Source organism: Anarhichas minor, unplaced genomic scaffold (assembly GCF_050575085.1).
Source record: "Anarhichas minor isolate MPS153535 unplaced genomic scaffold, ASM5057508v1 ptg000087l, whole genome shotgun sequence".
Taxonomy (NCBI): Eukaryota; Metazoa; Chordata; class Actinopteri; order Perciformes; family Anarhichadidae; genus Anarhichas; species Anarhichas minor.
In genome coordinates this window covers 3,303,158-3,368,622 of record NW_027466533.1, presented here as the reverse complement: position 1 = coordinate 3,368,622, position 65,465 = coordinate 3,303,158, and the positions used below count along the sequence as shown (strand labels likewise).

The 65,465-nt window shown below is 43.3% G+C and overlaps 4 protein-coding genes across 4 annotated transcripts; 1 reads left to right on the top strand and 3 right to left on the bottom strand.

Moving 5' to 3' along the window:
• Positions 1-4,554: 4,554 nt before the first annotated feature.
• Positions 4,555-7,481, bottom strand: LOC142938646 (ras-related protein Rab-17-like). Its single transcript, XM_076081959.1, has 5 exons — positions 7,182-7,481; positions 6,172-6,323; positions 5,944-6,069; positions 5,720-5,813; positions 4,555-5,246 (listed from the first exon to the last, which is right to left on the bottom strand). Exons 1-5 carry the CDS (start codon positions 7,360-7,362, stop codon positions 5,116-5,118), a joined length of 684 nt encoding a protein of 227 aa, XP_075938074.1. The 5' UTR covers positions 7,363-7,481; the 3' UTR covers positions 4,555-5,115.
• Positions 7,482-10,488: 3,007 nt separating this feature from the next.
• Positions 10,489-18,058, top strand: cunh2orf69 (chromosome unknown C2orf69 homolog). The gene is made up of 3 exons (XM_076081776.1): positions 10,489-11,198; positions 13,732-13,970; positions 15,263-18,058. The coding sequence occupies exons 1-3, from the start codon at positions 10,899-10,901 to the stop codon at positions 15,738-15,740; spliced, it is 1,017 nt and encodes a 338-aa protein (XP_075937891.1). The 5' UTR covers positions 10,489-10,898; the 3' UTR covers positions 15,741-18,058.
• On the bottom strand, positions 17,871-28,379 carry stk17b (serine/threonine kinase 17b (apoptosis-inducing)). The gene is made up of 7 exons (XM_076081775.1): positions 27,774-28,379; positions 24,664-24,876; positions 23,758-23,896; positions 22,925-23,051; positions 22,458-22,506; positions 21,919-22,098; positions 17,871-21,009 (listed from the first exon to the last, which is right to left on the bottom strand). Exons 1-7 carry the CDS (start codon positions 27,893-27,895, stop codon positions 20,775-20,777), a joined length of 1,065 nt encoding a protein of 354 aa, XP_075937890.1. The 5' UTR covers positions 27,896-28,379; the 3' UTR covers positions 17,871-20,774.
• A 2,226-nt stretch (positions 28,380-30,605) lies between these two features.
• Positions 30,606-59,288, bottom strand: hecw2a (HECT, C2 and WW domain containing E3 ubiquitin protein ligase 2a). The gene is made up of 29 exons (XM_076081777.1): positions 58,558-59,288; positions 54,894-55,001; positions 54,518-54,612; positions 53,753-53,819; positions 51,955-52,124; positions 51,641-51,780; positions 51,396-51,496; positions 50,462-51,309; positions 49,585-49,885; positions 49,323-49,415; positions 48,498-48,648; positions 47,937-48,043; positions 47,497-47,621; positions 46,428-46,613; positions 46,082-46,216; positions 44,385-44,487; positions 44,200-44,296; positions 43,868-43,951; positions 43,597-43,679; positions 41,784-41,904; positions 40,869-40,982; positions 39,709-39,861; positions 38,774-38,872; positions 37,560-37,689; positions 37,300-37,446; positions 35,997-36,111; positions 34,167-34,252; positions 33,690-33,802; positions 30,606-32,628 (listed from the first exon to the last, which is right to left on the bottom strand). Exons 1-29 carry the CDS (start codon positions 58,934-58,936, stop codon positions 32,517-32,519), a joined length of 4,563 nt encoding a protein of 1,520 aa, XP_075937892.1. The 5' UTR covers positions 58,937-59,288; the 3' UTR covers positions 30,606-32,516.
• Positions 59,289-65,465: the final 6,177 nt, after the last annotated feature.

Genomic DNA, 65,465 nt, shown 5'->3' with positions numbered 1-65,465 from the left:
ATACTTAAGTAGAAATAAACAGCATTTTCATACCCACAACATGACTATAATTATTTTGGTTTATGAAAACATTTGCTCCAATGAAAATCCTGTTTCACTGTTTGAAATCCTCGAGTAGACAGGAAATATGCAGCATCAACAGAAAAAACTGAGTAGTTAGCAAAAGCAGCGCTGGCCGCCATTACTGAAGGAAGAACAGACCACCAGCTACTGTGCAGAAATGTGAACTGCATTGACAGAAGATTCACCGTCTGAACAAGATCATATCGTTACCACGGACAGTGTTTGACTGACAGATGAGATTATCGCTTTGACATTTGTTATAGCATCCAACAGCACCCCAAAACCCAAAATACTCTTCCAGTTCAATGGGAACTTTGTGGATTCGGTGGTGCCATCGGTGCAATATGTATCTTATATTGTTCTTGAGAGGCGGGTTACATCAGCATATCAGTCTCATAACAGGGATTGTTTGTGCAATGGGCTGTCCTCTCACAATAGAGGGAGGAAGCATTTGCTCTGGTTCAGTCATCATTGCACCTGTTCAGCTCCTGAGGTTGTAACTTGGAGATAGTGAAGCAGCAGTTTGGTTTGGCAAACCGTCCGACAAGAAATCCTCCGAACGGTAATTCTTCAATATTCCTGTGAATTACGAAATCAGGCCAAATATTGCTTGGGTCACAAGTGCTGCCAGTAATAGCAAAGTGGAGCCAGAGAGTCAATTCAAACAGTCTGCTGAGATGAAGGAGATAAAACATCAAATGTGGTTTTTAAAAGAGCAGAATACATGCATGTGGCAGGCAACTCTGCATGTTCCAGTGACTTGCTATTGTTGACACAGTGATGTCAGCGATCAGTATGTATGCCATCCTTCTCTGTGAATTCAAAAGGAAATTTCCTTACGATGTACTAGGTCAGTGGAGAGCTCAGATCAATCGGATCTCTGACGGTGACACTATGTTTCGGGTTCAGATGTGACTGTTTTTAGGACTGTTTTTTTGCTCCAGGTAGAGCAGCAACAAGGGAATGTGTGCAGCACTCTGTGCATTCAACATTTTCCAAAGTCAGTTTTTATTTCTGTTTTAATTCATACTGCTACTAGTCATCAGAGTCTCTGATTGGCCAATTACATAATTTTGCCTTGTTTACAATTACAGATTAATTTATGAAGTAAAACAACCACCAAATGTCATTGTAGATGATATCAATGCTGCAATTAAATAAAACGACATGCAATAAAGAAACTATTATTAAATTAAATAAAATAGATATCATTCCATAATAATGAGCCGGCTTTCTTTGACAATTTAATAATGTGTACTATATTTAATTATTTCGGGCAGCAAGGTGACATTTTCAATGTGTAACTTTCGTCCACTACACTATACTTTTATTGGAAAGCGTAGTCAGAGGAAAAGTGCAAAACATTTGTCATTAAAGGTTTCATGGTGGATACTCATGTATACATAACTATTAAATTAAAAAGAAACACATTTAAAAAGCCCTCAATACATAAATGACTTCTTACCTTAAAACAGCATTTTACAAAAAAACATTAAATTGAATCAAAAATGAGGCATTAGTTAACTTTTGCATCCTTCAAACAATTCTTCACTTCTTGCTGAGCGGTATCACTCACTGAGAGGTTTGCACAACATCTGCATAATCTGAAACAGCAGTGCTGAAGGTCTTCATTCATAAGATTTATACACTCATAATGACAACCAAATCTCATTTCACTGCATTTCATACTCAGCATGAGGTGTTTCTTTGTTTCTGTGAAGCATCCAACCCAAACGAGGACCAGCAGCCCCTCAGGTCTTAAGGGAGCTTGGGCTCAATCAGCACAACAAAGCCTTGTTCCAGTGACGATTATCCCTTAAGATCTCGCCATGTTTTAGATCACTAAGCAGTAAGACGTCCTGCAGAGAAAACCTGTTGTGTGTACGGAGGAAACGTGAGAGAACGTTGTTCAAAGAGCAAATGACTGCAGAGGAGAGAAGTCTATTTGTATGGAAGCTTCAAGGGGCCAAATGCAAACAGGAATACAGTTTTACTTGTTGTAAAAGGGTGTTGTTGAAGCATAGGGACAATATTTATAATATGTATTACTCTGGCATGCACAGTCAATTTAATCCCAAACAGATTATTTTTCATCACACATTTCCAAACTATTATGCCAGAAAAAAACCACGCAGCAGCATCACTGGAATGAACACATAATCATTAATGCAGACTTCATGCATCAAGACTTCTTAAAGACAAATGGTTCAATATTTTGGGAAATGCCTTTATTTCCTAAAGGTGAAAAGCTCATATCAATATGTATATATATATATTGCAATACAAAAATTATATCTTTTTTGTTTGATCCATAGAAAAGTGGAACATAAAAACGTCAATTTCAGGTTTCAACGGGAGTTATGCCATTTGGTTTTACTTCATTTTATCAGTGCCCTCATTACAAAATGAGTCCTTAATGGTGGCGATAAGCTGTTATCGCCACCATTCAATTGCTACAGACTAAATTGCAACAAGTAGGTTGTGAAGGTAAAAGTGAAAACCACATGGTTAATGTCGTGAATTGAAAAAAACAAAACTTGTTTAGGTTTAGGCAACAAAACTTGATAGGTTTAGAAAAAGATCATGGTTTGGGTTAAGACAGATGAAATGTGTGTTGCGTAACCTAAGTTATGTACAGGTATGCGTACGTAAGTTAAGAAAAGTCAATGTGTTGAGTTTTGGACTCTTTTGTGAAAACTTTTTGTTGAGTTTTGGTTTCACACAGGACATGAAAAGTCACGTGTTCTTTTGGCCATCCAACCACCCCAACCTCCTCTCTATGAACTGATTCACTTAAAGTTAATGTGAGGAACTTTTAACTGGTTATAAAATAGTCTCAATTTAATAGAGATGGCTCCATATGACCTACATAAGCAAACAAGCCCACCAGAGAGATGATTTGCTGTTTCTTTAAAGTTATTCTTAATGCTTGTCATTAGTGCCACTGGGTCAGATTCTGTGCAAAATCAAATGAAATCGTGCTGGTTCAGTAAAAACTGCTTCAGCTCCAACTCCAGGAGGGCCGCCAGCAGCGACCAGCCCATCGCTGCTCCTTCGATCATCGCTGGAAGCCAACAGTGACAGCACGCTGCTGGAGATCCAGGCCGTATTGCTGGGCCAGCTGGAGGGAAGGGAGGCACAGGAGAACCAGAACCAGGACTAACTGACAGACTCTGCTGCAGTAAAATGAGAGGTTTTCTCAGGGGACTCTGGTGCTCAGAAACACTACCACATTAATCCACAGGGGCCGCCAAAATTGACATAAATTGAAAGTTCCTTGGAGTAGCTTTAATCACGAGTTGAACTTATGAGCCGGCGCTACGATAAAGGGTGACATCTATTACAAAATATTGAATTTTTTAGGGACTTTGGAGTTTTTTATTTGCTATTAAAGTTGTGCTATTCAGGCAAATGTATGTATCACTCACAGTACTTCTGTGACTCCCCCACTAAGGGACAAATTAAATCATTTCCAAATCCAGACCAGTAGAAAGCAGCGCATTGTCCCACAGTGGAAATACTTTCAAAATTTGGACCGTTCAAATAGTTTTTATTATAAACTTTATTAAACTTGACTGGGTCTCTATTGTGTAAAAAAAGGAAATTTGCTAACCACACTCAACAGAACTCTCCGCTCAGCTAAATCACAGACAGCAGACCCTGAATGAGGATAATCGGCATCAGTCCAACATCTGGCATAGACAGAGACTGAGGGGGTTGGTCATAAACCTACTGAGGAAAAGCATTCCAACAAATGGAACACAAGGACTTATCCTGCATGAATAGTAGTGAGCAGCGTTTAGCCTCAAGTAAAACAAGCTGAAAATGTGTCACTCTCCACCACGAGTCATACTGCAGGATAAATGCAGTTTTGTGCATCCAATCAAACAGGCAGAGAACCAAAGATTCAGAATCTACACGCATTTGTTTTATTTGAGATGTTTTTATGTATACCATAAATACAGTAAAAACAGCCAAGCCCAGGGGTCGGCAACCTGCGGCTCGCGAGCCGCATGCGGCTCTTTAGCTTCTATGTTGCGGCTCCCTGAAGTCCCCAACTGGCGCACCGGATCCGGACCCAGGAACGAAAAACCGATAGAAAATTCGGAATTATACATATTGGGCACCGAGTTTAAATTTTAACCGGCGCCTCTTATTCAGCCGTTACGGCACTTGTTCGGCGGTGCAGGAAACACACCAACCAATGCGTTGCAAATTACATCACGTGATGCAGCTCAGCCAATCAAATATGAGTATTCTGACTCGAGCGAGGTTTACACACACGTGACACACGGGGCTGAGACGAGGAAATAGAAAGAAGAGCAGGAGAATTGCGCTAATCGAAGAAGTTATCTCACATGACTCTCTCCAAAAAGAGAAACGTGTTCAGAGAGAATACAATTTATAAGCAAGAATGAACAGAATCTTATATGTTAATTATTCCCACAGGCAGTTAAATCCTCTACCTCTGTCAAGAGCCTTTCCCTGCAGGTGGCGAATCATGATTTTCAGACCCCCGGCCTCTGTAAACTAAATCCAAAAAAAGAAAAGTCACGGAGGAAAATGGAGAGTTTAACTCTGCGTGGGCGTCTTGATTTGCTTTCACTGCCAACGATGCTGGCTTACCTCTATGCTTCCAGAACAAGCACACAGCATGTGCTGAAAAGTGTCACGCTGGAGATGAGCGAAAAAGAGCGATTTCTCAGCTGCTGCAGCAAACTCTCCTCTTCATAAGAGTTTGATATTGTTATATCAGGTAAAATTGCAAAGAAATGTCAAGAATTGTCTTTATTCTTGTTCTATATTTTCATAAATACAACAAACTATAGTTTTTGTATATATAATATAACTATATATAACACTTTATAGGCTGTGATATCAAATAGCTTTTGCGGCTCCAGACGAATTTTATTTGGTGGAAAATAGGGCAAACTGGCTCTTTGGATAGTAAAGGTTGCCGACCCCTGGACTAGCCTTAGACTTAGAGCAACTTTTAAAGGGTAAAGACAGAGAAACAAAGACAAGCAGCAACACAACTGATAGTCACAGATGTTAGGGTCCAACTTTGCAGCAGGATACAAAAGGATTGAATGTGTCTCTACGATGCAGATCCACATGTGCCGTTTCCTGCCACTCTGACAGACCTCCCTGCTGCGCTCCAATACACTCGTGCACTCTGTGGGCTGAAATCAGAGCTCTGTTAGCAAAGACGGCACAGATGGAGTTATAATACACAGGAGCATGCTGACATTTTAGAGGCGTTTAAGCTGTAAAAGAAAACTGGCACCTCAGACCTGGACTTATGTTACAATATTTTACAGTTTTCATATTCGCCAATAATTGTGTGTAGATTAGAGATGAAGCAGCCTACCTTTGCTCCTCATGTTTGTATCTACTGCTCTCTAGTGGTAGATAAGCTGTCTTTCTCTGGACCTTGGACCTTTGTCCCCATGGATAAGTCAGGAATACTGTGACTAAATCCAGCTTCCTCTAGTAATATTAGGAGACCCTAACAACAACCTTAACCCGCATAGTCTTTTATTATATTTTAAAGCATCTGATTGGTGGGGCAAAACACGGCCTGGGAGGCTGAGTTCAGGTAACAAAAGTCTCAAAACAACCTCTTTATTGCAGTTCCTTTAATACTTTTACTTACCTACAGCTAGCAGCAGCTCGCAGACCTGATCCCCCGACAGGGCTGACGTCTCTGTAAACAATAAGCCCCTGTCATTGGCCAGACTCTGTCCTTCCTGTATGACGACATATAAAAAAAAAATGAAATTGCACGTCATAGATTAAATTGTACAGTAGATGTGACTCTGCGTGTTAAATAGGGATTGTTTGAGATTAAGGAGGGGGATTTTCCGTGTGAGTGCGTACCTGCACTGAGACTTGTCGATTCTGCGCCCGATCCACCTTGTTGCCTACCAGCCATATGACGGTAGATCCTGGGATGTACTGGTTCTCAAGCTCTTTGAGCCACACTTGAGCTCTGACAAACGTTTCCTATAGTGACACAAACATGCACAAGGATACGATATGGCACAAGCACCAGCCAAGATGAGACAAGACAAGTCACTTCCATGTTCAGGCGTCGGCTCCTTTTACCCTCTGGCTGACATCATAGACCAAGAGTGCAGCGTGGGCCCCTCTGTAGTACAGTGGGGTGATGCTGTGGTACTTTTCCTGCCCTGCCGTGTCCCATATCTCAAAGCGAAGAGTGACATCGCTCAGATGCACCACCCGGGTCAGGTAGGCACCTGAGGGGGAGGCAAACAGCACAAGGACACCAGAGGGGATTCATTTGTTCACTGCTGAGTCTTTGGAGATGTCCCTGGCTGGATCATATTTGCAATAAAGCTAGTGAAGAAATGTTTTTGTAATTAGTAGATATGAACATGTGTATGACATCCCCACCATAAGTGTCACACAAATAGTATACAGCTATAGAACTATGATAAAGATTAAAGTTTTAGATTGTGGTTTATTAGCTAGGGTTAGATATGTCTGTGGGGTACGTTATTTAGACCTATAGCTACGGCCAGGAGACGTTAGCCTAGCTTAGCATTAAGACTGGAAATATGGGAAACAGCTGGCTTGGTTCTTGCCAAATGTAAAAAAAAAGATATGCCATCAAGCACCAATTAAGTTCACTGTGCAACACATTCTGTCTTTACTCTGTACAAAATCTGAGGTGTAAAAAGTTGTGGTTTCTCCAGGAGGTCACTGCTCCCCGCCGAGAAATAGTCCATCACATAACTCCCTGTTAGACCACAACTCGTTGTTTGTACACATTACACATCTATTCTGTTATTTTGTTCAAATGTATTATATTGTTTTTCAGCATTTTTTTTCTTCTTTCGGATAGAGCCACACTAGCTCTTTCCACCGCTTCTGGTCTTTATGCTAAGCTAGGCTGAGCTAGCTATCCTGACTGTAGCTTCATATTTACCTTACAGACATGTGAACGGTATAGATCTTCTAATCTATCTCTCAGCAGCGAATAAGCGATTTTCAAAACATTTCAAACTATTTTGGTTACTACTTTTCAGTATCAATATTTCACTCTGATACGTATCAACAATTTCTATCCAAAGCTCTTAGTGTCATATACTCACAGCCTACAGTAGGTGTTGTACTCCTAAATTCATCCTTGTCAAATCGCAGTGCCAGACTGGACTTTCCCACACCAGAGCTTCCCAGAAGTACCATCTTAACCCTGAGGGTCTGCACTGGTCTGCTCAAACTGTCACTGTGGATCCGGGCTCCACCTGGCACCCTTGGGAGCTTTTCTCCCATCAAAAGTTCTCTTAACTCCAAAAGAGTGAGAGAATACAGACGGACAAGAATGTCCACAAGTCCTGATTCAGTCTTTTTCCTGTTAAGAAGCAGCAGCTGCTCTAAACTGTGTCTTCTTGGTTGTGAGAGTCTGAGGCTGTGCTGCAACTTGGGTTACAACAAAATAAAAGTAAAACCAAAGTCCAGTCTTGACTTGTAAAAGGCCAGCAACATATTTTCACTTCCTCATGTACACCCACGACTAGGCCATAAAACCTTCCAGGCCATTCTGAGCTATAAATCACATGCACGAGAAGTGTTTACGGTATGCAAACAGGATGTCCTTTCTACTCAGCTATTTTAATGCAGCTGCGACACATCAGATACAAACAGAAGCTGTGTATTCAGTTCACATAGCTCAAACACATCAGTGTTACTTTAAATAGCATGCTTTTGATACAAATTTCCTGTAACAACATTGATAAGTGTTGCATGGTGAAATAACTAATGTATGCCTTTAGAAGTTAGACTCAGAAATGTCCACTTTACTTGTGTTCTTAGATCACACAGGCTGCAAAGAGTTTCTGCACAGACTGCAGTGTCGCTATCTCCTTGCAATACACTGTATCAACACAAGAGGGCATCATTGCAGCATCACAGCAAAGTGGTAATAATAAAGGTTCAGTCTTACCGTCTGTGAATGTGTGCCTGTGTTAAATCTATCCTTGAAAATTCTTTTGTGAATTATTGCCTACGTTTTATTTAAATTTTGAAATGAAAAATATTGTCATTCAGAAAAGTTATTTGCAGAAAACATCTGGCCCAATTAGCACCACGAATACAAACTGAAAATATCATTGAATAATACAAACTATTTGATTTTATAGCCATAATCATGATATAACTGTGCCTCTGTCAATCAAAGGATGCAAAACAAAGTACTTCACATAGAAGTTATAATTAGATACGAAATAACACTTTGATAAGAATGTGAAAATATCACAAGTTCCAAATGATACCGTGACACCACAAATATATACAAAGTATCTAGTAAAGGTCCGTGATCTTTGTGGTGCATCTCCTGCTGCTTCCTCTTCAGCTGCAGACAGAGGGGACGTTTGGTTAAACTAACCTCTTGAATCTGATGCTGGTCTGTTTATTAATGAAAAATCATAAAGACTCTGACTTAAAGGTAAAAATCACTGCTGTGGATTTAAATATGTGGAGGGAAAACATATATTATATGGAGCTGACTAATAATTCAGGAATACTGGAACTAAATACATGAATTCATTCAGGATGTTATTGATGAAAAGTTGGAAATGGGGAAAGTATTGTGTGTAAAAACTGTATAAAAATGTGTACATATACATGCAGGTTGTAGTAAGAAACTGACATGATGATAATATGTATTTCTTTGTTTCTTCTTCAATCATAAATCATTGATTTGATCATATTTATAATATTAATTTACATATATTTGTTTTTTGTAGTTTTAGCCACACTACCGATGTTTATACATCTATGTGTGTATTTCAGTGCAAAGAAGTATACATTGCATTAAAGTTTTTTAGATGTGACTAGATCTATTTTTCTCTCCTCTGAGTGTTTTGTACTTGTGTCAATTTCATGTTCTATTTCATCCTTACTGATCATCAGAGGCAATGTTTGATACTGAATATCTTTCATCTCGCGCACACGCAGGTCGAGTCTTTATATCAACAAAGTCAGTTGAATCCAGCCCAACCTACCCATTTCAAAAGTTGGGCCACAGAGGCACAGAGGCTCCTCCAAGAGGGTTAACTCCAGCATGCTGTCTTCTAGAGTGGATCTGCTGACCGCTGAGCTCGCCCAGGTGAAGTCGCTTCTCCTGACCCTCCACCCTAGTGCGGGGAAGGCTGATGCATCAAATCAAGCCAATCTCTTTACTGAGTACAGTACGGTTCAAGGTGACACATTAGTTGGACAAGGTGAATTGGTTTAATTTCATGTGTTTGAAAATATGTACAGCTAGGCCTATATATTACTATAAATTATAGATTTCTTTCTTTTTTAAGGTCTATGACATTAAACATGAGTGGCATTTCATTTGTCTCAGTGCAGTGATTTTTGAATTAAGATTTCCAACATACATATCTAAAGAGTTTGCTTTAAGGGAGATGTTTGGGTGCAAAAAAGAAATGTGTGTTGGATTGTCATTCTTGAGTATCAAAAAAACTTTTGTTCAATAGGCATTCACACACTGAAATGAACCGAAGACTGTCAAACATGTAGTAATAGATTGCATCTGGTACAATAAAAAAAAAAGAATAACAGGGCTAACTGATGGAAAACATTGGGGAATGTGATAGAACATTTCAGTGTGCTAGTACATTTCTACTGTGATTTAGTTTATGTGCCTTACTCACTAACAAAACTATATGTGACATATGATTGTGTACCTAAGAGAGTGGTAACAGGACCATATGGGGTGTCTCTGTCTTTGCTTTGATAAGGGGAAGTAACCAAATGGGTTACAGTTGCAGGGGTTGCAGTTTAACCAGAGAATGTCTAGGTGTGAAGATTCCCAGGGATAATCAAAAGGTAACAAAGACACATGTCTTTGTGTGACAAGGCTCAGAAGAGGAAGGGGATGACTGGAAGGTGTCAATGGGGAGCTTGAAACTGCTGATCAATTGTTATAATGTAAATACATGATGTTCCCCTACTGTGTGCTGAGATGCTTCAGAGCAGGAGGCAAACTGAACTCTTGGCTCATCCTCTACGGACTGTGTTGCAGTCAGTATGACGGTGAAGCCTTCTCTGCGCAGAGAATAAATACTTTAAAGACAAACTTCTTTCCTCAATGTTTCTTGTTTCAGTATTCAGTATTATAGGACTCACTCGGTACTATTGAATAGTTTTTTTTCCACCACAGGAATCTGCTTGGAAAGACATTCTGGAAAGTAGGTAATCTTCTGATTAATTTATTAAGAGAAGTAGAAAGAATAATATAAAGATTGTTTAAGCTAATCTATTGCTTCCTTCTCCAGACCAGTAGGTGGCGGTAATGCACCTACATGGTGCTGGTAAAGACGCCGATACAACGCAAATAAGAAACATTCTGGGATTAGCGCACGCTAGCTAGCTAACTAGCAAGCCGCTAAATGAGTAGGACTTAAATACTTAATGTTTCATCCACACCCTTGTTACAGCGTAGGAAAGCCCAATGCCATCGCTGGACGAGTGGCAACTTTGTCCGGCTCATTTTCTGTAATCAGTGTACTAAGTATTGGAAGCAGCTAGCTAGCTAACTAGCCAGCCGCAGCTCCAACTTCAAGTTACGCCCCTCTCTTCCGCAGACAGACCCCATTTCTTAACTGTCACAATTAAACATCAATTCAAACAACGAGAGACAGAGGACGAATAAAGCACAGTGTGCAAAGATAAGTATTTGGGCTACAGCCACATAGATAATGTGCTGCGAATAGAGACAGGTAGCTAGCTGACAGCAGCAACCGCGTGGAGTGACTGCGTTAAGAAAGACAACTCCAAATCATTGTCTTATTTCAGAGTCCATGCTAGCCATTCGAGCAGCTGCAGCGGGCGTCTCTCTAATAGCTGTGGCCAAAACGATGACCTCTGTGGCAGCGACGACATCTTCTGAACCTCCGGGACTGAGCGCGTCAGCCAGCCGGGGTGCACGCACCGGGAGCCCGCGGCAGAGGCTCCAGAAGCTGCTCGCTGTACCCGGATACGACCCGAGCCGAGTTAACGACCTACTGCTCCTCCGGCCCGACACAGACGGCCATACTACCGCAGACCTTAAGGAGGAGAGCGGCAACAGGCATGTTGTGTTTTTCCACGGGGACATTCAGGTGAGTGTGATGAGGGTATGAGCACATGTTTGAGGCGTCTATTGATCTCAGGTTACCCACGGGGGCGACAGACAGATGACGCCTGACTCTCAATCACCTAAAATAGTTCCGTTCACAATGAACACAGACGGGTAAATAAAACCCTGAACAAGGAGATAATGGCCGATTGGAATCCAGAGATTTATGGTCTGTTCATCCCCGTGCTATCTCTGAACGCCAATGTATTAATGGGGATGTTATTTAAAGGCTTAAACCACACCAACTAAACGATTTAATCCTTGACCAAATTTAACAAATACACACACTATAACAAATCCCACCGACTCACTGAGAAATCTATAAAATTATGGATTATGGTATTATTATGACATTGTATTTAAGATTTTGAGTTGGAGTAGTTTTAAAGTAATTGAAGTGCCTTTACAACAACAACAACAACAACAACAACAACAACCACATGGCTCACTCACGTGAGATCTAAACGCCATGTGACATTTACAGGGTAAGGGTCATGTATCTTTCCAGCTTGTACACCCATGTGACTCCTCCCATGTGTCAGGACAGGTTATCAGCAGACTGAGTCATTTTGTTGTACTGAAGCAAAGGAATCTCCTGCAGGTTATTGCATAATGCGGGGAACCACTTTCAGGCTAGCTTGCATTAGAATTGTTTCCCACTTTAGGAGCAGGGTAGTTCATTCTGCACACATTATTATTTACTGTCGCAGTATAACACAATCGTGAAACAACAAAGGGCAGATATTTGACCCCGTCACTCTTGGCGTCTCTTAGCTACGTTGATATCGAGTTCACTTTATTCATACTGTGTTGGAGAGGCTGTCTAGGGCTCAGTGATAAGCCACAAAGAAGTGCTTCCTTCAACTGAAGGAAGCACTTCACAGCTCAGTCTATCGCGCACAAGTACAGTGATGATACTTGTCTGTCCATGGCGAGTATTGGAGCATGATAGCAGACCGCCGCAGAGATGAGGTGCACTTCCTCTATTTAATCCACCTTTAGCTGTGAGTTGGATCGTCTTTGTGGAAGAAACACGCAGGGGATTTGACTAAATTGAACATGGTTTTTCTGAGTCAGAGCTGAAAATGACCAGACTGCAATTCCCAGAAATCCACTGTGCGAAGAGTTTATGTGTAGGGATTTCAAAACATTTGACAATACCACACTGTAATAATATTCCATACATAGGACCTGAGAAAACATCTGAGGCATTCAGTATTTTGAAGCTTTTTTGCTACCGTCCACAGAGTAGTGTTGAAATATAAGTCATCACTAGTCATCTTTCTCTTATGTTAGAAACCATAAAACAGTCCGGTTAAATACATATTTTTGAACAACCATCTTGGATGTGCCCTATGAGAGCAGAGGACGTTCATGCTTTTCAAGGTGTTTTTGAAGAGCAGAGCACTTAAAGGAAAAAATAAACTGTTTTTGTGGATGGGAGCACTAGTAATTTCACCCTGAGACATCAGTGTGTGTGTTTGATGAATTGACAGCTGACCAGCAGATAAGAGAGTTTCTGAACATGTGCGCAGTTGTGATTAAACTGCTGTGAGGAATAAGTAGGACTCAGTATCCCTCCTGCCTGGGCCAAACGTCTAATTGCTGCAGCTGCCAGATTATGCAAAACGGTCTCATCAGAGGCCTTTTGGTCCCTTTTTTTTAGTAAGTGGAAGGGACACTTATTAATCAAGTGTAAAAAAAAAAGAAAAGAATAGGAGTAAAAGAAGATTAAACGTCAGCTATTTGTTTCCCTTTCTAATTGCTTTCAAGAATCCAAGCGCTGTCCTCATTCACTGAAGCTTTAGTCGCGACCGATCCATCCGTACGTTGTCCTCATTTGCAATTCATCCGGCGGCTTCCCAGGCAAGTGTTAATGTTCCTACAGTGTGCTGGTATCTACCAGGAGACGTTCGTATGCGTGGGATGCTGTCCCCGTCATGTTTGCATGTAGATAAAATGAGGTCGCTTGTTGTTCAGGACCTCTCAGTCTGACTGAGGAGACGCTGCCGATGGAACGAACCAAGAGTGTCAAAGAGAGGCGCACGCGTGAGAGGTTTCTAGTCAGACTCTCGTTGGGCTGGAGGGGATGTGGGGAACTTCTTTTCTTGTCTGTCTCACAGTTTGAAGTCATCGGTTGTCAGAGAGACTCATCAATACTTTTTGCAAACATCTTTGACTTTTAGAGTCTTTTTTTGGGAGATTTCGTTTTATTCTTACATCTGAATTTAAGTGTTTGAAGGCCGAATATCACTGCCATGCCTCCTCCGCCTCCGCCTCCTCCTCCTTAGCTGGACAAGTTTATGTTCCAACACTTCATGTTGCAAAGATACATGCTCTAATCATCACAAACACATTGACTGAAAGAGCTCATTTTAGGGATGCACGTATCTGTAAACTCAAACAAATGCAAAGCGATAAGTGATTTATATGTCGTATACTTCACCTTCTTCCAGTTTGTATACGTTGTTCACTGCAGCTTCACATCCCGTCTCTCTTCGTGTTGTTCGTTGCAGAACTTCGAGGAGGAGATGGCTCTGCAGCCTGAAGGAGCCCAGTGGCTCTCCTGGAGCCTGGAGCAGGTCGCCCTCACCCTGGGCCGACGTTTCCCGGGCCGGCACGTTTGGGTGGTCAGAGCCGGCCGCATGTATCTCCACAAGTTCAGCAGCTACCACAACTTTGTGGAGAGCAACATGTTCGGGGCCCCGGAGCACTCGCCGTACTCGCCTGACTCCGGAGCGTTTCTCCAGCTCAGGTCTGTATTTCAACTCCTTTTCTTCTCTGATCGGCTTAGTCAACATATAGCATCTGAATTATCGTGACATTTTTAATTTGCTTTAATATTTGCACGTTGTTCTGATTTTTCAGCTGTGTTAAACACTTGTTTGGCCACTTGGGGGCAGCAAACAAGCTTTAAACACAACATGCTGTAACATGATTATTTACACCAGTAGACACAGGGTGTTTGTGTCCACAGTCACTCTTCTTTGAGCTGTTTTGATCTCCACCAACTCCTGAGGGAAATATCTGGCTATTTAGCTGATCCATTCCTCTAAATTAGTTTAGTTTATTTTTTCCAGTCATTCATTCACAATACAACAAATTGACCATACAGTTATCAAAGTGGTTGATTAGTACTAAATCATCATATCACAAATAGAATCAAATCAAACACAATATTCTGACAGAAAAAGGCTGAAGCCTGAGCTTATTGTGCATACACTTAATTCTGAACAAAGCATTTCTAGAATTCGACCCAAAATAGCAGAGAATCAAAAACAAACCAAAATATAATAAAGAACCATGACATCATAGATTGTCAGTCCATGGAGGTCAAAATAAAGAAACGTTTCTGTCGTGTCATTCCTCAGTGTTGGCCACACACTTTGTGTCTTTTAGTTGTAATGTTTTTGTACATTTTCCTAAACACACATCGCTATTTCCTCTTGATGAATTGTTGCATGAAGATTGAATTAGTGCTAGTTGTGTAAGTGTTTCCCCACATTTCAACACGTTATGTAATGTATGGAACTATGAGTGAGCAGTATAGTTTTCTTTCATGATGTCCTTAGTTTTATGCAGTATTGCAATGGTTGTAGACAACAGAGTCTATGGTCTATTATCACTCCGAACAATGTTTTCATACACTCTTTGAGTTTTTATTTAATCAATCATAAGCCAGCTAGTCTGTATCTTTGTTATAATATTGCGTATAGTGACCTTCAGACACCGTACAATACAACAACCCTGCCTCAGCTTTCTTTTAAAACTCATAAAAATGGTTATTGCCTCAGCTTTTACTAAAGCTGACGCTGGCATACTTAACTGCTGCCTGTGTAATGGTTATCTTCGGTAGTGGCCGTCTGAATTCTTAGTGCATTAGTCTTAAAGACTTCTGCATTGCCAGAGTCTGAAACAGACTCTGACTGAGAGACGCAGAAGAGGGCGTCTGCTAAAATGACCACTGAGTAGAATCCTCACCTCTGAGGAAAGTGAGTGTTTACTGCATGATGACTGCATTGTGAGTATTTGCGTTTCTGACGGCAGGGCCCTGCTGAGCCACGGCATGGAGCGAGCCAACCTACCGAACCCCCCTCGGCCACAGGGAGGCGCTGACGGCCCCCTCTCAGGGTTCTCCCTGACCCTGGTGGGCTTCAGCAAAGGCTGCGTGGTGCTGAACCAGATGGTGTACGAGCTGGCCGGGGCCCGAGCAGACCTGCAGATGTCGCACTTCGTCGAGGGCGTCTCGGACATGTACTGGCTGGACGGCGGGCACCCGGGAGGCAGCGAGACCTGGGTGACCAACCAGCAGGTGCTGAAGGAGCTCGCCGCCAGCGGGGTGTCGGTCCACGCCCACGTGACCCCTTACGAGGTGTGCGACCCCATGCGGGCGTGGGTGGGCCGCGAGCACGGACATTTTATCAAGACCCTGGAGGAGTTCGGGGCCCGTCCGAGTAAGAATCTGCACTTTGAGGATGAGCCCCCCTCCATCGAGAACCACTTCAGGGTCATCCAGGAGTTTTGAGTTTGCTTGTGAGCGCTTACATGCAGATTCAGTCGTATTTGCCGCTCTTACCTCATTTTTCTTTGATTTAAGGGCTCAGACCTGAGAGCATGTGAGCGATGCTGGTGTGTTGTACCTTTCACAGCTCAATGCACTTGACCCGACCCGTTTGAATGATCCGGGAGCTTTTTCCCTGCTCCCTGTAGCGCCGAGTAGGAATATGCAGGTGTGAGAATGGTCTTCCTTCTTAACTCTTCAGGCTAAATGTGAGCGTTTACATTTGATTCTGGCTCAAGCTACGAGCTGCTTGCAGAGCTGTCCATTCAGAAACATGAATGATTCATGTTCAGTTGGATTTTGCTCATGAGAGAATTCCTCTTAGTTTAATTAAGGACTTATTTTAATTTCCGGTATGATTCATAATTGAACCTAAAGGTGCAATGTGTAAGATGTGGCCAGAATTTTAGATTAAAACACTCCAAAAATGAACTAATTCTCCACAGAATGAGAAGAGGTCAAAGACGTCTTCTGCATGGTGTTGCAGAGATGTCTACTGAAATGAGCATGCTAGCCAGCTGATCTTCTGGCCTCTCAAAGTGCTTTAACCCTCCATGTTCATTCACACACTCCAGTAGCAGCTAGCATTCAGCCAGCACTAAACCCCGGCACACGGGGTCACAGCGGTCTGGTGGAGCGCTGGGTCTAATCTTTGTGACGGCAGCAACAGAGAGTTTGCTGACCCAGCAGGGAGTCATGGTGGTCCCTCGCTGGCTGTATTCCATCTGCTGAAGCTAACCACTGACTGGAAGGTCCGTCTACCGGAGAAGTGAGAGGGCCAAACAAAAGAGTTGTTTTCTTGTTTCTGCCACTTTGGATTCAATCCAACAAAGAATCTATCAAAGCTAAATGAAGCGTACAGCCCCGGTCAGTGTCAGTGTTTCCCTGCTGTTAGCGTTAGAATGAATCACTGTACATGTAGAGTGTATGGACCCAGTGGTAGAGGTGAAATGCTGCCCCCTTTTCTTTTGGAGCAGGTTGCCAGGTTCTACACATTGCACCTTTTTTAAAGGCTATTTGGCTGAAGCAGAACAGCATATTACGTTGTGTTGATACCGGCACTTGTTTTAGACGCGTGAATGTCTGAACTTGACTCTAGAGAGTCGGGTTCAGACTTCATCAGTTGGTCTCTCAGTAGTGATTCTTTGTTGTATTCAAATGTTTACTCAAGAGTTCCATTGTCATTCCTTCAGTTTGATCCCAATAGTGGATCGTCCAATCATTTATAAGAGCTTTTTGTTGTAAATGTCACACAGCTGCACTCTTTGGGGGAAAAAGAACAGTTAACACAATCTAACCTCCAGGTCCATCGAGTAGCTGCTCTGGAGCTTTCAGTCCCATCACATGGTCTTTGCATTTAAGTCCATCTGCTGATGGTCACGCGGACCTCGAGGACACATTTTGTCAACTGCTGTTTTCAAGTTAATGTTTCAATGTAACGCCTACATTCTATGACACTTCCTTTTTTGTTGCGATGACATCCCGGCTCATTTCTTCATAACAAACTTATTACATATCACTTGTTTTTTTTTCACTAAGCACTTGCTGTCTCTTTGGTTGGATCTTTTTATCCCAACACATTTTACAGTTTTGGTTTTGACAGCATATCAAATTACCTTATAAATAAACAATTGTTTTAACCAGACAGATCTGTTTTGTTAAAATGAAATAAGTTTTTACTAGACTGTAAATTTACATTTTCTGGTCAGTTTTTTTTTTTCTCAGTGGAAGAAATGCATTATTGATAATGAACATTGTTTATTGAAATGTGTGAAAACTCTCCTAGCTGCTGTGGGAATGTGTATTCATATCTGTGATCTCTATATGCTGACATAGCATCTTTGCACGATGGCTGTAACTCATCTTGCTAAATGTAACTTCAGATCATTCCATAATATTTACTACTTGTATGCTGTTTAAAGAAGGAGGACATGTACGATTCTTAAGGTATAAAGCAAGTGCACACCCAAGAGAAGTTGTATTATTTAGAATCAAGTGCTGGCTAATTTGTCGCCCTGTTGACTGTTACCCAATGATGGAGAGAATGCAACAGAGAAACTGAGACAACAAAAACACATCAACTACCCCATCAGATATTTTCTACAACCTTTAATGAGCTTTTTCAGTTCTCGTGGTGAAACCTACATATTAGCCTGCAGTTGATCAGAATACAATAAGAATTATGTGTCTCTTGTTTTAGTCATTTCAGATGCAATCAGAATGCTCATACATTAAAAAAAGAGAATATAAAATGCAAAATAAACATACATCTCTGAAACATGTATTTGCTTGTGGCTGGTTTGACTGTAACCCACAGTATCTGTGGTCTCACAGCACTAAGCAGGAGCGTAGGGTGACATCAGCGGCCTGATGCTGCTGCTGCTCTGCTTCTGGAGGATGAAGGCTGAGCTCCTCCTGCCCACGACAATGAGCACTCACACACAGAGAGGCCACGGGCGACTAGCTGCTGGAATGGACCCGGTACAATAGCTGTACTAAACAACAGAATCGACACCACAGAGGTCGTGTTCAAGAGACGAGACGATGGCGGCGGCAAACACGAGCCGCTCTGTGCGACTCTGTTTGGAGCGTTCCGTCATCCTGAGAAGTGACATCCCGACATCACCGCACTGCAAAACAAGTCCATCTGCTACTCGTCAAGTCTTCAAACTTGTTTTACAGATGACACAACAGGAAAGAGGAACCATCACTCCTTTAGAAATTTAGACACGAGTAACTTCCTGTATTGAGAGATTATTTCAAGACACCGACACCTGTTTGGAGACGTATCGGAACAAGTAGTTGACTGACTGTAAACATACTTGAGTCATGAGATGACGTAAGAGTCCAGCTTATTTCCTTGTACAGTGGCAAAAGAGGTGCAGCGGCCATAATCCCCTGACTCTCACACAGATGTTCTTTCCAGCTGATTGGAGAATAAAGTTCTTACAAGCTCAAGGGGAATCTGCTGACTCGGTGAGATTAAATTACTTTGTCGAGATGAACATCTTTTACAGTGTGTTGTTCCAGTTTTCAAGGATGACAGCATACAGATGAGAGCATGGCCGTGGCTGGAGACGCCCATCTCCCACACAAAGGCCATTGTACCAGCCGGTGACAAGAAGAAAAACAACAACAACGTGGTCTTATTCTGCCGGACACCTCGGAACAAAAAGAGGAATGTTTCACTGGAGATTAAGAGTAATCACTTTAGTTTCTTTCATTCTGTGACCAACAGATGGCCGATCCTGTGAATCAATAGCACCGTGTATTTCCACACTAGACAGTGGTTCTGTCTCATCCGTCTCTTTCTAAAACCATCACTCCCACTTTCTGGTCCCTCAAATCATTTCATGCCTACATATCTTATCACGCAGCGTCACAACTCCAAGAAGCAGTTATGACTATTCAAACTATGACTTCAGTCACTTCGTCCAACACCGACACAGTTCTTCCTCTCGACTCCGGTCTCGCTTTACCTCCCAGTACCACCTTCATCTAGTCCTCATCTTCCAATCCACTGCAGTCCAACATTTCCATTTATTATCCAGCACAGTGACCACAACAGCTTGTTTTAAATAACACCGTAATCATCTGCTCCCGCCACAATCAACTCTTCCTTAGAAGACACGTTATTTACATCAAAATATAAAGTAGCACATAAATAATAATAACAGGCCCGTTAGAATAACATTAAGAATACAACACAAAGAGAGCGAGCAGCATGCCCTGAGATGAACACAGCAGGAATATATATATATATATATATATATATATATGACTTCAGGCAGGAGTAGCTTTGAATGAAAGGACACTGAATGGCTTTAGGGCGAGGGACTGAAACACACAGGGAACCTCTAAAGGACAGGAAAACACAGCGTCATGAGTAGTTTTCCCTTTGCTGATCAGTATACCATACGTGTGCTTATGAAGTAAGTGCTGAAGTCGAGCTTCTCTTCTTCCGGCTAACAAAGAGGAACCTGCAGCTCGCTGAGGAAATCATAGAGTAAGTGCGGGTGTGGCATGTGAACGACTGTGGGAATCACAGGGTTCTTCTTGCTGCTTTCTTTCTCAGCCGGTCCAGTTTTTAAGTTTCTATCTCACTGCAGAAGGATGCCATGAGGATGTGCTGCTGGTGTGAAACCGTGTTCTGTCAATGTCTGTACATGTGGGGGGCTTTCTTCAGAAGGGGACTATGCTAAGGTCGGACCTATTAAAACAGTTCTATCTAAAACCCTGAGCTAAATCTGAATTATTGCAGACATATAAAACACGTCAGTAAGAAGTAATGTGCTTGTGTGTAGTTCAGCCCCTCTGCTGCTCGTCTAAGTCAGCTTGGATGTGAAATACAGAGAGACGGAGCTATGACATAAAGACAGCAGCGCGTTTTATCCACTTTCACTGAACTAGTGACGGAATGACCCAAACATCGGAGTGAAAAGGGTTACCGTGATGCTGTGCAGCTGTCTCTGATTCTCTTCAACATGCAAACCAGGACGTCGTCACACTTCCTCACTGCAGAGGTGCCGATCTCGATGTCACACTAAGACTTAAGGCAGAGTGCTGTGAACTTGAAAAAGATAGATTTTAAATGCACGAGAGAGGTATTGCATAGAAACCCTCCACACTCGCCTTCATCAGTACAGGAAGAACAGAGTGGGGCTGATGCAGCGCTTTGAAACTACCAGAGATTTCAACAATGAAAGGAATTAAATACTTCAGGTTAAACACACTGCATTAATTGAGACATACTGTACAATTTTCACACTTCCTTTTTCTAACAGCGATGGATCAGTGACAGATCTCACAATTTAGCTGGTTATCTTTGGTCTGAGTGGTCCATCTTGGAATTTAGCAAATTAGTGAGATACATATACTTTTGAGTGGTGACAGCTGGTTTTCTGGAGGCTTTAAAATAATTTAAAAGCTCACATGGGAGAAGCGCCCCCCCCCCACTTCGATTCCTCCCAGTTTTCGTTTTGCTTATTTATTCATTTTTCAAAAGTCGCCGTCTCCAGCGGCGGGCCTTTCCTCGTCGAAGCGGAACCTTTTTGCATGAGAGTGGGGCGACTCCAGGAAGTTCTCCTTGTCTTCGGGGTCCTCGGGTGGGGCTGTCCACTTGGTGCCGCAGCTCCTTTCGCGGACGGTGCGGGTGGTGGGGGCCGGCTCGGTGCTCAGACAGAGCTGCCACAGCCAGGGGTGACTCATGCACTCTGCAGCGCTGGGCCGGTCCCTGTGGGCAGAGAGCAGCGTTACACACCTGCAGTCCAACGCTGTGTTCATGCCGCTCACAATTACTTTCACTGTCGATTAAAGGCAAACTTAATTTTTAAACCTGGTCCCTATTTTCCCATGGTTTGGTGTCTTGGGGACAACAATTTTCAAAACTGGTCCAGTATTGAAGGAGAGCTAAACGGGCTGCAATGTATCCAGTCAATGTATGGCCACTACAGACACTTGTTTTTTCCACTGACTGCTCTGATTGTTACTCTACAACATTATGGAAAGAATCCTACAAAGACTTACTTTTCACTTTTTGTTGTTTACTGTGAGTCTCGCTCAAGTCTTGTTCTGAAATATTGTGTCTTATCCACATTGTTGAAATCAGCTCAATGTTCATCCGTGACAATGGAAACCTTTTAGCGAACACTAAGCCAAGCTTTCTGTCCTCCAACACAACAAACTCAAACAGACCGGGTCAAGGTAAAGAAAGTGGTTCATAGCCTTTTCCATAATGTTGTATAGAAACACTTATCATGTGAGCCTGCTAGTGGAAAAGACAACACATTGACGGTGAGGGTCTGCCCAGAAGGACTACATTGCAGCCGGTTTAGCGGCTTCCGTCTGCAGCCTTCTCCCTCAATACTGGACCAGTTTCAAAAACTGTCACTTCTGCACAGAAACGTGGGAAAATAAATCTGTGTGACTTCCTCACACACGAGCAGACTTGGTTCTAAAATAAGACATTACGTGACGGTTGGGCTGCCTCGTGGAATAGTCCTCCTTTTGTTTACAGCTCCGTGCCAACATTCCATTTGACTTCATTCAAAATAAATCACTTGACTGTGTTTCTATTCTTGGGGAGACTGAGGTGAGTTAACACACACACACACACACACACACACACACACACACAACTCACTCTGGTGTTTTGACCAGCAGCTTGCGGACAAAGTCCACGGCCAGCTCAGACACCCTGGAGAAGGCCTCCCTGCTGTAGTCCACGTTGACCTGGGACACGTTCAGATACGTCTCCTGCTTGTCGTCCCCGGCGAACGGAGACTCGCCCGTCACCAGCATGTAGGCTATGACACCCACACTCCTGAGGAACACACACACATGCACGAGGAACACAGTCAAAAGATGCACAGGGGCGTCTGAGGGCTGAATACCAGAGGGCACACTTGGGTGACTGATTTAGAAAAATATTTTTTTTTAAAAAGAAAATAAATCATTTTCATAATTTTGGCAACCACAAAAGTGAGAACACACGAGAAGATTACAATAATTACCCAAAGTGTAAACAGCTATTAGCATTTGCAGAGCTACTCTGTGGTCTGTGGCTCTCCTCCCTTTTCATTTACAAATCGTTTGGCTTTAGAGTTACAGCGACACAAACGACGGTCAACACGCCTTATCTTTCAAATCGCCACAACGGCAGTTTTGGAAGAATGGACTCACCACAGGTCAGTCGCTGTCGTGATTGGCTCATAATTCAGGATCTCAGGCGCTGAGTGAGGACATGAAAGAAAAAGTCAGTTGTTACTCAATCTCACAAGAATGTTGTCATTTCCTGTATCATTTCATACCTCGGGTTGTTTTATTTCACCACTACTGACGCTTCACGTTTCTGTTGTGTCTTTATTTACTGTGTTATTTGTAGTAAATTACTTTTTTTTAAGAGTAAAATGTACACAGGAAGTGTGTGACAGCAGAGTTGTACTCTGATCTCTATCCACAAGTGTGGTGAATCATGCTAAAGCTACGAATTTCTCAGTATCCATAAACTACTTATCATTTGTGAGAGTTTCACCTCGGAGACCTACGAAGGCGTCTATCAGCATTACACGAGACAGGTCACTGAAACGTGGTCATGCTGGTGATGTGTTTAGAGTAATCAAAGCAGGGCTTTATGAACATCACCTTACCCACATACTCAGGTGTGCCAAGTATCTCTCGGAGCTCTCCGACCGCGCCCAGTCTGCGTGCCAGGCCGAAGTCTACGATCTTTATGTCTCCTGGAGGAGACAGGCTGGTCAGGAGGATGTTCTGCGGCTGAGAGGGAAACACGAGGTGAACATCACGCAGAGAGCACAAGCACTGGAAAGATAAGACGTGCTGTACTTTAAACTTATTACATAACTGGAGTCCTCTTGGAACACCTATTCAATAACAAGACGCGTTTACTTTTCTGTAGCATCATTATTGGTTTAAGTGCTGGAAATATACTGGCCATATGACACTGTGTCAACACTACTATTGTTTCATTATTGCATCATTCTCAAGGGAAGTTGAGAACGTACAGTACGTTGCTCGTTCTGTTTACACCAAACACACCGATCTATTTGGTGGTTTTGAAGCCAATCAGCATCTGCTGACAACTGATCATGTTAAATTCAAATTTCACTGGAATAATTGTGGGTGTCTTAAACTTGCAGATCCACCTTTACCTTAGGCCTGGTAACAAACCCTTGTTTCAATGTTGCAGCACTGTAAAAATCACTTGTTCTACCAGTGCTTTCTCACTTTGCCCTGTTGCCAGCTCTAACCCGTCTTAACTGTGCCATGAAGATAGGAAATTGGGGTTTTGAATCCACAAAAAGGGAATACGCAGTCGAGCACTTGAGGGGGAAGTTTGCGGCGAAGCGAGTGAGCGTGTAAAAATAGTTTCCCTCGTCTCCAGCTACACTCATGCGTGTCATTTTCTGCATGCGAGTGTGTGTACGTGTGTGTGTGTGAGTGTGTGTGTGTGCGTGCAGACCTTCAGGTCCAGGTGCACCAGGTTGCTCTGGTGGAGGTGGTGGACTCCCTCCAGTGTTTGCCTGATCAGACGGGTGATCTGGGCCTCCGGCAGCAGCTCCTCAGACATGCAGTGGTCAAATATCTCTCCACCGGCCGCACTGGGCAAAGAGGAAACGCACCGTAAATACCAGGTACTGTTCATGAAACGCTCGTCTACTAAGAGGTCCACGGAGAGTAAGATACCCGGCAGTTTTATGACATTTGAAGCAGTTTGTTTGTGATGCACTTTCAACGCTAGAAACAGAAATATAGTGTATTGGTGGCTTTAGTGGCCGACCCACAGCCAGAGGGCCTCTGGTCTGATCCTATAAGTGATATTGAGCAAGAAAGCAGCCTTCCTTCCTGCTCGCTCGCTGTAAAGCACTGCAGCTAAGAGCATCAGCCAAAGTTGACACAAAGCCCTAAAATGGTGGTGCAGAGTACAAAGTTCACCTGATTTCATTACATTTCAGGTTGTTTTGAGCTGTCCAGGCCGTCTTAGATCACCAAAGTGAGTTGTGCAAGCTGTCCTAAAGCGTCTCTGACAACAAGTATGTAACTGTGGTCAACTGTGCATTCTTATTTCCATTCTGCCTCTCACATCCAGTTTCTGTTTCGGTGTCCATGCAGTTCATCTAGATCTGGAGTTTCAGCTCAAGCTGTACGGTAATATAGCCTACAAGCCTGATAAACCGGTTGGACAACAAGCATTACATAAAAAAAACAGAGTGTCTCAGCTCCTTAACATTGGACAAACAGGACTTTGCCCGTATGCAGGCATCTACAGGATCCCTCTGCTGTTTGTGGTAGAAACATTGAGCCGGTGTTAGACAGATCGTTAAACATGGCGTCCCAACATGTGCCACTGGCTCTGTTGTGAACTCACTACTCCAGCAGCAGGACGATGTCGTGATCCGTCTCGTACGCAGTGTGCAGGTTGACCACTCGGGAGTTGTTGCGGGCCGTCTCCAGGACGGCCATCTCGTGAATGACCTCTGCCCGGCAGTCGCGACCTCGCCTCCTCTTCCGCAGGAACTTGGCGGCGAACACTTTCCCCGTGGCCTTCTCCACGCAGCGCCGGACCACGGCAAACTTCCCCCTGGGGAGCACAAAGTGGACATGTAACGTAAAGGCAGCCTGGAGGACATTCTGTTGCACATTTACTACATTTTTTACGTTTTATAATGTTACAACAGGTTCCCACAATACTTTCTAAATAAAACAATACATTAGAGTAATCATTTGTAAATGATTGCAGCATTGGGAATGTGGTGCCATCAATAGATTACATCTTGGTTTGATCATTGGGGTAATTGTTCATGTTACTCAATGCTGGGAGGATAGTGGCTACCTGCTACTACATGCATGAACCCAGACTCATCATGGCAACAATCCAACACTACAGAATGATTGGAAACAAGCAGTGCTAATATGGGTGTTCATCACACATAATATTCATTTGGGTCTGTTGGTTTTAAAAGGGAGACATCATGGAAAACTAACTTTTTCCTTTTGGTATCTGGAGTGCCTCTTGACCCTCAAACTGTGAAATCAGACTAGATGTGATTCAACAAGCCATTCGGATCCTTTTCCACATGCAGGCTCATTACAATATACTGGCCACGGCTCGAGAACTACCGTGGCAAAGGTGCACCACGTTTTTTGGGCTTAAAGATACAGGCGCTAAAATGGAGCGTTCCAGACTGAGCGTGAATACAGGTATGTTCACACAGACTGTAAGAGGAAAATAATGTTTTGATGAACGCTAAAGTATGTAAAGCATGAACCTGACAATGAGCACGATATGTCCTGAGAACTAGACCTACCTTTCCCTCTCTGAAACAACAACATTTGGCTGATATTTAATTCAATTAGCAGAAGCACTTCTACACAAGGCCTTGCGATGACCGCGACAAAAGAAGAAAACTATTTAAATCCAAAATGAACTGCGAAGGTTTCCCAGAAGGACGACTCTGAAATAGAAGAACAATGGCGCTAAACTGTCCTACTTCGTAGCACCGCCTATCACTGGCATTAGTCATGTATTGTCAGTCTTAGCATTAGAGACACAGCATGAAGCATTATTCTTCACTTTTAACTGTAATGTTATTAAAGGAGCATTCCACAAATTCAGTATTACATTTCAGCAAACTTGTGGGACTTGAGCGAGACACATTATATTTTAAATATAATCTAAGCAGCAGAGGCCGATATATTCTTATAGACTATAATATAAGTAAAGCTAAAAAAACAAAAAAACAAAAAAAAAAACAGCAGGATCCTATAATTCCCATGATGCAACTCAGTGGTTCTTCTTTAGATCCTCCTTAAAAGGGCCGCACCTTTAAACTGCTGTTAATCACTCTGTAGTCTTGAGGCACTGATGATGTCATCAGGGGATCTTCTCTTAACAGAGCTCACTAACTGATTCAATTACATGCTGAATAACAAAAGGTAAAGTCATCTTCAAAATTGATAGATTGCTATAATCAACTTTTGGCTACCAGGGGGAAACACATTTAAAATAAGGTGACACACACAGCCACCATTGGCTAACATCTGACCTCACAAACAATAGAAACATCAGCTGTGTTTCTGGCCTCCTGATGCATGTCCACTACTCACACTAGTAGCTCTGGTTTGGTCTACACCAAACATTTCTGACTCTTTAGCTTGCTAACTGCTATGCTAACCAGCTAGCTGCTAACTTTGTCTGTGGGTTGATGCTGGGCAGGTAACAGACTTGTTGTTACTGATGACAACAAACACAACTGGAAGGTGCAGCCTGATAAAGAAATAGGGAAACACCGTGAGGCAGAAACCTCCCACTGTGAAAAGTCACAGTGTAATTTCAGACTACATTGTACCAACGCTGTGAATAACTACACATGCCTTAAAAAGGTCAAAAGTAGAACCAGAAATTGCCCTCATCATGTTCTCTAAAGTGTTGCACCTCAGAACTTCCTGTTATAGCTAATGGCACACACACAATAAGTGAACAGAAGTGGTCGGTACCATTTCTCCTTTCTAAGAGTGCGGTGCTCGTTTCCTTCCTCCTATTTTGAAATCAGAATTATACGGTACATGCTGCATGACACATCACTTCAAACACACCTCAGAGATCTCAGGATGTATGATCATCGACCGTCAGCCGTTGCCATGACGCACACACACACACACACACACAAACAAACACATGACAAAGGTAGCACGGACCAGTCAGGTCCCTCTGGCACCGCCTGGCTCCAGTATTTACAGTGGTGACGGATTACAGTACAGAGTCCAAGTGCAGTGAAAAGTATTCATGTTTGCAAATAGAGAAATGAGACGATGCAGACTGGTTAGATAAAGGACAGGTTGAGGAGATTTGTGGCAGTTATTAGGTTTTCAGTCTCATGTTTAGTGTAGTCTGAATCTGTGGTGACAATGTAACGACAGTTTACTGACCCAGTTTAGTCTCAACAACACAGAAAGTGTCATGTGCACCTATGTAACAATACAATGTATGGTACTGGCACAAGTATCGAATACACAAGTATCAAGATTAGACTACATCATATTACCTAACGTAAACTCTGAGATGAATATGATGGACATGTATGACACAGTCCGGGGCTCTCCTTGCTGCTGCATTGATAAGGCTTCCTGTATCATTGTCAGTCAGTAGTTGCCTAACTGTAAGGTGTTATTCATTTGTAAAGTGTGGTCTAGACTGTGCTTATGAGCCATCATACCAGTCAATTGTGTACTATCTTGCCCGTCCGGCTAGACACGTCATGTCCACACCAATATTCAATATTGAATTGACTATTAACAATCCAGACTCATTTTAAATGCTAATTGTACAATTGATATATATCCCGACTCTATGTAATCCTAGTAGAATAGTGCACAACAGAACTACTTGTGTCGTTCCTGCAGACCGCATACCGCTGAAGAGAGCCCCCCTGTCTCTCTCTGTTGTCCCGGGACAACGGTCACATCAGTTGGACTCACCTGCCGAGCTCTCCGGTGATATCGTACACGCTCTCCATCGGCTCCGTGCTGATTGGGGTCTGACTTTCCCCGAGCAGCCCCGCAGCGAGCCCGCTGCGACTGTCCAGCCGCCTCCGAGACATCTTCCTCTCCCGTGGGTAACTTACTGATCTCGGTCCTGCTGCCAGCTACCCGGCTGGTACTACTGCTGAACGCCGAGTAATATGAGAGACGAACGACGAAACTAACCCAAGTGTCTGTCTAACGTTTACACTGCCGGCTTCACGTTAGTTACATGTTAATGTTAACCAAGCCGGTTACCGTGCTACTGTTTAGTTTACGGTTAACGTTACCGACTCCGGTTAGCTTAACTGTCGCTAACTAAGTTAGCTCGATGGTCAATGTCGCGGGTTCAGAAGTGAGTTAAACCGATTTCCCAAATTTCAGCTGAAGAGGAGCGGTTCGTCTTTAAAACGTCTACCTACGGCTGGTTCCAGTGGTCCGCTTATCCAAACTACTGCAGTGGGCCACTGTGAAATAGCTTAGTAAGTTTATCTAGAGAGTTTTCGATCATTTTCTTTTTTTACATCCTTCTGTTTGACACTGTGTCGACACGTCACGGCTTGGCGCATGCGCAGTACTGTTGCGTTTGAAAAAAGGGAGGTCGAGTTGATTTGAAACGTGAATACAGTTGATGTGTGTGAACTGTAATCATTTACTCCCTCTTTGTGTAATGGAGAATGAAGACAGCGGACCGTATCGCAGTCTGTTACCGCCAAGAAAAGACAACAAACTATGAAAAGTTCAGCAATGTCCAAAATAAATAAATCAAAATGACTCACGATAGGTCAGAAATATGAGTATAATTGTAAAATAGGTAAAATCTTTGACTGTCTAATAATTCATTCAAAACAAATCATTTTTATTTTATACTTTATAAATCTCACAATTATGACTTGATACTTTTGACTTAGTGTCATTTTCCTCATAATTGTAACATAACATCTGAAAATGATGATCATTTTCATATGATCAGTCATAATAACTGTAAGTCATATCTTTGAGTCCAAATTATGAGATATAGCGCACATCTGAAAGATAAAAAGCCAAAATTATGAGATCAGCCAAATTTTAAGTCAGTATCTTATAATCGTTTAAAATGTATTTCTCATATTGTTTTTATTGTAGAGTATAACTTACTTATAAATATTTTTTACTTACCATGAGTGTTTTTGTTTCTGTCATTCAAAAAAAAATTAAAAATAAAAATCCTTTTCTACCATGAACACAAGTTTTTCTTTTCCTGTCAGAAATGAGTTTCCACATAAATCTGTCCACTGGGCATGTACATTTTTTACATCTGGCAAAGCATCTGCAGGGCACTAGGAGCCTCATATCTAACCCATAAAGACTAATACTAACGGTATGTATAGGGATATCATTTGGTATTTGTCCCCATATTGTCTTTAAAATGATTATATTTAGGTTCACCATTATAATGTACTTTAAAGATAATACATTTAGTAATTTCACTCATTCAATTGGTACAAAACTCTTGAAAAAGATAAATAAGAGTCATGTATCATTAATCAAAATTTGCCATTTGTTCTCTTTTATTACAATCATCGGGGTGAAATGGAGACACACACAAACAGGAGCTTTGCATAGAGTGGAATTTTGAAAACCGGAGACGTGTCCTGTCAGAAATGTACTCGGAGAGACAAGAGGTGCAAGTGCCTTCATCTGGATGTGAAGCAGGTGATCAGTCTTACCAGTCTTCTGCAGCAGAAAAGCCTCATTATGGAACCGGGTGAACGTACATCCCATCACGTGAAGCGTTGTTGCCCATGCCACAAATCTGATGAGGTGATGGTCTGTAAGGATTAGGCGGGAGCCAGAAGTGGGATGTGTTTTTGTTAGACAGAGATAGAGAGCAGGCCTAATGGTTGACTTTGCAAGCCCCAAACCTTTGGTACATTCGGTGCAAAATATATATTTATACATACAACAGGACGGACATACATATACATTTATATACAAAGAGACAAACGGGACCGCACACTTGGTACACGAACATGTGCTCTCACATTTCACGAAATCAAAACAGCCCTATTGATTCATCACCGATTCATGAGCGACGAACCATGACCACCGACCTATTACTAAGATAGGCAGATACATGTGAAAGTAACAACACCTTAGAAACATGCTGCCGAGACACTCGCCGTTACACTGTCATAGAGTAAAAACAAACTATTGCATTCGCGCGTCATTCCCGGAGCTAAAACTAAGTGACTGGAGCACCTGTATTTCCCACGCCTTGCTCCCATGAGCATGGCGCTCAAGGTATGACAGTGCCAGGTGAGCATAAGGTCGCAAGCCTCGAGTGAGCGACCAAACGGACGACCAAAGTGACGCAACTTAACCAGCTCCCTCGCCCCCTTTTTTCTGAATGGATAGCAATATCCTCATGCAAAAAAAGCTAGTAAGGACAGTGTGTTGCACTATTTCAGCATGCAATATCGAGCTATAACACAATGCCATCTAGGGGTTTCTGCCTCGGCACGGCTCACAGAGCTGACCGGGAAGATCCCGCATGCATTGGACTGGGTACGAGGGGTTGGTGGTGGTGGTGGGGCTGTGGGACGACAGTCTGCCTCCACATCTCGCTTCACATGTGGGGCCCTCTGGCTCTATTCCAGCCCCGCCCCCCCTGTGGTTTGGCTCCAACAGGACTCTGTACAGTAGGTGTAGTCTTGCATGCACCCCATACAAAACGAGTATGCGTGTGTATTTGTGTGCATGTAAGAAAGTGTGTGTGAGACTGGGGGGGGCTTGGGTCGGGTCGTGCACTTGAGAGTTAGAGAAATTTAATCACATGCTTATAAGACAAAACTATTGCCTGACATGGACTTGAATGCCAAAAGTTCTGAAGTATAATATATCCACACAGCCTTGAAGGCTGGTGCTTGTTCCCCATCGACATCGTCATCGGACCTGGTCCGGTCATTCAGAAAGGAGGGAACCACTGGTTCTTTTCTCTGAAGGTGCCGTAGTAACGACAGCACACTTTACCGCCCCCTTGTGTTGATATCTGCTTTGGGAATTTAAAACCACGACTCCTTAAGTTTCACCATCTTTGTTTTGTGAGACCCATGGATCTGGTCTTTTTCTTCTTCTTTCTTTTACAAGGAAATAAAATAGCTTTCCTTGAGAAATTTCACTTTATGGTCAGGAAAACCCAAGAGGCACTAAAAAAGGTCCCACCACTGCATCCTGACCAGGTTCCTGGGGTGACACCCGGCTACTGTCTTTCAGCTACGAAGGCCTAATCCGGTGCCAACATCAGAGAGAAGTCGTCCTCCTTCCTCGAGCACCACCTTAGATTTCCTTTCCCTCCACTTTGTGTTTCGTGAAATCCTCCTCAGGGGCTGAACACAGTTGCTCGAGGTTCATACATTCGGTCACTTATTTGGTACATTCATCCCTTTTCATAGGTTGGGTAGGTGGGTGGGATCTCATCAGTGAGAAGGACCTTGTCATAATTATGAGCGGCCGTCATCTGTCTGTGAGAGAAAGTGCATCTGTTGCTCGTGACGACTGTGTGGAACAGTTTTGTCAGACAGGAAGCCTGCACTTCTATCCCACGGAAGTGTGTCAGTAAATGTATCTTGCACAGCGGAGCGAGTGCGTCTGTTACACTGTAAGAAAGTGCACCCGCAGCATCGCGGCTAATGCTACAATACTGTGTGCACTATTTGTGTGTGTGTGTGATACTGGATACCTTGGTGAGTATATGCAGAAACAAAGCCGCATGTCTCAGGTGTGTCTTCGCCTTCCGTGCCCATGTAAGAGCTCTGATGACGCAGTAGTTGGGGGTAAAAGTCCTGACCAGAGCCTGCCGTCATTATCGTGACACAGTCCATAGGTGTCACTGATGATTTGTGACGCGTTGTCCAGCTTATTCAGCAATCGATGAAACGATGAAAAACAAGTGTATTTTCAGTCTACATACAATTTGTGTATGTTTATCTGCGTGTGTGTCTTCGTGCACTCCAGTGTATCCCCAACTCTCAGACAGGCAAGGAGGACCAGCCAACATCCAGTTCTAAAATGTCACATCTTTCTATGCTGATAAAAAAAATCTTGGGGGAAACACTGGTTTGCAACATTAATAAAAACAAAATGTCTTATGTTGTGTGTGTTTTGTACAAAGGTGATTAGCGTGTGTGTATTAAAGTTCCTATAAGGTTGCAGCCTCGGTGCAGAAAGGACACAGTTTTGAGGTCCGGAGAGGGAGAGGGGAGCTTAGTGTTGTTTTTTGGAGCAGCTGTCTTGGAGGTGCAGGTTGGAGGAGGAAGAGGAGGTGCTAGAAATCCAGTAAACAAGCCCATTAACTGAAGAGATAAAGCACACATGTGGCTCAATGAACAAATGTTACCATGAAAACAATATATTGTACTGTACAGCTTTTCAAACCATTCTCCGATTGTCCACCTGTCCTCCAGAAGGTGTCCACTTGACTGACTTCTATGAGATATGTGAGAGAGAGGCGGAGGATCGGAACACAGCCTGAGAGCTGCTGAGTGAAGAAAAAGCCAGTTGGGGGAAAAATAAATAATAATCAGCTGAGTTGTCCACGGGGGGGGTTAGTTGCCATTTGAGGATATTAGTTTTAGTTTCCATGTCTCTTCTCAGGGAGAATGGTGGATTTCCAGATGGTTCTCTCTCCCGAGTTAAACCTGCGTGTGAGCTGATTTGGGGTCACTCCAAACCGAACGTGCTCGTTTCCTCGACAGCAGTGACCAGCTTCTCGTAGAGCATGGAGAAGGAGGGGTAAGGTGGGAGGTCCAGACGATTAAAGCAAGTGTGAGCCCTATGGAGACACACACACACACACACAAGAAAAGATGATCAGATAGATGTATAATATATTATGAATATATATAAATCATAAATAGTATTTTGTATATATAGGGCATAACTGTAGAACGTTTAAACCTCCTGTAATATCTTTTTTGAATGAATACGCCTATATAAAATGTAATTTCACTAATTCTCCACAGATAGGAACCTGGATGAATGATATACATAAGGCCTAATATGCTTTTTCCCCTTTTAAATAAAGAAGTAAATTAAAAAGATAAATAGTCAAAATAAAAGTGGTTTAAATGGATCACCTGTGCCTTTAAGCTAGCAGGGCCGTGCTGATATACTGTGTTCATCAGGTTTGGTAAGGGACCATACACAAACTATTGCAATGACGAGGGGGCTAAATCTGTGCTAGGTCCATTATATATATTTTTGCTGAAGCGAGGTTGGGCCTTTTATCTTTTTTCCTCACCCCATATTTATATCTTCATATCAGCCTACCCTTGCAAGAATAAAATATTAAAGATTTTTACAATAGTCACCAATGACATAGTACAAGTGTAATTAGCAATTGCCAAATCTGGCAATTACACCGGCTGACTGACTTAACCAGAACAAATAATAGAAAGAGAATAGAAAATATATCAGACAATGCCTTTAATGTACGAGAGCAGACGTCTGGATTGTATGAGGCTTCATACAAAATGTAATGATAAAGTAAGTGTGGGAACACTGGAAGAGAGAACGTTGAATCACTTAGATCCATAAAGGTTCAGTGTGAGTTTTAAATTGACTTATTGGTCCCACTAGTTTTTGATTCCATCCATTTTCGTCTGCTTATCCAACATTTTCCAGGCATCCCTCTCCCCAGCAACGTTTTCCAGGTCTTCCTATATTCAATATTAAATTTAGCAGGGGAAGGCCGATGTAAAATACAAATAGTGAGAAAAAGAAAAGTAAAAGGCCCGACCTCCCTTCAGAAAAAAGAAAATAAATACAGCACCCTCCACCTTTTGCAAAGTGAGTCATTTTCTGTACACATTCATCCCATTAAAGACATCCTACCTGGGTAAGGAGGTGATTTTCCCCCACTTCTCCACACAGAATCTGCGGGGTCCATTACTGCCCCGGAGAGAGGCGAATCCCTCGTAGGGAATGCTGGAGGTGCCTGTCACAAACTAGAGAGAAGAGGGCCACACTCGTCACACAATGTATGAATTATTATTTACAGTGTGACTCTGACTGTATCTATGGCTGCGTGACTCAAAATGTATGTAAATTAGTCTTTTTAGTTTTAACTGAGAATTGAACTGAGGCTTCAAGGAAAACAGAAAAATGCATGTTGTATAATCCAGTTACATATCAACTGGATGAAAGTAACGTCCTCCTGCAGCCTCAAGTACATTATCCAGCTAAAGGCTAAACCCCCATCATGCACTGGTACATCTGTTGCGTGGTCAACAAGACTCTGCAGCGCCTGCAGGGCCCCCGGCCTCCACACGGGGGCAGCCCCGAGTGCATTCGGTCACCCGCGTGCTGTACCTGCAGTAGTCTCAGCCTCTGCTCATTGTTGAACCTCTCCACAGCTGCCCAGAACCAGCGAATCACTATGTGGTTGTCATGGTAACCTGGGGGGGGGGGGGGGGAGAGAGAGATAGACGATGATGGTGCATGAGTCAGATGAATAACAAATAAGGCTTCTCGTCCCCTGCTCCCCACTCCCCCGTCCTCCTTCCATCTCTCTACTTCCCCTCTGTGATTTTGGAACGGGCGCCGTCGTTTTAATGTTTAATGGCCGGAGCTGTTTGGTCCGTCTCAGTCGATTCCTCTATTAAAAGATCCTCACACTGAGTCATGGCCGATTGTCGGTTTGAGCTCTCTTGTCTCTCGGCTGCTGGCGGCTTCTCAACTGTATTGGCCAGACCCTTAAAAAGCCTTTTAATGTGATCTCTTGTAAATGGTTTGGACACTGGCGCTTGCATGCTTGTGCTGTACACAATATGAATCACAATAATGAAATAGCAATAACTCCACCAAGCATCCAAGTGCTCATTATACAGTGCATTACAGTTAATATCAACAACCTCATACAGTTGTTGAATAGCTAATGGGAATATTTATCAAACTCAAGAATCACTATTGATTGTATAGTGAGTGGTTAATGTGAGAGCAGCAAACATTACAGGGATTTATACAATATTTTGCCTTTTTAGATGAACAGAAAAAAGATTTGAATGAATTTAAATCAATATTAAAAAAATATAAAAATAAACTAAAAATACCATAGTTGTTCTACCTGATCAGATACCAGCATCAGAAACATCTAAACTTTCCTTACGCCACATTAAGGACTATATGTTGTCGATATGTTGCAGTAAGTTACTCCTCATGTCCACTGGAGTATACGTATCTCCTATATAATATATAGTAATATAAGGAAACCCCTAGCATTCCTTCTACTGACTCACAGGAAGCAGCTTTGCGGGGTATCCTGGTGGCTGAGGTTAAGAGGTGCAGAGGTATACCAGGGTTTGAATTACAGGGGGTATGGGGGGGAGGGTTCTGACCCCCCTAAGACTTGGACACCCCCAAAAGAGGTCAAAACAACAGGTCGGAGGGTTTCGAAACACTAAACTATCCTTCTTACCTTTAATCGTACTGAAATATTACAATATATTTCCCATATTCATGTCAGACACCCCTAAAGTCGGCCAAACCATTTGACGTGAGTGGGCCTGCCTCACTCCCATCACTGCAGTGGTAGGTAGGTTAATGTAAGTAGCTGGCTATCTCGCTAGTTTAATACACTTAACTAGATTTCCTTCAGAGTTTATGACTTGTGTCAAGTGTGTTGTGACCCCTGACTGCAAAAGTTGCTGTGTGGTACGAGCTCTATAAACTAGTGTAATAGATTTGATTCATCATCATCCACAGGCTGCAGACATGATGCTAAAAGGACTCATGCATGCGTCTGCGCTGTACTGGCTTTCCTTTACGTCCTGGGGAAAAAGTGGACCCCCCCACCACTAGTCATTGTGTATTCACGCATCTACATTTGCCGTGTCATTTCGTCTTACATCTCCCCAGAGGTCAGGTCATATTTCTGGGTTTCCTCCTCAGAATGACTGAGAAATAAAGTGAAGGAGAAAATCCCCCTCAATCACTCAGCACTGAGAACATCTATCTAACCCCCCCCCCCCCCCCCCCCCGCTCAGAACACAAGGTGACTGGTTGCACAAGTTGTGGACGATTGTGTCACTAGAACATGAGACAGTGTATACACTGCGTATGCATTTGACTTTGTACGTTTTCTCCCGTCGCTGTCAACACTTTCATCTACGTGTCTGCTCCGCTGCCTCCATCTCTACGTACCTCCTCTGTACTCAGTGTTGTTTCTCCAGTCTGCCAGGTCGATCTCTGCCGTGCCTGCAATCACCAGCTCCAGCTCCCTGGCGTCAAACACTGACACCAGTCGCACATCCACCACCTAACAGACAGACACACGCAAACGGATGATTAGGCGGTGCAGCCTCTAATTTATCAAAGTCTTCCCACATACTGTACATCACATTGTTTGATCAATTTCAGAGCACTGACTTAAGACAGTAGATCCTCAGTGTGAAGATATACACACTGACGCAGATGGCAGGAGGATGAACAATACCGATTTGTTTACGGTAAATGTTGGATTTGATTTGTTGATCAAACCAGAGGACTGTAAACTCACAAAGTCCCGGTAATCTGTCCCCCTGCCAGCCAACGGACTTAAGCAGGGGTTGGGTTTGTACCAGTTAGGAAAACACACGAGGAAGAAGCAGAATACTGGCGCCAGTCCAGATTACAGTCCGCTCTTGGTTCACTTTGACACGCTGACCTCCCTCAGCATGTAGGACTGTGAGCCATCACGTGTCACCAACCATCCTCTTGTACAGTTCTAAACTGGAATACGTTCTTTCTCCGACAAATATACTGCACACGCACGTCTATCTGTCCTTACTCAGAGTGTGAACAGACCAGTCCAGACATGCTCAGGAACCTCACATTAGAGCCAAACTGTGCACTGCACACAAATCTAAACATTCTCTGTGGTTTACAGAAACTAATAACTGTTTCAAGTCTTTCTAGTTGAAAAGTATTGTGACACCAGTTGCTTGTTGTTGCTCAAAAAAAAAGAAGAAATCCCACTACGTCATCGCTAGTGATCAATCCTGTCACCATTTTCCCGGCCAAAATAATTACAATTCACGATATGATCTCGACAATCATCGAAACAAGTTAAAAATAGCACTAAAACACACTGCGGTCACTTTACCTTACATTTAGCTAACAAACATCACAGACACACATCTGTTTTAGTGAAAAACAAACTATCTTAAATAAAAGTGATCATAAATCATAAGGTCCCGCTGCGTAAATAAAGGATACATTTAAAAAGAATGTGTGAGCCTCTTAAATGATAATTCCTGTAATTTAATATCAGGCTCTATTTTTTAATTTTCTACCGTGATCACTAGCGATCAACTTATTGGGAGGGTTTTAATCGCAAGCAGCAATAAAATCCTATATCGTCCCATCCCTACCGATAGAGTGTATTATAGCCATAATGTGCTGTAAAGAAGAAAAATCATACTTATCGCCCTTTTACACTCACAGCCTCATTAATTATGTGCTGTACCTCATAGAAGCCTCGGACCAGGCTCTCCGTCTGCTGGGCCACTCCTCGCTCTATACGCCACTTGACCATGCGCTCGATGTACTCCTTCTTGTTCTTCTCTGACACAGGGATACCAGCCCCGCCCGGCTTCAGCTCTCTCTCGGTGATCTGCACAATCACATGCAGACATTGCAGTCTTGAATACGGATGTGTTTTCACCAGGCTGCAGTCACACATTTAATGAAGAAATGCAAGAAGACTCCTCTTATTCAATCCCTCACCTGTCCAAAGACCTCCTCGTTCACAGTGAAGGTGAGGTCCAGCATGTCTTCGATGTCGTTGTCCTTCATCCACTGCAGGCTCTGGTGGAACTCCTCGTCCAGGAACTCCAGGTCACTCAGGTCACATGGGCTGCGTGAGCACAGGCAGAGGTAACGCAGAGCTTGCAGAGAGGTCAACAAGGCACTGATGGGTTGCCCTACTCATGAACCATGGCTGATTGTAAGCAGGGAGGTTAAAAGATTAATTAGCCCAAGCACAATAGCGCAAGACAGCTGTCCTCAAAGATAGTCAAATGTGAGACACAGCCTGATGCATGGCAGGAAAATAGGTTTGCCCAAATGTATTATGTATCAGGATAAGCCCCTTGGGTTGTTACATCTTAGTTAGGAGGGATGTGAGATGCTTACCAGGACACAGGTAATAAATAAAAGCAAACAGACAAAGATTTTTTTATACTACATTCATTTATAAATATATATATGTACATTTAATGTGCTGATGTGCAAATCAATAAAAGCAGATTTTCATGAAGTTGACACTCGCTATTAGAACTCCTTCTTTGTCCTTTAATATATGTTGATATTTCCCCATCACTATTCACATCATGCATTTATAGATGTAAACAGGAAGCTTAGTGTTGCTATGGAGACACTATTTATTGCCCTTTCTTAACTTATATTTTTTTTACATTTTGATAAATCACCTGGATTACTTTTTATACAGAAAAAAAATATGAAAATGACGAATATCTGTTTTGTATCCGTTTGTTTTTTTAGCCCCATTGCAGGAAATACTTTTTGCACATTCTCTTGTAATGCAGCATGAAATATTTATATATAGTCATTAGAAACTACTGTATGTGACTTGTATTACAATCTAAAACACATTTATTTTTGCTAAATAAATGCTCGTCTGTATAATAATGTGGAGCCAAGAAAGGATCCATGTCAGTGAAGAGGTTAAGAACCCTTTTTATTACATAAACATCTGTCCTTAATGCAGACATTTGGCAGGGTTTGAGGTTGTTTGGACAAAGCTATTAATAAGGATGCTGCTCCTACTGCCAGCTGCTGGCTGAGAGGATCTGACTGAAACACTTTCATTCTCAGCACGGCCTTATAGAGTTAGTGAGGGGGATCTGATTGGAAGCGCTGGGGCCCTGCAGGCTGGTGTGGAATTAGGAAGTCAGAGGGAAGCGGGCTGAGGGACTTACATGCGAAGAAGCCCCTTGTAGAAGGGCCGGGTGAAGAAGGCATCCAGCAGGTACTGATGGACGAGGGCCAGGCCCAGGATGCGCCCACTGAAGCGAAACCTAGACGCAGAAAATAGAAGGTAAATCGTCCCTTCAAATGATTGTTCCCACCAGGTGTTTAGTAAGGCCTGCTTTGAGCACAAGATGGAGGGAGTTCAATCTGTCAGATGTCGACAGAACGAGCGTAACGTAGCAGATTGATTTTAAATCTTCTCTCTGCGGATGCATTAACATTGTGGAAGTTAGTTTGCTCGTGTGTACTTGTTTCGTCTATTGTTTAATATAGTATTTAACGAGCTAAAGTGAAATTTGAAGTTCACTTTCCAACTGACGATGCACCAGATGGTGACATTGTTTATGACAATAAATACCCCCGCCCCAAAGATTTACTGTGAGAACGACGCATTGAGTCTGTAGCACAGAGACCAGCTGAACCAGCAGGGACGGTGTTTCTGTCCTGTCTGTCTTGAGGACTCCTCTAACGTCAGACATATTGACTTGACATTCTTCAATGTGATGAGTACCATTAGGTTTGTCCAGCGTGACAAACAAACCCCTGAAGACTTGAATTAATGTTGCTTTCTTCTTCATCCAGCCTATCATATTATTGTTTTCCTGTCTAGTTGTCTGCCCATCCATTCATCAGTCTGATCATCCATCCATCCGTCCATCCAATCACTGTCACTGAGGCAAAATTGACTGGTGAGCCACAAATTGCTGATCCAAATTTCCACGCAGCACCCCGCAGATGACTTCTATTTTGGGACCGGCGCACAGCAGTCAGAGCTGGACAAGAAGGACACTTTACAGTCAGCACAGCAGCAGACTAACTTCAACAAGCATACATCAGACAGACTGATACGGCATATAGACACATACATAACTGGAGGCCTCACCATTCGTGGTGGTTGTCTACAAAGGCAGACATGGGGCTGATCTGGACAGTGTACGTGTCATTGGCCGAGTATTCAAACAGGCCGTAGTACGGGTTGAACAGTTCTCTGGACACCAGGAAGAAAAACTCTCTGGAGGGCCCACTGTAGTCGAGCCTGCAGTCATCACACAATGAAATACACAAGCATGTCAGTAGGGAAATTAAATCAGTACATTTTCAACCCATTCTCACTCCCATCTTGTCAAATATGGCAGCCTGATCAGACCATAGACTGTATATAAGTAGTGGACGTAGTCGTCATGACGTCACCCATTGGTTTGATCGGCATTTCGGCTGTTGCCATCTTGTTTTTTTGCAACCAATGAACGGAGGTGACCACTAACTGAACATCATGCCGTATTAACAAATACTTGAAACTAGAGATTGAGACCATAAACTCATGTTTACAATGTTTACTGAGGTAATAAATCAAGAGAGAAGTAGAGTCATTTTCCCATAGACTTCTATATAATCAGACTTCTTTTTGCAACCAGAGGAGTCGCCCCCTGATGGCCAGTAGAAAGAATGCAAGTTTAGGACACTTCTGCATTGGCTTCACTTTTCAACACCGAGGTTGCCGCCTGGATCAGATGTAAATCGGACTCCGCTGCACGTTGACAAATGTGGCTAAAGAGGCCACTGACTTAGTGTCTGTATGTGACCAGTTGAATGAGAACGTGTTGGAATGTTATGTTGTTCTCCTGAAATTACTGGTGTAGACAACAGTCTCAGCTAAATCTGGTGGTCATTATTTTAACGATACACCCGCATAACCATCGGTTCTTGTGCATTTGCAGTAAGAAAAGGATACAATACATTTATCTGATAACAAAGGATATAATATCAGTCACTGAAAAACACAGTGTAGGTGCTGCCTCTCATCTCTGTTTACAGTAACCCTACTTATTGATGTTTAAGTATTCCATGTAGTACATTTCTAGCTGCCTTTTAACGAGTACACTGTGGATTTACCGGGCTGTTGACAGATGTGCGTGTGTGGAATTGTACATGGTGAAAGCACTCATTAAAACGTCCTTGGATCGACGACAGTTGAATTCACACACCACACACTTGCACTCTAAAGCATGATAAGGAAGTTGATTGGGAATGCGTCTTTCTCACCCGTCCTCGCCCACAAAGCTGACGTAAAGTTTGCTCCGCTGCAGGTCTTTACGGGAGTAACACATGATTTGGTTAAAGGCGTCCTCCAGGAGGTGGTCCCTGCGTATGATGAGCCTGGGAGAACACACACACACACGCACACACACACACAGATGTATTGGTATTAGACCCGTGAACATAATAATTCTAACAATATTTTGTATCTACACAACGGTCATGATTAACTTAATAGACTACTATTTTGAATTTTACAATAAAGCCAATAAAATTTACCCTGACATCGCTAAACCAAATCGCAAATTAGAATTAGTCTGTAATCTCTCGATCTTTTGATTTCCAAGAGGCCCGCAACTGACCCTTTACTATGTTCCGCCCCTCGAACGCAGACTGGCCAATCACAGCGTAGCATCAGCCAGCTCTGACCAGGGTCTGACAGCAATCCAGGTCTGCTCCATAGACTGGCTACGCTTTTACACTGTGATCTGTAGGCTTTGCTTCTATCGCTATCTCTTTAACCTGTTTTCACAGCCAAACCTCCAAGCCTTCAAATGCACATTGTAGACCCTTCTGTCTGCATCATATTCCTTCAGGAAGGGTTAGTGACAGTGTGGGCTCCATGGTAACAGCTTGACGGAGTAGCAGCGAGGGAGGGGGCTTAGCAAAGGTTCAATTGGATAAACCTAAAACCAATTAGAGCAACGACAGAAAAACGTAAACAGACTACAACGGGCAGAGATGAGCTGTGGGAGGAGCATCAGTATGAGTGTAAACGAGTGTTTTGCTGTTTTCCATCAGAATTTAAAGATAAAAGGAGTTTTTACTTTGACTGGACCCAGATGAATCTGCAAACTCATGTTTTAATTGCTCTGGCAATGCACACATTCATCTCTTTTCAAATGTTGGGTTTAAACCTACTTGACTTTTCCCGGTCCCTGTCCATAACCTTTGGTCTCCAGCTTTCGATAGAAGTTCCTCAGTTTAGCCTCAAAATCACGCTTATAGGGAGCAGGAGCGCGGGCATTGGCTCGCTGGGTGCCTGAGATATAAATATGAGAGAAAGAGAGAGAGGACAGAGAGAGAGACAGAGAAAGAAAGGACAGGAAGAAAGAAAAAGGACAACGGTAGTCGGAGTGGTAAACAGACAAAGAAAGGGAGGCAGAGATGGGTTGAAAAAAAAGAAAAAAGAAGGAAAACAGAGAAAGGGAGATTGAGATAAAATGAAATTTGGATGATCCAAAGCTTCAGCCTGAACAGGTAAGGAAAAACTAAATCTGAGAATTGGAGTACTGTATGCAGGTTAATCCTGGATTGTAATTTTGCATCAGACTGTTGTAGCTGTCATTGATTGGAGAGATACACAGAGACACAGAGACACATCTCTTCATCTGTCTGTGTTTTGGTTGAACAGTTCAAGATTAGAGGTAGGTTCAGTATAGATAGAGAGTGCACAGAAGGACAAACACACCGACACTAAAGAGAGGAAGCGTGTGTTTGTGTACGTGTCAACTACTTAAAAGGGAAAATTTGCCACCTTTCATGTAGATGTCCAATCAGGGTAAATGTAGTAGATTAAAGCAATAAATTCCTCTGCAAGTGGCATATTGACCCAGAGAGCTGGGTCTCTGGGTCTCTGGGTACACGTAGGCCCACTCCTCCTGCTCACGGAGTGGGCCTACGTGTACCAGGATGAATCGCTTCGGACGCCCGAAGGTTCCCCGTCGGCCATATCCTCTTGCACGACTAATGTAGTCTCATTCTGCTGCATTTCTTAGCCTGTAAATACCGCTAAATATCCAAATCAGCCAAAATATAATAAAACGTTTTCCACAGTCATAATTTGGTATGCCATTGTTTTTGTTATACATTTGATCTTTGCTTATCAATTACTTTGCTTTTTTCCTTCAGATTATTATGGAAATTACTATTTTTGTTCATAAAAAAGTATATGGTCATTAAAAGGTGCTAAATCCAGAGCATTAATATAGCAGCAAACATATATCATCGATGTAAAGATATAGCGGAGTGATGTCCTCCTTGAGCAGAGAATGAAGTCACTCTCCCTCTGTGTGTGTTTAATCCCAGTTTCTCTGTGCTTTGTTTATGTAACCGGTCCAGCTGTTTGCCGCTAACAGCCGGCTCAGCCGTCGCCATGTTGAGAGCCGTGTGGAGGCAATAGGCCCATTTCACAGCAGCCAATTTGACATGTAATCACAGGGTAAACACAGGTGTAATGGATCATGTTAATTATGGTCCCATTCTAATTAGTGTGTCAGTCATTCCAGTGAGTCAGGATGCACCAGGGCTCTGGCCAATGGAACAAGGCCATAACTAATGACATTTATCACACCTGTGCTTACCCTACAATGACATTTCACAATGGCTGCTGTGAAAAGGGCCTCTCCCTCAATCAGAGATATGCTCTGAATTTAGCACCTTTGAGGACACTAAGTGTGCATGTGCGTGTGTGTAGAGTTTGTGGGAAGAAGAGAGAATGTGAGTGTCCGTGTAAAGCACGTCTTTTGTGTCTTAATGTTTTATATTAGCCTGACATCAACTTGTGTTATATAAGAATGTACTGTGAAATTGTTTCTTTTATTTAGTATACAATGTAAACCAAACCTCACGGCGGAAGGTGTGAAATGTAATAAAGAGACAGAACTTAATAAAGACGAGTAAAGGCGTTTCATGGCAATAAAGTGGCTGCAGACAGAGTGAGACAGACACTTACCAGGGGAGCTCTGAGGAGACGAGAGGCAGTAATTTGGGTGGAGCAACGGCGGCACATATGACATCACCTCCTCCTCAAATAGGCTGGAGACGAGAGAGAGGAACACACGCGGAACACAGTCAGAGAGGAAAAGACATGTAGAAATCCTACATCTTAGAACAGCATAGTATCAGCATAGGTGGATCAAATTAAACTTGTATTCCTGGAAGTGGTGGAGCCAGCTGGTTATGTCCGCCACCCTGACACACAAACGCACATGAACAGCACTCACCTAAGCAGCATGACGAGGTCAGCGTCGCTAGAGAGACGAGCCAGCCCTGTGACTCCCTCACTGCGAATAAACTGCACCTTCTCCCTGCACACACACACACACACACACACACACACACACACACACACACACACACACACACACACACACACACACACACACACACACACACCAGCGGGTAAAGTGACACAATCCATTTGGATTAAAGGTTAACTGTGTGTTTAGTTTGACTGATGATGATAATGGAGGTGTTGGATGTGAGAGAGAGAGAGAGAGAGAGCAATGACAGGGGGAGGAAGGGGAGAGGAAAACGGAGAGAGCAAGAGGCATACTTGAGCGAGTGATTCCTGGCGAGTTCGGGTTGCCTTTCCTGCAGGATCTCGACGATGTTGGTTTGCCGTAGAAATGCCACTATCTTGTCATTGTAGGCTGGAAGAAAAATGAGGAATGTGTATTTATATCTGTGTCTGCTTGGTCACACTATTGCATGCGCACATTTTGATTCTGCCTGACCTACCCACAGGCACCACATCGTGGTACTGACTTCGACTGGAGCCGCTGAAGGTGCTGGATGGGCGGGGCATGACGGGCGGGTTGGCTTGGCGAGAGTCGTCCACCACCTGTGACAAAAGGACACACTACAGTTCAGGTCGCATCCTAGTTCTGAGACCGGTCCGCCTGTCAGGATACCGGTCACTTTAGCATGTTCTCGCCCCTTAACTACACACTTCTTATTTCTTATGTGTCTGCCAACCATTTTCCATAGCATACCACATAGATAGATTTACAGTCTCCCAAGCAATTCATTCCAACGTTGTATAAAAATGAACTTGCAGATATTCTGTATTGGTTTTAAAAATAGGTATCACAGTCAGCACAGTATTCAAGATTTCAGATGACTGCTGTGTATATCAGAAACCTACGGAAGCCCTGAGACGATACAAAGAAATGATCTGGTTATTTATTTTAAGTCTGATCTAAATTGTTTTCTCTCCAGTGTTTATGACTTCCGTTGGACAGTTGAAAAAGAAAGAAAAGGCTCTGCCTGGATAATCTTTCTAAGGTCCTTAAAAAGATCATATCTGTGAAACAGGTTTTGGCCGGTGATTATGTCAGGATCATTTCGATGTGTTTGTTGTTGTAATACTAATTTCGGCCACACGAGGCTGAAGTGTTCTAAATAGCACGGGGGAAAAAAATCATGTTTTCTTTCAGGTGAGTCCTAATTTATCCGTGCACTCTATACACAAGGTACATATATTGTGTTCTAGCAAGTTATGTAAATTAAAACTCACCATGAAGAAAACGTGAATGCTTTTAGTCCTCTTGGGCTAGAGTGGTGCACTTCAGCCTCTTGTGGCCAAAATCAATAATGTAACAACGAACACTTGACCCTTACAATACAAAACAAAAAAATCACCCTATTTTTTACCTCTTTTAGATGAAAAGATTATGAAAGATGATCCTGGCAAAAACCTTTTTTTTCGCCTGTTCTTGAGTCATAAACACTGGAGAGAAAACTATTTAAAGCCTAGAAGTCAAACTATAGCTAGTCCTTGTCATTGTTTAACAGTTATGTCAGATTTGTAATTGTCTGTAATAAAAAGGTTTTTAACCAATCTCAAATATCAGAAATGCTACAAAGCCCTTAATTTTAATAATTCTAAACATTCCCTGCTGTGTTACTATCAATACACAGGAGACCTTTCCAAAAACCATTACCATAACCAGACAACTAAAACCAATAACGTTGTGATTTTTAGAGATTCAAGAGGCAACAAAGGCCTCTTGAATCTCTATGGCCCCTAGAGTTTATAGTAATCATACTGAATGATGCTGTCATTCCTACATACATACACAGAGCTTTAGAAGAGATGAGTGGCAACAAGATAGGGGCAACCTGTCAACATATGAAATATTTGACATACGGTGTGTTTATGAAGATTTTCTTCAGTCATTCCGGGGATACAGGAGGATATCTAGAAGGACTAAGTCAAAAGCAGCTTTGTTTCAAAATGAGGTAATGTTTCACTCTTTTCTATCGGACTAGCGTTGTACTGAAACAGCACTGATGCCCTTGCTTGGTGAACTAGCAGGATAACACTCACAAAGCATTTTTCTCCTTCAAACCGGCCTCTCTAAACATCGCACTGTCTCTCCTAGCCTTAAGTTGACTCCAGGTGACAAGTGGTGCAGTGGCGGCTAGTCTCTCACCTCCCCTGCACTGTGGCTGCGCTGGCGGCTCAGGTGCTGGCGGTGGGCCAGCAGCCCGGTGGAGCGAGAGCTCTGGAGGGGAAGCCGCGGGTCGATGAAGGTCGTGGAGCGACAGTTGTGATCCACAAAGAAGGGCTGAGGATTGAGATGCGAACACCCGCGGTCAGGCATGGATAAACTCCACTACGTGCACACAGAAACACATCTTCACATGCAGTACACTCAAAGGGAGGATTATAAAGACAAAACAGCAGTAAAGACCACTGGATAGCTGAGCAGAGATTACAATCAGTGGACGCCCACGACCTTCAGGGTCATCCCAGGTCGAAGGTCAACACATACACACCTTCCCGGTATGGTCATGCTTCATCTCCCAGCCGCGGGGAAGCTCCAGCTGCTTGTTGGAGAACATGTTGAGGAAGGTGACGAGGTCGCGGTTGTGCTGGTAGCGCTCAAAGTAATGGGCGTCCCGACGCACCTTGCTGATCATGTGCTTCAGGCAGGTGTTGCTCGTAAACATGCGGTAGGCACTCTGGGCAGAGAGGGCAGAGAGGTGAGGTCATCAGAGAGGGACAGGAGAAAGACTAGAGAGCAGCTCCGGGCTCATTTCACTTCAATCGTTCAAGATGGAAGACGGTGTGGATAATATTTTTCCTAATGCCAATGTTTTTTTGATCCATTTGAAATAAATGCTAGACATCCTCGGCTATAACATGATTAGTGTAGGATCAATACTGCATACAGCAAGGCGTTCAAACAGTTCAAATGTCACTTTGCTCTCTCATGGATCTCATCATGGATCTCATCCATCACATCCATCATATCCATATGGCGCTGGAGACTTTGAATTGATTTAACGGAGGTTTGAAATGTTTTTTAAAAAGCCCAAATAAAGTAATGTCTTAAATGATCAAGTCACCCAATTTACAAAAAACAAAAAAATGTTTAGACCCTTTATAACATATCTTAAAACATTTTTAACGACCTATATTGCCACATATTTTGTGACCACCTGTATGTAGCAATCATTTTGGCTCTTCGCTATTTGCCCCTAAAAGCAGCACTGCACATAAACCAAAACTATCTGCATGTCCAAGTACAAATGGAGGTAAGTGAGAAAATGACTGCCGTCATTGCTCAATGCATGTGACACACTGGTTAACTATTTCAGCACTCTATGTGACTCCTACTGAACAACAGCACTGGGCCTTACACTCTTACAGCACTGTACTGAAGCGTAGCGCTGTGTGGCATTCATTCAGGCAGCAGTTACTATATCTGAGTCCCATGACTGTGATGAGTACTCAGACATTAAATCAGTCAGAATGCTGAGTTTGAGAACAGTGTGTCCGCTTGAATGTAGACAGATCTATGTAAAAGGAGAACATTGTCAAAGGTGACGGAGGAGGACTGACGGGGTTAGAATGCAGCACGGTGAAGAAGTCGGGGCTGCACAGGAACTTGGCGCTGGGGGACTGCAGCAGCAGGGAGAGACGCGAGCGACCGCTGGAGTGAGCGACTGCGCTCTCTCGTCGGTATTCTGCAACGAGATCAACACATACTAGTCAAACCTCGAGACAGGGAGACGCTAACGAAAGCAGATTATTTCATCATCAACATTTCATATCCAGCATTATGAAAACATCTCCACAGACCACCGCTATTCTGAGACGGTTGTGTACAACATTTATCAGACGGTAGTATTTCAAGAGACAAATCATTTTCAAGAGGCGAGTCATTTAATTGGGCAAATTGTTTTGTTTTTTTCTCAAAATGAGTACAGAATTCCTGTGAACGACACCTCAAATTTTTTCTATTTGTGTGTTTTTTTTGTAATATGTTTAATGAAACCAACCAGAAATGGAGTGAGGCATCAGTTCCCCCTCTGGTTCAGGAGGCAGGTCGACGGGGTTTTCCTCTGACCGATCGCTGTTGGTTATGGTCCTCCTGATGCTCTGGTACCTGTGATCGAGAGTTGAGATAAAGTTACTGTGGTGAAAGTAGAGTTTTTCACTATTTTAGCAAAGAATGCACACTTATGAATACAACTATGTACTGAACATGTTTCACTAGAAGTCAAATCAAAGACGTAAAGGGAAGCATTTTGAGCAGAAAAAGGTGCATTAATTTCTCTATTGAAAGTCTTACAATCAAAGTTTGCAACCTTTAACTGTTTTTCTGTCTTTCATGAAGCATAAATTCTTAAATGGTAAATGGACTGTAATTGCGTAGCGCTTTTCTGGTCTTCCGACCACTCAAAGCGCTTCAACACTACATGTTCAATTCACCCATTCATACACGGAATGCAGGGGCTACAATGCAAGGGGCCTCCTGCTCATCATCTAACCATGCTTCTAAATAATGGTATTTAGAAACACGACAGTTATTGCAATACATTTCTCTTCACAAAGCCCACCTGCGGTTGAGTTGCTCCATCTGCTGAATGGAGTTGGAGCGGGTCAGGCCCTGCGGGGCAGGAGGTCCGGTGGGACGCTGCCACGTGGTGGTCCTGTTCACGTGGTCCACGAAGAAGATCCTCCCGTGGCTGTCGATCCGAGCCTCCCAGTCTGAAAGGAAATGAATAATTGATACACAGTAGGTGTTTAATGTCTCGGGGGGACATAACTGTATAAATAAATGCGAGCCAATGATTAATGACAGATGATAACACCAACAGCTGAATATAAAGCATATACAACCCCTGTTGTGTAACCCTACTCTATTTTAAGGTCAGAAATCTATTTCATGATGTACTGTATTTGTGCCAGAATTTGCATTAAAAAAACGATAACTGAAAGTATACAGACATGCTCGTGACATGAATGTCAGTACCAGATTTTGTCAAGATATATAACTCAAAATGTCATGGTGGCACTAGATGAAAATTCAAAGGATCACTTAAGACATTAGGATTTATCCTCTGGGGAGGATGAACTTCTGTTAAACCATTTTTGGTTTGGTAGACCGATATATTGAGTGACAGACATTGGCATCCCCCTCTAGTCCCTCTAATGTGGCTAAAACTAAATGCAAAACCTCAGATCATTGTATTCACGTCCTCTTTCCAACACTTCTCATCATGGAGTAACAAATCGCTGGGTTAATAGTCATTCTTGAGGGAATTTGGAATTAGTTTGTGGTAGTTTTTAGTCAGGGTCATTCAGTACTACATAGACACATACACATACAAACACAGATGCATGAACACAAAGACACGGTGCATGCAGACACACACACTCACTGGGGGGTAGAGGCTCGTCCACACGTTGGTATCGGTGGATGTCATGACGCACAGTAGGAAGCGAACGAACAAGATGGCCGTTAACGTGATTGCCTGAACACGGAAACATACAAAAGACAGATTTTGTATTAATGCGATGAAAACGTTAAGAAATATTGTTTGAATGGCACTGCTGTTCAGTGAACTTTTAAGCAAACACTTTTTGTAGGAATTCAAAAAATGTCCTCTGCAAAAAACACTGGGTCCATCTATGGTTGAGTACCTTCCTCTCCATCTGTGTCTGTGGTGGCTTGCTCTGAATCAGCGGAGCCGGCCTGTTCGTGCGGCTTCGCCTCCTCCCCTGCCCGTCTTTCAGCCACGCCCCCCGCAGCCTGCAGGCTCAGCCTCCTCACGCTGATCTCCTCGACCACCGCTGGCTCGCTGGGCGGGGGGGCTTCTCCTGCAGCCTCGGCGATGGCGACCTGTCCGCCCCCTTCGTCGTCTACAGCGTGGTTGGTTGGTGGGGTTCCGGAAACGACGTCTCCCCCCGGATCTATGGCCGTCTCTGCTCCCTCCTCCGCTTCCTACAGAATAAAAAATAATAGTGTGGGAAAACAACGGACACAATGATAATTATTATAGATTATAGACAGGATTTCATGCTGATGTAAGTGAATCTCATATACACTGTTATGCAGGGCATTCACACCTACTGGTCCAAAATAGTCAGTCAACTACAATAGCAGCTCACAACAAGAGGCCGTCACCAAGGCAACAAAAAGAAAGCTGAGAAATGTTCAACACTATGCTAATACGCATCGGTGCGTCGGCGCAAATGCAAAAAAAAAAAACAATCATCGAGCATTTGTCTAAAAAAACCTCACTTAAGATCAGATCACTTAAACGTGGCATGATGGTGCTTTGGCAGATTGTTATGGTGCGCTGTCACACGAACACAGCTGGGGCTAGGACCCAGTGGAGACTGCTGCTCCGTAGAATGTGTGCACTGTGGGGACAGTAATGACACTCAGCCACCACAGAGTGGACTGTGGCTTCACATCCACTCAGAGATAAAGAAGATTAAGAAATGGTATGGTGACATTTGACAAAAGACACAAGACGAATCACGGGTCGTAACCATATAAGGAAAATGAACTCACCACAGCAGTCGTCACTGTGATTGGGCAGCTCTCCGACGATGAGAAGACCGTCTGCAGGGCTGTTGCCATGGAGCAGGTGTCAATCTTTGAGGAGGGGTCCTCGCCAGGCCCCCTTCCTTCCTCGTGCACGTCCCCCTCTGGCACTGCATTATGGGACACAGCCTCTGTGAAAGGAGCTTCCTCCACTTCGGAAAAGACGTCCGGCTCCAAAACATCCTCCAAGTCCAGACCTGCCCCCACCTCCAGGGCCACTTCCGCCTCAGGGGGCTCGTCTTCTGTCGCACCGCCCGCGCCCTCGGGCTCCTCCTCTAGCACTGAGGGCTCCAGCCGCTCTGGCCCCTGCTGGAACTCGGGAAACGGGTCATCTTCATCGGGGCCGCCGTTGTCTGGAGGTTCTCCATTCATCAGCAGCGGTGACAGCGGCACCGAAATGATGTCATTGGCCCCGGACCTCTCGTCGTCCTCGTCAGAATCAATGTGCAACATGGCGCTGAGCCTTGTGTGAGTTGGGAAGCTGGAGCGCAGTTTGGGCGAGGCCGCACACAGGGGCCTCTCACCGGGGCCTTTGGGGGCCTCGATAGCATCCAGGCCCTCGCTGAGTGACCTCTGGAGCATTTCGTGGCAAGACAGGCTCTCGTGCTCCACAAATCTAGCCCGGGCTCCAACAAGAGGCAGGTCCTTTGCTGGGTAGGCCGTGGCCCCGCCTTCCCACATGCTGTGGGAGCCGGTGGGAGAAGGGCCCGAAGAGACCAGCCCTGGAAGATGGTGGGGCAGGTCCTCATCATCGGACGGAGTCCCTGGAGCTCCATTCATAGGAGAGAGGCCAATGATAGACTCAGGAGAGGCACCTGCAGTAGCACAACAGGTTGTGTTTCCATGTTGGAAAAGATAAATTTCAAGAAAACACACTCAATTTAAAGACCGATTGATTTACCGTCAGGCCCAGTCGATGTGAGTTCCACTTTGAACTGCAAATTGCCGCTTACATGTTCAGTAGGCAGGCGGCGACACAGGGGGAAGCTCACAGGCTGGACTCTGGACAGAGAAACACCATGACATCTGTGACATTGCACACGTCAAATTCAAGTCCAAACATCTGTCCTTCTGACTGAACTGAAGTTACATGGAGCACACATAGTGTATGTTCCGTCTGTGTGTGGGAACCTGCGTTTCACCTACCCCGGTATTTTGTCGATAAGCCGCTGCACAGGGATGGTGAGCTGACCGAGGAAGCGCTTGATGATCGGTCGACTTTTCGCAAACTTGTCCTTCACCTCGATGTACAGGATGTCCGTCATTAGTGCCACAAACGTGTACTTCTGCAGAGAGGCAGACAGACATATACACTCTTTATCAGTTGTGTGTTGCTAGTATATCTGTTTGAAAGAGAATGTGTGTGAACGAGTGTATAAACACATCCTCTGTGTATGTGAAAAAGCATGCTCAGTGTCGTGGTGCAGTGCAGTGTATTTGAAGCCCAATAAAAACGTCACCTCTCCATGCCAGACGGGGTTGGTGGTGTTGGCGATGATGGCCGATCGCCGCTCCTGTCCGTGGTGGCTGAAGATAGGGAACACGCTCCTCTTCCCTGGGTGGATGGACATCTTCAGGTACGGGTCCGGATTGAAAAACATTCCCTTCTTCAGGCCGGTGGCACGCAGATCTGTGGCAAAGCGTTAGTGACAGCAGGCTTGTGAAGAGGAGAGGGGTAAATACTATGATCGCGTCAACATGCTGATGTGTTGTTGTGTTTTGTTAAGCATCTTAGTTTAGCATGTTAGCACGCTAATATTTGCTAACTAGCACAACTGAACACAGTACAGCTGAGACAGATGGGACTGTCAGTGGTTTTGCAGATAATAATAATATTTGGTCATAAACCAAAGCATTGGATGCATAATGACAAACAGAAGACGGTTGCTTCGGGTGACAAGATGCTATGGCAACGGCAGGGCATGTAAATGCTACAGCTGGCAGCTCTCATGGATTTTGCTGCATTTTTGTCTTCATTTGTTGACTTTTTTCGCGTTTATCACTGGAGTGCTTATGGCATATGACAGAATACAAACAATACAGTCAATCAACATCGGAGAAGAAAGCGTGGGGATTGGATGAATTTGTCGGGAGCGGAACTTGAGACGATCACTGCCAAAGGTCCACGACCCGGCAAGACCGGCCTGACCAACACCACTGAAATCAATGGGTCGACTGCCCCAGGGAGGAGAGCCGTGTGAAGCTAAGCTAACCCAGCTAAGACCTAAGGCTGCTCCACTACCTGGCTAATGTTTGATTTTCGGCTAACCCAGCAACAGGGGGTCGGTTACTGTGTCCACATCTTTACAGAGACCTTGCTCTATCGTGGCATCCCGGGTCAAGCAGCACTTGACTGGCGGACCGCAGGAGAGACGGCTGGACGAGAGGAGGGTGACTCCGTTTACATCAATGATGTTTAGTGCACAAACAATTCAAATGTGATGGACGATGTTCCCTGATGTTGAATTTTTAATGTGAATATGTCGGCCATATTGACCAGAGAATTGTTTTGTTGCTGCTGTTTGCGTTCCTCCTGATCCAAGTTTTTTTTAAATGCACATGAATACACTATTGTTTAGTTTGTCATGTTTGTCTTCTGTAGAAAATGGGCAACACCTGCCTTTTTGTTGTGTTCAATAATGACAACAAATTATCCTTGAATATCTTCGTCATGTTATAGCCCGTTCCTCTAAGCCCTTTTCTGTCTGCCTCTGGCCTGAGTCCACAGACTACTCCACAACTGCATCAGAGCACTAGGGCATAAACTCCCTGCTGGTTTATTAATGTTTTCATCTGGAAGATGTGGTAACTAGTGGAGCTGGCGGCTGATAAAACAGTTAAAAGCTTCTGTTGCAACGGATAATTAAAACAAGCTGTAGTGGACATGTGAGTACTGTCGGTTTCCTGTTTACGTCTTATTAAAAGATGATGATACCAACCGACTTCTTTAGAAAACTGATAACATTCCATGTATTTCTCTGTCGGGAAAGCACCTCTTTAAATTCCGAGACCACTGTGTTTCCTGAAGCCAGCTTTTAATGTTTACTCTCGCTTTCCCCCGGAGGACTGTGAGACAAACATGAGGAGGAGATTACATCACTCAGCTAAAAGACAAAAGTCTGTCAGTGTTTTTGAAGGCTTTGGTAAATTGACTTGCAGCTGTCGACTACATATTTCCTTTTCGGTTTGTTATTGAGAACGATTACACGACAAAAGTAATCTGAACAGCAGTTTCAACACGCAAACCTCTCAACTCACCTGTCAAAGTAAAGCTGATCAGTTTTCGCGGATGTTCGATGCCCACCTGCTCTGCCAGGCCCTCCACCTGAGGGGGGAACAGACGACGTCACACTCATGCTAACACACGTCTGTGTGTCTGTCCTACTAAATTCACAGGATTCTAAATGCTAATACAGGAGACAACTTGGCAGGTGGAGGGAATTATCTGTAGTGAAAGGAGGCAGCGAGGATGCACTGCTCATTGGTACACACATGGTTTTTATCATAGTAAACAAACGTCTGTGTCTGCCTGAAACACCTCCATTATGTACAAATCATGTGAACTTCACAGGACTGCTGACTGTTTTCAAAGAATTCTATACATTCGTGCAATAATCAGATCTTAAAATAATTGTACCTTATTACTATTACTTGGTATAAACTTCACCCTTAATGTATCATTTTAACCATGATGATAATACCAAGCCTGAGACTCAGAGTGCCTTAATCTCAAACTGATTCTCACACACCCAAAATCACACAACCTTGCACTTCTATCTTTGTGAGGACACTCAGTGACATATTGCATTCCGTAGCATCTTACCCTAACCCTAACCATCACTACTAACTGCCTGACCCCAACCCTTACCCAAACTCTAATCTAAACCTAAACCCCATTCTAACCCGAACTCTCAAACAGGCTTCTGGAGGTCTATCTTAAAGTGAGGACCGGACAAAATGTCCTCACTTTTAACAAAAATGTCACACACACACACACACACACACACACGCACACGCACAGACCAGGACTGCAGGGTTCTTCACTGTGATGCAGGGGGTGGTGGCTCTCAGGGCTCCACTCACTCCATGGTAGTACTTGAAACAGATCTTAGTCTCAGCTGCAGAGGAAGCAGCAAAGAGTTATGGGATGTGGAAGTAGTGCAAACGTTATCTACCTGTTGCTGACCACAACACAGTAGTTGTACTGAGGATTCTGTCTGTGTGTTTTGACTATTTAACATGATCTTATTTAAACCATTTTTACCTTTTATTCCAGAAGAACATTAACATCTTTGATCATTAAATGTTTTACGGTATATTTACAAAATACTAAGTGAAGAAAAATATTTTGAAAGAATGGAATGAAAGTATTGTCGGGGTACTCTGTGTGGTAACTTACGCTCCATAAAGTAGGGCCCGGGCTCCAGCCTCCAGACAATCTGACCCTTCTGGGTGCCGTTCACCCCTCTGTTCTTACAGTCCCACACGTTGGACGGACTGGTTTCATCTGCAGAAGAGGGGAACTGTTAGTAACAAGTGTGTGCGTGTGTTTATATGTCTGGACACTCTTCCTGTGTTGACGTTCCCTTTTGATTTCAAACCAGAGAACGTTAAACACGACCAACAACAGATGACCGCACTCTAGCTCTGGATCCTGCTCTCGCTGAGAAAAATCTGCTCCGTCTCTCAGTGTGTTTAGTCTGCGGACTTCTGTCTTCCAAAAAAACACAAGTTTGCCTTTAATCAGTGAAATCCACTCCCAAAATAGCCTCCCTGCAACCTCTACCCAGAAGGACAAAACAGCAAACTTCCTCTGAGTTAAAAACAGGGAGGGGGAATTCCGCTGTACGTAGCACTTTCTCACAGATTAATGAAGCACCAAACTCAGCTGCCGGGTGGAGAGAGTCGCGAGAAGAGTGTGTGCATGTTTGAAGGGGAGTGGAGGATGGGGAGGGCAAGTCGCTTATCATTGAATGTCTGCTTAGTCGAGGGAAGCGGCAGCCCCTCCTGGGTATAAGAACCTAGAGCAGGTAATGAAGTCCTGGCGGCCCTTGTGATCGATGGCAAGTGACCTGACGCCCTGTCAGGCACCGGCAGTTTGCACTATCTCTTTCTCCCATACTGCATTCTCCCCTGCGAGGGAAGCGTTTGGAAAACATGTGATCAGCTAATCCAGTCCTGGAGGTCATCAGAAACGGACGGTTTGGTAAACTAGTTGAAGCGATCACAAACTGCATTCTTTTCTAGAATAATCTGCTGCCGGGTGTCGTACTGCAGGTTTGTTTGACCTCTCGGAAGTCAAAGACGCCCACTTCTCTCAGAAATCCATTATCCATTATGAACACAATACATCATGCTGAACAGCTCACAAGGCTGCAATTTCCCTCCCAACGCCGCTGGATTATATCAGTAATTATCTGGTGTAAAGAGACAGCTTTTTTTTGCGTCACGTTTTAATGTACCGTAAAAGTTATGTAGCCATAGTGACAGGATAAACACAGTGATCAGATTGTTAGACTGGAACAACACTGCTTCTGTAGTTCATTTAATCATATATGTCAGGGCAGCAGTGTGTCTCCAACAGCAGTTTTCAATAAATATTTAGAAAACAGTGGAAGCAGATCAGGTTTTAATCATTATTAGATTAAAATAAAATGACACTTTAGAGCGCTGAAGTAGAACCAAAACTTCTGTAAGAAAACCAAATTTTAAATCACATCGACATTTGTAATAACACATATAACCACAAATCCTGTGTAACAGTACGTCGGTTCATTTCATATGTCTGGATGAGGACGGTACATCTTTAAGAAACAATTTAATAACTCTGTTTATTCAGAGGGTCACTTCAGTCATTTACAGTAGGATTGTACTTCCATTAAGTAAGAGACTCTCAAGTGACAGATTTTAAATTGTAATCAACATAGTTGAAGATATTTTTAGTCCGTTGTATGAGTTAAACTCTAAATGTTTCCCATGATGCCCCATCCCTCCCTGGTAAACATTCTAATGTCCTATGCTGACAAATTAATCGGTTAACTTTGGGAAGATCGCAAAGATTTGAACTTCCATTGGCAGCGTCTGTACTAGTCACCCATTTGTCTTAGTATATGTAAAGTACACCACAGAAGCTCGCTTCATTTCTTTTTGAAAGAAATGAGTGATGGGAGAAGCTGGTGGAACAGCCGTTAACCCAGAGGTGACGTCGGGCCTTCAGCTCTCTACTATGTGACTAAAACAGCGTAGAAGACACTGATTGTTCATAACAAATGTGCTGATTGTACACCGCTGCTCCTGTATTGCTTTTCAGCTGGATGGACAGATGAGCCCGATAGCCTTCCTCAGCACACAGCTCAGTGCATCCCCCCCTGTCAAATTCCTGTATCTAAGCAGGATACATTATCGGAGACCACCTCGGAGAGACGCGAGCTTTGTGATGGTGTGTATGTTATTGTACACCGAGGCAGAGCTGTTCTATGTCGACTCAGCCTCCAGCCAGTGTAAAGTCTCATCAGCTCCTGTTGCAGTATTGACTCGGAGTTGGAAGCTCCTGCACAAGACCCCCCCTTTCTATTCTCAGCTCCCGGTGGTAAAACACCCGGGTCAGCAGAAAAAGCTTTGAGGACAGGTAGGGTCAAGTCAGCTCAGGTCCTGGACAGTGTCGGGGTGCAGAGAGTACTCTGATTACTTATTTGTTGCAAGGTAACGTAATGTGTTAGTTTGCATTTCAAGCAATCAGTCATTTAGTTATGTTTCAAATAAGCAATTCCATAATCTTTGAAGAAGCACCAGCTAAGCACAGCTCCACAACACTGGTGGGACGGCTAGCTTTTGGTTCGGCTAAAGCTGTCACTGTGAGGGAAGTTAACGAGCTGGTGGAGGAGATGCTACCGATATCTACTGTAGAGTCCTCATCATTAAGTAAGGTCATTTATAAGATGGAGGGAACAGTGCCTGACGGAAACATATAATAAAGAGCTGTAGAGGAGCTATGGTGTTTTATAGACCAGGCTGAGCATGGATGTCAATACATTCAAAAGCTCTAACAAGTTACTTTTTTCAGAATGCAACTCTGTAAAGTAACCAGTTGCTTATTAATGTCAGTAACGTTGTAATGTAACAAGTTACTTTTAAAAGTGTTGTTACCCATCACTGGTTATTTGGGCTTGACGGCTCAGAAAGTTGACCCGATACATTGACGATAGTCGACAATCATGAGAGAACGGGGTGAATTTCCTGGTCATGGATCTTATCTACTGTATTACTAGTAACAGCTGTGCTTTTACTACCGTAACACGTCAAGCTGTCTGTGGTGAAAACAGCCCTATGACTCACTGAATACACTGGCCAAAGACATTGTAGGTGCTAATTCTCAATACAAATTTAAAAACAACAAATTAGTAGGGATCTATTGCCATGCGAACACTGTAGTTGCTATGACTTTTAGAATCAAATATTTAATACGATAATATTTTTGATAATTTAATATATAAATATAATAGATACTATTTCCAAGGTTAAGAGGCAGGTTAGACCTTCTAAGGGTTACTTAAATAACAACTGCGCTGGCATGTCAACAGAACCGTCTTCATGACTACTGAGTAGATTCCCTGATGGAGACCATGTCACACGGTTGAAAGAGAAAGACCTTTGAGTGATTTCCAATGTTGGGGATCGTTTTGTCAAAGCTGTTGTTTAGTTAATCACATCTCTCTGCTTGCATATTCATAACCCTGCAATTCATTAGGCATTTATTACACGATCTGACGTTCTACAAAATTATAATTTTACAAGCGCAAACGTAACAGGATTTAAAGATTTCATTAGCACCATAGGACGGCAACAGGAAGGCCTTGGTCGGCTGCATTCCCTGCATGTTATTATTATTAGGATTTCAGTTATGCAGAAAACACTATCAACACAGCTTTGAGAGAAAACTGTCATTTTTAAGATCAGAACTCAGAAATAAAGATTTTCATCTTTGAGTTGTCCTCGACCTAACCCAGCACAGTTATAAGCAGCTCTACTAGCAGCTATATATGTAAAAAAAATCATCATCTCACCAATATGGTACAGCCCGATCCAGTCGGTGGCGTCCACTTCCTCCTTGATGTCCCAGGATATGACGAGGTTCTGGCCGCGGTTCAGCGTGTGCTCCAGAGTGGACGCCGTTAGCGAGGACCGGCTATGGGAGGTCACCAGGTCTGTGTCACTGTTGGCCCGCAGGAGCCCGATAGGGCTGCTGATAACGGAGGCATTATCGACGGCGGCCCCGCCCCTCTCCGCCAGGGTCCGCAGGTTCTCTGGGCTGAGGGTGTGCCGGAGGTGGGGGCTCCGCCTTCGTGGAGCTGTCACGTGTTCCCGCCCCCCCACCGCCAGGTTGGGTGGATTGTGGGAACGGGTCCTGGGCGGTAGGACGGCCGTGGCGAGGGAAGGACGCATGTCGAGCGATTGTTGAAGAGGCGACTAGGAGAGGTGGAGGCTGTTGATGGGAAGGCCCAAGAAGAGGAAGAGACGGGTAGCAGCTTCTTATCGATTGGGCTGGTCGTCAAAGTGAAGACGCGTTATACTGATTCATTCCTGTTGACTCAACCCTCATGTCTACACAGTGAGAGTTGGTTTGAAGAGGCTGTCATGACTGGAAGCATACGTTAGCTTCAGAAGTGATGGTCCGATTCCTTCTCCCCAGAGGCTGATGTTATCGGCCCTTCTGGTCCTTGAATCATCTTAGAACTGTTGAAGTAGAAGATGTCCAACAACAGCCACAGTCCTCCACACTCTTATTTCATGTTAGCCAAAGGCGACGGGAGCCTGAAGATGAAGGAAAGAGGAGAGAGACGGAGAAAACGGTGAGCACAACAAAAGCAACGGTTGAATGCAGTGGGTTGCAATCCAAGAAATGAGTGAACAACTCATTAGTCACCAAGGGGGTTTGTTTGCTGTCAAAAAGCCTGTTACCAACACAAACAACCCTCCATCCTTTACTGTACTGACAGCAGTAAAGGATGGAGGAAGTGGATGTGAGGAGGGATTTTTTAATGACTTTATTACTAACTAGAATGGTAAGGTTTAAACACTAAGCACTATTTACTTATTTAAACGATTAAACACTTCTAGGAGTGTATATGATATTCTTGGAAGGAACTGACCTCCCCACTGTGGAGAAGAGTAGACCGAAATGATCTAAAGCAGACAGGCAGCTGTATCTGCCTGCCAGGGAGCTCTTCAACCAGCCAATGCCAGTGAGGGAACTGTCAGAGGAGTGCTGTCAGAGTCTCAACCAGAGCCATTTTGTTTTAAAAGGAAGGATGGCATGTGACTTCAGAATCCAGCCAAAGGGCAGCTGACTTTATACGGGCAGAGGAGCCGGGTTTTTCTTCCCCGAGAGAGAATAGGTTTGGTAATATTTAGCTAATATGTGCCTGGTGCAGTCACTGAAACCCATGTGGGCTGCTCTCGGCGCTAAGCCCTGATATCTTTGGCTTTTTAAGTGCGTATGTGTCTCAAAAGCTGAGCTGTTCAGTGATGCTTTGAAACCATTGCTTCCTCTGCAGGCCTCAGTGTGTGGTCCGTATGCATCGCTGTATTTAATAAAAAAAGGTATAAGCCTACAAATAAGAAAAACTGAAAACCCAAACTCAACGTCACTCAAATTCAAATGACTGAACAGAACTGTCACTGACCCTTTATGTTTCCTCTTACATTCAGATATTAAAGGAATAGTTCGAAATTTTGGGAAATATGCTTATTGGCTTTCTTAGAGTTAGATGACAAGATCAATACAATGCTCATATCAGTATGGTAATACTGGTACGGCTGGTGAGCTTAGCTTAGCATAAAGAGTGGAGCCGAGGGAAAACTGTGAGCCTGGCTCTGTCCAAAGACAGAAAATAGAATCAGACTTCCACTACCTGTAAAGCTCACACTTTACTTTATACCTCTTTTATTTAATCTACACAAAAATGACATCATGTTAAAATAACTGTGGCTAGGTGCAGGGACTTATTTATAGCTTGTTTGTTTACATTTTGGCAAATATGCATTATTAAAAGTATGCTGAATTAGCTATTAGCTGTTCCTGTTTCCAACGTACCCATGGATGTCTGGACAACTGTCACTGGATTACTGTGATACAGAAGAAACCGTACAAACATAATGATGAAGACTTATGGGAGGTTTATTCCAGATGAATGATCTGAGATAATGATGTCTCCGTAAAGAGTAAGTCACACTGAATCTATAAATATGGGTATCTGTGTGGTGACATTCTGACTCACGTTGTGCACTCTGGATGGTAAATCATCATCGACATGAGTGATCACAGCATCATTCAGTGGCCACATGAGTTTATTTACCAACACCAAGTTTGCCTTGAAGATTTCAACAGGGATCTGTTGTTCACAATGTAGCATCATCAGGGGAAAAATAGGGTGGGATACTGAGTTTACTGCGTCCTCTTTGTGTTTTAATGCGTCAGAGACACATTACACGCATGTGACTTAGCAACATCACTGACCGTGGTGGCAAATTCTGCTCTTTACTTTGTCAAGATGTGGCCCTCCACCGCACCCACTAACACCCTCATCTGCATCATCTGTCAAAGGGACAAAAAGAACCAACGTGAGGCTGGCCTAAGTGCTGCACAGTCGGTGAAAGAACACAAGGACCTGCTGTTGTGTCTTCTCTGGTCTCCTATATAATCCGTTTGCACTTCCTTCCTTTTCAGTCTGACTTGTAATTTGGGGTTACATCGCATGTAGAGAGCCAACAGGTCGACTGTGGAAACTCTTTACCGTGCAAAGATCAGAACCAATTTCAAAAAGCACTTCGTATGCAGCAGCTTGTATGTCAAATTGTCTAATACACTGTGTGTGCCGCTCCCGAGCTTCTCAATCAATTCACTTTGCATTTTGAACTGACTGAACAGAAATGATGAACTGGCCTCCGCTGTGATGTATGTGGATTGGCTGTGTTTCCGGGCCTTATATTGAAATTAGATCTGCTGCATTTGACATGGGGGGGGGGGGCTGGACGTCCCTGACTCGACAAGATTACCAGAGCGTGGATCCATCACACAACCACACACAGGGATTTATGACAGAATAAAACCTTCATCACAGATGCAGGAATACGTAAATCCTGCCCACGTGTGCTCATGCAGCATCAGGGGGGGGGGGGGGGCATGTCCATAAACAAGCAGAGGCTTACTCCGCTGAGAAGAAGAAGAAGCTAAAATAAGTGTATATGTAACTGCTGAGTTGTTATGTAAGTGTTCCTGTGGTTCCGAGTGCATTGTCTCACCCTGATATGGAGTGGGAGACGCCACCCGTCCCACTCACATTACAGGGGGAGAGGAGTCTGCCAGCACACACCACAACGTGACCTCAGGAAGGGGGCACTGAACAATCTGGACTCGCTGCAGCGCTTTTACTAAAGGACCGCCATTTCCCAGTATAATCCCAATTCCCAATTCCCAACCGCTCTGCACAGCTTTGACCTGATGCGGGATTACAGATTGATTCTCAGGAGACGGATAAAGATAAACAAGGTGTTACATATGAGGAGCCAAAAAAATCATTTGAATCGAATTCTAACCATTCTCTGGGACCAGGTTGAATTTGACACCCGTCTTGCGAAAAGTCATCTGAGTGCTGCTCTGTTATTCGGCACCAAAATACTTACTCTGCACCGCTGTGCAGCGCATGCTAAAAACAAACACATCTGCAGCAGAGGATCTGATGGAGCACGGCAGAATGTGCTGGAGTGTCGTTGTTTAAATCGTCAAAAAGCCTTTCTTCAGAGAGCATTCCTACAACAGGCTGGTGTAGAGGATTTCTACATATTGGGAATTTACAATAATGCCATTCTTTGTGACGACTCTGTGTTTGAACACCCCCCTCCCATGTGACAGCCATGACTGACAGGCCCCATCATAATGATACGGCTGCACACCTCCCCTCACACACCTCACGCCGAGACCAAGACGACTGAATCCTCACAATCACAGAAGCCTGCTCTACTCTGTGTGTGTGTGTGTGTGTGTGTGCGTGCGTGCGTGTGTGTGTGTGTGTTTGCAGAGTTTATGGTTTCAATGTCTCTTTTACTTCTGAAACGATTCGTTAATTAAGAGTTGATTGACAGACAACTAAATAATAGAATAAGACAATAAGTAATTTTAATGAATAATTTAAAGGAAAGCTATTATAAACATATTAATGAGCCACAGTGTTGCTCTGGGTGACATGTTCCTTCACACACACACACACACACACACACACAGATTCACTCACAAAAACACTATCCTGCTGTAAGAAATACTCACTAGAACACCAAAAGCTCCGACAGCTCTGCTGCAGAGACTCTCATGCAATAGTTTCAGATGTTCTTCATCTTGAGGCTGGTTTAGTGGGTTTACAGCTCATCGTGGTTAAACGTTGTGTAATAGTGATACATGAAGATATATGTGTCTAAAACGCTACGTTTCTATGTAAAACAAATGCGCAGCTAACGTTAGCAGGGTACGTTAGCACATTATTTACTAGCGCAGACATGTCAAACTTAAGGCCCGCCACGTCATTATATGTAGCCCGCGAATCCACCAGCATCCACCGAATCCTTCTTAGCACTAGCCCTATTTTTAGGCCTCTGCTCGAAAATTGCATACCCATACTAAAAAGAGTGTATTTCTGCAACTACAAGTTCTATTTTAATAATTCTGATGTTATAATAAAGGTAACACTTGTGAGATTTGTTTAGGTGTGTAAATATCAGTGTATATGTTACTGGTTAAGAGTAAATGAAGATGGCACACAGCTCAAATTGAAAGGTTTCAGGTTCGCCTGACACAAAAGCAATTTTATTGTTATTATTTCTTTAGAATGATGCAGCTGCAAGTCTGAAAACTCTCCCAAATCATAGCACAATATGTGAACAGCCTCTCTGCAAAGTCTGACTTTGATCAAATGAAGCAGAACAAAATTAGAGAGGTTTTAGTACAGAGAGGTCAGGCGAGGTCACCCAAATGGTAATTTTGGAACGAGCTGTTCCATTGTAATTTTATATACTATATAACTATATATTTCACTTGTTTTATCACTAATTGTGTTCAATATATCCAAATACAGCAGCTTGGCTATATTTTGAGAGCCAGAATCCTCTGTGAGCCCTGTCTGTGTCTGTGATCCATGGAGCTTTCTCGTCTGACTGCAGTTTCTCTGTGTCTATGTTGACCTAAGTCGGCAGCCCATTGGTCGATTTCAGTGAATGAACCCTCCTTCGATGCGTCGGAGCCTATAGAATTGAGCTGGGGCAACGTGGGAAAGATTGACTGCACTCTTAGCCAGTCAGAATCAAAAACGCGCCGTCTGTCGTGAAGCGTAAAATCCGATATGCCGGGTCAAATTCCACCCCTGTCTTCACGGAAACAGAATTATGACAAACAAGGACATCCGTTGAACAGATTTTGAGGAGGAATAGCCGGGAATTTATCCATTCTCTACACGAAAACGACGATGAGGTGAGGTGCGTTCTGATAATTATCGATAAAGCGGTTTGTGGTTCTGGTGCTTGTTGGCTGATATCTCTGTAATGGTTTCACGTAGAGAAATATGGAAGATATCTCTGGAACAAATATTCCCAAAATGTCCACGAAGAGAAAAATTGATGCAGAGGGAAGAAAATGTAATGAAAGATGGGAAAACGAATACATGTTTGTGCTTCAAGGAGAAAAACCGGTCTGTCTTCTGTGCTATGAGGCAGTGTCGGTGATGAAGGAATACTATTTACGTCGGCATTTTGACATCAAACACGGAGCTAAATTTAGCCTCCAAGAAAAACATAAAATTGTCCAGGAATTAAAAGGCAGACTGCAATCGCAGCAGAATATATTTACAAAAGTTACAGCTCAGTGTATACTTAAAGGTATGTGAGCAGGTGAGCTCCGACCAGATACAGACTTTTACAAATGTCAGTTTGTGAAGAAACACCATCGCAGACCAAGTTCAGGAACTAGCAGCAATCTAACAACACAGCTAAGAGACGAGCAGTTACTTGTCGGGGAGGGACATTAGTGATGCAGAGAGGTGACAAACATAGCTTTGAACAAAGTTAATGTAATAACTTGTGCTTGATGATATTTGTCTTTGTTATTTTCTTTAAACATTTGATCTTTGATAGAGTAATGTGGGTTTCTTAACCCTAAATTAAAAGGATTTATGTTATAATAACAGAAATGTGCTTAAATATAATTTTACATTTATATAACTGCATGTACAATATTTTTACACTTGAATAAACAATAATCAAATGCAGAGACAGTTATTTAACAATATGTTAGGAGTAGATACAGTTATACAGTCTTACAGTTACAACCGGCCCTTTGAGGGCGACCGTGATGCTGATGTGGCCCGGAGTGAAAATGAGTTTGACACCCGTTTAGCGTTAGCACTTCTATGCTATGCTAGCTACTGAAAGTATACTGAATACTACACATGCTTCTTTTGCTTTTTAGTGATTGTAACAATGAATTGTGTATTAATCTGCCGCTGTACATCTTCGATAAAAAGGTATGCAGAAGATTTTGCTTTGTATAAAAAACCTCCCGAAGTCATTTAGTTAAGCAAATATGCAAACCATTGCTGGTTTTAGCTTCTGACAACAAAATAGTTTTCATCTTTTCAGTGTTTTTTAATGTTTGGTATGGATATTTTTGGGGTTTGGAGCTGTCAGTTCACTTATTTTTGCTTACTTGTTTTGGCCCATGCACCAAGCTCTGTACATATTCTGATTTAATGCAACTACATTTGTATTTGTGTGTATCAGTTATGGGTGTATGTATTGTTTATGTGTATGTTATGGTATTTGTTTAGGGGAATTAGATCGCTTCTCTTTGTCATGGCATGTCAGTCCCCCAGTGTTTCTAAATATGCGGTCAGGAGGAGGGTTACATGATCCCAGATATGTATATATATGT

Coding starts and splice junctions, on each gene's coding strand:
- LOC142938646 (XM_076081959.1), bottom strand. CDS start 7,362: ATGGGAGAAAAGCTCCCAAGGGTGCCAGGTGGAGCCCGGATCCACAGT. Junction 6,070..6,171: donor TCTATGATGTCAGCCAGAGG/GTAAAAGGAGCC, acceptor GTGTCACTATAG/GAAACGTTTGTCAGAGCTCA. Junction 5,814..5,943: donor ATCGACAAGTCTCAGTGCAG/GTACGCACTCAC, acceptor GTCGTCATACAG/GAAGGACAGAGTCTGGCCAA.
- cunh2orf69 (XM_076081776.1), top strand. CDS start 10,899: ATGCTAGCCATTCGAGCAGCTGCAGCGGGCGTCTCTCTAATAGCTGTG. Junction 11,199..13,731: donor TTTTCCACGGGGACATTCAG/GTGAGTGTGATG, acceptor TGTTCGTTGCAG/AACTTCGAGGAGGAGATGGC. Junction 13,971..15,262: donor GGAGCGTTTCTCCAGCTCAG/GTCTGTATTTCA, acceptor TTCTGACGGCAG/GGCCCTGCTGAGCCACGGCA.
- stk17b (XM_076081775.1), bottom strand. CDS start 27,895: ATGTCTCGGAGGCGGCTGGACAGTCGCAGCGGGCTCGCTGCGGGGCTG. Junction 24,877..27,773: donor ATCACCGGAGAGCTCGGCAG/GTGAGTCCAACT, acceptor TGTGCTCCCCAG/GGGGAAGTTTGCCGTGGTCC. Junction 21,010..21,918: donor CTGCTGGTCAAAACACCAGA/GTGAGTTGTGTG, acceptor CTCTGCCCACAG/GGACCGGCCCAGCGCTGCAG.
- hecw2a (XM_076081777.1), bottom strand. CDS start 58,936: ATGCGTCCTTCCCTCGCCACGGCCGTCCTACCGCCCAGGACCCGTTCC. Junction 44,297..44,384: donor CCACGATGTGGTGCCTGTGG/GTAGGTCAGGCA, acceptor TTTTTCTTCCAG/CCTACAATGACAAGATAGTG. Junction 32,629..33,689: donor AAAATCACCTCCTTACCCAG/GTAGGATGTCTT, acceptor GTGTCTCCATAG/GGCTCACACTTGCTTTAATC.